We start from the raw sequence: 69086 nt of genomic DNA, 5'->3' as shown, positions 1-69086 counted from the left end.
CAGGACTGCGACTGCCACTGGGCCACTACTGGGCTGATGTGCCCGGCACTGGTCTCCTTGCCTTTCCCCAAGAGGAGCCCAAGCTGAGGGCTTCAACTCTCGAATCACCCACTGTCATTCCCAGATCCACTGGCCCAAATCTGTTTACCCGTTTGTACCAGTAGTTCTGTAGTTTTTCTTTCAATCAGCTCATTTTTAAAAACATAGGGAAATTTAGTTAAAATGGAAAAGTTAAATCACTGACTTAAAATAGAAAGCCATCATTTTCCATAAAGAGGAAGTGACCCTAAAATTGAATGCAAGGAGGTGCCTGGGTGGCTCAGTCCATTGACTGACTCTTGATTTTGGCTCAGCTCATGATCTTGGGGTCCTGAGATGGATCCTCATATTGGGCTCTACGTGGAGCATGGAGCCTACTGGAGATGCTCTCCCTCCCTCTCTGTCCCTCCCCCTGCTCTCTCTCTCTGAAACAAACAAACAAACAAACAAATAAATAAACAAACAAAAATAATTGAATGCAATAACAGCAAAACAAGATTCTTTTTTCTTTTTTTAAAGATTTTATTTATTTATTTGACAGTGATCACAAGTAGTCAGGGAGGCAGGCAGGGAGAGAGAGAAGGAAGCAGCTCTCTCCGGAGTAGATCCCAGGACCCTGGGATCATGACTGGAGCTGAAGGCAGAGGCTTTAACCCACTGAGCCACCCAGGCGCCCCCAAAACAAGATTCTTAGATTCTAGTTAAATCCTATCACTTGCCGAAGGCTCTGACCCTGCTCTCTCTCCCTTAACAAGCGAGGTGTTAAAGATATAGAAGCTGGGGCACCTAGGTTGAGTGCCCCTTGTTTTCAGCTCAGGTGGAGATCTCAGGGTCCTGATCTCGGGGTTGTGAGATTCAGCCCCGCATTAGGCTCCCGGATCACCATGGAGTCTGCTTGGGACTCTCTCTCTCCCTTTCTCTCTGCCCCTCCTCCCACCCTCAAATAAATAAATACATCTTTTTTTTTTAAGATTTTATTTATTTATTTGACAGAGAGAGAGATCACAAGTAGACAGAGAGGCAGGCAGAGAGAGAGAGAGGGAAGCAGGCTCCCTGCTGAGCAGAGAGACCGATGCGGGACTCAATCCCAGGACCCTGAGATCATGACCTGAGCTGAAGGCAGCAGCTTAACCCACTGAGCCACCCAGGCGTCCCATAATAAATAAATACATCTTAAAAAAAAAAAAAAAAGACATAGGAGCTGTTAAATGAGACTTTTTCTCAGTAACTGGAAGACCAGGAAGAAAATCAGAAGGAAATACCTGTATCATAATCTGATGCAACGTTAATAGTCTTGAGACCCTAATACTACCTGGCCTCCTACCACTGGTGTACATTGTATATTTTGGAAAACACTGACTTACTCCAACTCTTTGTTCCTATTTTACAGGGAAGAACAGTAGGGCTCCCAAAGGGGAGATGACCTGCCCACCATCTCACAGGACCCATGGCTTTAGCCAGACCAGGAATCCAACCACAGTTCCTTCCAAGGCGTTGTTCAACTTCTGTTGGGGAAGAGGATCCCTCGCCCTTGGCAGGGGTGGGGGTGGGTGAAGAACTTATACAGATGAAGGACATGAGTGGTGGAATCTCAGGCGTGTAGCAGGTACCAGCCAGGCCAGGTGCAAAGGAAGGAGGCAAGCAGCTGCTTCCAACCCCCATGCCTCTCCTCCCTCAGAGCACAGCCTGAGTCTCTTCCTGTGGTGCTGAGGGCCGGCAGAACCCCAGCCCATAGAAACGCAGCCTGTTGGGCTCAGAAACCAGGGTACTGCCATGTCTAAGCCTGGAGAGAAGGAAATTCATAAAAGCCAAATTCTCTCTCCAGGAAAGTGCACATTTTTGTATTCAATTGGGGAGGGGAGTTGGTCACCATTTCTTTTCTTACTTTTTAACAAATATTTATGTAGCATTTATATTCCAGGCACTTCACAATATGAAGTCATTGGATCCTCACGACAAACCAATGAACTAGGTATTATTATTATCTCCATTTTACAGAGGAGGAAACTAAGGTGCAGAGAGCTTGAGGAATTTACCGGAAATTTCATCACTGGGAAGTGGTAAGATTTGAACCCAGGAACTGTGATTTGACTCGACGATGCCTTAATGCATTTAATCCTTAGGACTACAATGCAAGGAAGGGTATAATTAATCCCATTTTATAGATGCATAAAACTGAAGCTCAAGGCTATTCCACATCTATGCTATAAACCCAACATGTCCTTCACTTTTTTGCTACCCTCCCTGGGTTGCGTGCCGGGAATTCTTGGCCTAGGGCTGTGCTATTCAATTTGGTAACCATTTACTACATGAAGTTATGGAGCATTTAAAATATGGTAGTGTGACTAAGAAACTGAATTTTTCATGTGACTGAACTTTTAATTTTAAATCAGGTGAAATGTTTTGTCCGTTAAACAAATTTAATTGTTTCGGTGGAACAACATTTCACTTCAAGCACTGACAGTTTAGCTCCCGTGCTGAATTCTTTCTGAACTAAGTATAAAATACCAGATTTTGAAAACATTAGTCAGAAAAAAATTAGAATATCTCATTAATAATTTTTTTATTATTCGTTGAAATGATAGTATGCTAGATATATTGGATTAAGTAGAATACATTATTAAAATTAATTTCACCCAGGGTGCCTGGGTAGCTCAGTTGGTTGAGTGTCCCATGATTGATTTCAGATCCGGTCATGATCTCAGGGTTGTGAGATCGAGCTCCCTGTCAGGCTCCACGCTTAGCGGGGAGTCAGCCCGAGATTCTCTCTCTCCTTCTCCCTCTGCCCCTCCCCACCTTGTTTGCATGCATGCTGTGTCTCTCTCTCAAATAAATAAATACATCTTTAAAAAATTAATTTCTTTTTGTTCTTCTTTAATGCATGACTAGAAAATTTGAAACTACATGTGCGACTTGTATTTTATGTTCTGTTGGTCTAGAGAACTGGGATTTGACACCCTCAACTGTGACAAAGCCCACTCCCAACCCCAGACAGCTATACCCTAGGTACAGTTCCAGAAGCCACATCCACCAGTCCAGGTGAAGGCAGCTGCGTTGCAAAAGTTGTAAAATGTCCCTGGACGGTGTGACCACCAGAGTTAGCTGCCCCAGCAAATCTCAAATCTGCTTCATACTACAAGCTGGGTGCTCCTGGGTAAGCCCTTTACTTTCACTCATCTGTAGAATAGAGGTCATAGTGCCTTTCTCATGGCTCCTTCAGTGCCTCAGGACCTTTGCACTTACTTTTCCTGTGTCCCTCAGATCTTTGCACGTCTCACCTGTCTCTTCCTTGAGATCTTAGTGTAAACATCACCTTCTGGATAAGCCCTCATGAAAATAGACACTCTTCGGTCATATCTGATACAGGACAAATCTATCCTATTCAAATCGATCCTATCTCTTTATTCAAGAAAATACATGACATTAGTTTTTTTTTTTAAGATTTTATTTATTTACTTGACAGAGATCACAAGTAGGCAGAGAGACAGACAGAGAGAGGGGGAAGCAGGCTCCCCGCTGAGCAGAGAGCCCGACATGGGGCTGGATCCCAGGATCCTGGGATCATGACCTGAGCCAAAGGCAGAGGCTTTAACCTTTAACTGAGTCCCCCAGGCACCCCATGACATCAGTTTTAAATGATCTTGGTTATTGATTTTATATTTTTTATAATGGTCTGTCTTCCCACTGATTTATGAGACCTGAGAGGGCAGGGATGGGTCAATCTTGTCACTGCCGAGTCCCCAGCATTCAGAACATGGTCTGACACAGCATGAACCAAGTTAGGAATGTCTGAGCAAACCCAGCACAGTGCTGATTTCATAGAGAAGTTCAGAAAACAACCAACCCCCCCTTTCTTTGTCCCTTATCGCTGTGGGATTTTCCACTTGAGTCTAGATGTCCTGGTGTAGAAAATGAGTTCATTAGTCCCTCCCTGGCAGGGGAGTCTCCAGGGCTAAATGAGATCCCAGAATACCTTGGTGAGCCCTGAAGGTCCTGAACACAGGTGAGCTGGTCCCTGGGGCTCCAGAACCTGAGAAACAAAGGTAACCACCTATGGTTCATCCAACCTCTGCCTGAAGGAGTTATTTTTGGACCCTGGTGCCTTCAGACAGGAAGACCTAAAAGGGATTTCCCAGGAAAGTGCCAGACCCCTAGGGCTGCATAGGGATGCTTCACCAAATAGCAAGTGGCCCCAGGGCCTCCTAGGCTTGGGGTAAAATCCCCGTTTTGGGTGCCTTCCCCTCTCCGAGCCTCCTATCTATTTACTGAGCACTTAGGATGTCCACATAGTTCTAAGCCTTTTGTCCCAGCAAACCTCTTACAAAGTGAGACTCCTATAAGCCCATTTTACAGAGCAGGGCCAAAGCTCCAGGAGGCTTTGAAGTAGCTTTCCTGACGTTGCCCAGTGCGTCTGTGCAAAGGTGGGAGGCTGCACTGCCTCTATCCAATGAACGCTTTGAAGTCTGCCCGACCTCAGGCCTCCCCAGGCGACCACACTAGCTCTTTGGCGCTGGAGTCAGCTCCTAAGTCTCCAGTCTTTGCAGAGCTCCTGGGCTGCTTTCCCAGTGCTGGGCCTCAGGCTACCCCTTAGTAGGACTGGTGAACGGAGCTTCCTGATAGCCCAGGGTCCTCCTAAAGTTCATAAGGCAACGGTTTGTAAACAGTAAAGCACCCGGAAACTGTCACTGTTTGCTCTTTTTCTCCTCTGCATCCTCGGAGAGAAGGATGTTCTTCCATTTCACGTACGGGGAAACTGAGGCTCAGAAAAGTAAACTGCTCTTCCCAAGGTGATCGGGAGAGCCAGTAGGGGGTGTCTGCGCGGGGCAGGTGGGGGAGGAGGTGGAGCCCAGACACCGCAGGAGGACCCGCGAGGCGAGAGGGGCGGGGCGGGGCGCGCTGGGGCGGTGACCCCAGGGGCGGAGCCCGGGGGATGGTGCAATCCCCGGCCCGAGCGCATCAGGCGGTGGCCGATTAGCACAGGTTTGCATCACCCCGGCCGGGGCCGGAGCCTGCGCTGGCGCCTGGAGACACTCGCCGCGGAAGCGCCGGCGGCTCCACACGTGTCCGGCTGCCGGGGGCCGAGGTCCCGAGCTCGGAGCTCGGTCGCTTCGCAGCGGGCTCCCGGCCACGTGGGAGTGCCCCGGCGACTCCGGATCCTGCCGCACGCCCCGGGCAAGGTATCCAGCGGGGCCCGAGAGGGGCTGGGGCCGGGAGCCGGCGGGTGGGAGGGTGAGTCCTGGCGAAGGTGGCGGAGGTATCCGAGGGGTGGAGGGAGGCGGGGACAGAGGTGTGGGAGTGTCGCCCCAAGCTGTGAGTGTGGGGCGGGGGACGCGTGTGTGCGAGGGGCCTGTCTGCGGTGGGGGGGACTCTGTAGGGTCTGTGTCGCTGTAGGCTGAGCCTGCGGGCGTGGGGGGGGGGTGTGTGTGTCGGCAGGCGGTGCGAGCTGTGGGGAGCGCTGCGTACTTGGTGGCAGGTGTCGGCCGAGCGGGGGATACGGCTGGGGCCGAGCTGGGGTGCCCCGGGGGCGGGTTCGGGGCGAGTGGAAGCGAGGATGCCCCGCGCGAGGTGCGGGCCCCGGGAGCGCACGGAGCGCCGGGCGCAGGTGTGCACCTGGCGCTGTGGCTGCAGGTCGCAGGTTGTACTGTGCGCGCGTGTGTTTTGTCCCTGCGGACCCTGGGGTGTGCGGGGCGGGGGCCCACGCCCGCCCCTTCTCGCAGCCCTGGGGCCGAGCCTCCTTCCCTTGCTTCTTCCCCTCCCGCCGCTCGGTTTCCGCTGAATCCTCAGCCTCCAGGCACCCTCCGCCCGGCGCTTCCGCTCCCACCGGAGGAGCCTGGCTGGGGGAGGCGGGGCAAAGCCGCGGAGGGCGATGGGGCACGTGTCAGACCGTGCCAGTGACCTTACTGTTATCAGTCATGCAGTGAGGTGCGTGATCGTTGGGACAGCAATGTGTGTGGGTGCCTGGCACACTTGCCCACGGAGGATGAAGTGTGTGTCACTTGATGAAGGCCGTGCCCCTCTCTGCCCTTGAGGTTGGTGTCTCAGCTAGCTGGCTGGGACAAACTAGGGTTTTGAGGGGTGTGTGCGCACCTGTCTGCTCTGGTTTCTGTGAGTGTGTGTTTAGTATGACCTGCCTGTTCCCCCAGAGGTGTTGGGAAAGGGCGAGAAGTAGATATGAGGGGCTATCTCCAACCTATGGCGGAGATTCTCCTCCCAGCAGTGTGGCCTACGCAGTCCCTTGCTCAGTTAGTCCACCTGCGGCTGGAGCTTATCCCGGGCCTTACCAGCCTCTGAGGCATGGATACAAAAGTAGCCTGGAGTGCTGCCATGGCCGGGGGAGAGCCACCCCAGGGACAGTCCCCAGAAGAGCACTGCAGCACCTTCGGCCGTGAATAGTAGTAGCAATGGACCGCCGGTGGTGACCATTTTCGGACCCCATCCCCCGCAACAGGGTCACTCTGAATTATTTGTGTTTTCATTTCATCGTTGTAAAAATTCTATGGGCTTGGAATGCTGCTCCCACTTGACAGATGAGGGCCTGAGACTGGGGGAGACTGCAGGACTTGCCCAGGGCTTCCCAGCCAGGAAAGGTGTGAGCCAGGACTAGAACCCAGGCATATCTGTCTACATCCACCTTCTCTTGCATCCTTGCCGCACTGGGATTATGGCCTTTCATTCAGTGTGGGGGTCTCCCTCCTGAGGCAGCCCATGTTGAACCAGCCCCCTGCTGCTGGCTATTTGGGGGTGTTTACGGCCTTTTGCTATTAGATACAAGGCTCTCCTGAACAGCCCTTCATGTGTTTAAGATTTTGGCGAGCATTTTAATGGGAGGAAAAATTCCCAGAAGTGCGACACCCAGTTAAGGGTAAGTACATTTGTCAGTTCAGTGCAGACTGCCAAGTCCCCCTCTGTAAGAGCAAGGGAAGAAGGGGGGGCCACTGAACAGCCTCCCTTAGTGCTTTTTCCCCTTCTTTGTAGATGCGAGCCACCCCCCTGGCAGCTCCTGCGGGCGCCCCCTCCAGGAGAAAGCGGTTGGAGTTGGACAATGACCTAGACAAAGAGAGTCCCACCCGCAAACAAGCTCGAAGGGGACCCCAGCCCCCGCTGCCTCCCTGCCTGCTGCCTCTGAGCCCACCCACTGCTCCAGCCCGGGCCCTCGCTGTGACCACTGCCTCCCGGCTTGGGCCCTATGTCCTGCTGGAGCCCGAGGAAGGCGGCCGGGCCTACCGTGCCCTGCACTGCCCCACTGGCACTGAGTACACCTGCAAGGTAGGTCTTCTGGGGCACTCCCTGCCCCACCCCCCTCCTCTTTGCTCTAGAGGATTGTCAGGGAGGAGGCGTCCTTTGGGTTACTTTGTTCCTGTGTTTATTGGGGAAGCAGCCAGTGAGCCCCCAGCCCTGTGTCAGGCCTGGCCTGGGCTGAGACCAGAGGGCTAAACCTGACATGCCCAGCCCTGGGGAATGCACAGTATAGGCCCATAGTATGATACATACCAGAGGGGAGGAGTTTAGGCGCTGTGGGAGCACAGAGTGGGAGCCTCCAGTGTGTTCAAGGGGGATATCAGAAAAGGCTGAGCAGAAGTTAGCCAGGAAGAAGTGGGAGAATGGAGATGCAGGCAGGGGAGGCAGTGGTGCAGGGGCCTAGAGGAGCAGGAACAAGCGAGCCACCAGGGAGTTCAAAGGACTTCACCATGGCCAGAGTGGAGAGGGGCAGGAGATGAGGGCTGCCGGCCACCAGTTGTGAAAGCATAAGAAAGGAGCTCACACTGGGCTGGGGTGGGGGTGAGGGGGTGGGGGGGGCACTGAAGATATTTGCACATGGGAAGGGTAAGGTCGGGTAGACATCAGAACTCCTTCCCAGGAGGGAAGGACCTGGAGGTCATTGGGCCTAGCCTGTGACCATTTCACAGATGGGAAGACTGGGGTCAAGAAGGAAGGGCCGAGCACGAAAACTCATTGTATTGGGCCTGGCTCCTAGGGTGAAGGCCAGGGTTCTTGGCAGAAATCAGGAAATGGGCAGGGTCAGGCCCATGGGACATTGGCAGGTTGTAGCCTAAAAAGACAGAGGTGAAGAACTACAATAATAGGTAGTCACTGTGCACTGGGTACTACGTTGATGGCTTAGTGTGTGTAATCTCTTCCAGTCTTCACACAGTCTGTGAGGTAGTTACTATTGTTGGCCCATTTTTCAGATAGGGGATACTGAGGCTCATAAAACTGTGGTCACAAAGCCAGGGGGTGTCAAAGGTGAGACTGAGCCCAGGGCTGTGGCCCCATGCTAGGACACGGGTTTCAGACACAGCAGGGTGGCTTTGCTCCTGGTGGGCAGGGCAAGGAAGATACAGGAGACCCAGCTACACAGGAGACTGGAAGAAGAGGGCCCGAGTTCCTTTAGTAATGCACAGAGAAGCAGGTGGACCAAAGCCTCCTCCTGGGAGCAGTGGCAACTGGCTCCTGCTGGGTGGGAGGGGTGCAGTGGGCAGGGGGGTAGAGGCAGACCTATGGACCAGCCATCGGCTTTACCTGGGCTCTGGGCTGCCCCCTGCAGGTCCCCAGTGCTCTGCCCCAGGTGCTCTAAGGAATCCCTGAACTCTGGCTCCTTTTCCTGCAACATTACAGGTTTTCTTCTGTTCCTGCTGGGGAGGGGAATCCATGACCAAAGCAGGCTCAAGCCGGAAGCACCGTGCTTTCTCATAGACCCAGTTACTCAGAAACATTTAGGGGGGTCTCCTGGCACATGCTTATCCCCATGCTAGCGGGAGCCTTGGGGCTGCCCCGCCATTTCCACATAGCCTTCTCTGCTCAGTGCGTAGAAGGATCGCCGTCCTGTCTGTAGATAATCACCTATTCATTCATTCATTCATTCATTCAACAAACGTTCACTGAGCACCCTACACACCGTGCACCGGGCTGTGGTTCCAAGATAGAGTTCTGCTGTCATCAGGCTGATGCTCTAGTGGAGGACATGGACAGGAAACAAGGGAATAAGTAAAATACAGCACAAGGGAAGGCTGATCCTGGGCCAGGTGATCGTAAGTGCTTTGGAGGAAAAGCCAGGAGCTGAGAGAGAGGGGGACGAGGACTGTGGGGGAGCAGGTGATTTTAGTCCAGGAAGGACTCTCCAAGGAGATGACATGTGAGCAGTGACTTGTGTGAGCTGGGGGAGCCGGCCCTGTGGGTAGCGAGGCAAGAGCATCCAGGAAGCAGGACAGGCAATGCAGATGTACAGAGGCAGGAACGTGCTTGCCCTGACTTAAAAAAAAAAAAGTAGTCTCTGTTTTTTGGATTCTTTCTTCCATGCCTGCCACCCAACTGTGTGTTGTTTTAAGACATGCTTACATGTTTTTTCATGAATTAAATATGTATGTGCTTTATTGGTTTATTTTCTGTGTGGCAGAACATAACAGGGGAAGGGTTAAAGGCAGACTGAGTGAGTCTTCCAGCGCTGCCTCTGTTCGGCTGTACTGGCTCCAACAAGTGCCCTTGCTTCTCTGAACAGCAGTCTGAACCAGCAGGAAAACAGAACACAGCTTTTGGGGCTGCCGCAGGGCTCCCATCTGATGTCCATACAGCCCCTAGCACATTTTCTGACAACCTCGCCACTTGCACTGCTGCCCCTCATCCCTCCCTGCTCCAGCTGAACTGATCTGGGGCGGGTTTTTTCTCGAGCAATTCAAGCTTTCTTGCCTTTGCACCGCCCCTGTCCCCCACCTGGAAAGCTTACCCCATGGGCATCTCTGAATCATTCAGGTCACTTCCCCAGTATCGCGTTTAGACCTTTTTCAACTAGGTGCCCCCTTCCTTTTTTTTTTTTTTTTTTTAAGATTTTATTTATTTGACAGAGAGAGAGAGGGAGAGTGGGAACACAAGCAGGGGGCGTAGGAGAGGGAGAATCAGACTTCCTGCTGAGCAGGGAACCCTACATGCAGCTTCATTCCAGGACGCTGGGATTATGACCTGGGCCAAAGGCGGGTGTCCAGCGACCAAGGCGGGGGGCGGGTTGGGGGTTGCTTGCTGCTGGAGCATCCAGTCCAGGGCCTAGCACACAGTACTGCCTAAACGCTTGGCTCTGACTGTTTCTCAGGCCAGCTGGCACCCCCCACCCCGACCCCCGTTGGCACCTGTGCTCATGCCAAGCCCCCCCCCCCCCCACAGGTGTACCCGGTCCGCGAGGCCACCGCGGTTCTGGAACCCTACTGGCGGCTGCCCCCGCGAGGACACGTGGCCCGGCCCACCGACGTCCTGGCAGGCCCCCGCCACTTGTACACCTTCTTCCGGCGGTCCCACGGGGACATGCACAGCCTGGTGCGTCGCCGCCGCCGCCTCCCGGAGCCCGAAGCCGCCGCGCTCTTCCGCCAGATGGCCGCCGCCCTGGCACACTGTCACCAGCACGGGCTGGTCCTGCGCGATCTCAAGCTGCGGCGCTTTGTCTTCACCGACCACGAGAGGTGAGTGTGGTTCCGGAGACCCTCCTCACGGACATACCTAAGAGATGGGCCATGATGGGGAAAGTGAGGCCCACGAAGTCAAAGAAACTTACACAAAGAAATGGAGAAGCCTCGACTGGCTCCTCTGTCTGGTTCCCGGGAAAAGCTTGGCTTTTGAAATGAAAAGCCCCCTGGGCTGCGGCACTGTGTCTGTGACAGTCATAACAGACAACGGTGATGAAGAGCTTGGCTGCGCTGTCTGACTCCGTGGGGCGCTTACAAAGATGAGGTGGGCACTGTTCTTGTTCCCATAAGCAGGGGGAGGAAACAGGCCCAGAGAAGTCAAGTTACCCCCAAGATTCCACAGTGAAATGGATAGTACAGCTGAGACTGAATCCAGATGTGACCCTGAGCTTGAGAGGCAGGAGGCCTGGCTGCCCATAGCTGCTGACTCTGGGTGACTCGGGGTCTCTGGACCTCAGTTTTCCCACTGGTGGGGGAAAGGACTGGACTGTGAAGCCAGGGCCACAGACAACAAGCCACAAGGGGCCCTGAGGTTCCTCACATGGGAACTTTCCTGTGAAATGGAATCCGTGATCTTGGAGGGAGGGAGGGAGCAGAGGGGGGCCTGGCATGCTTTCCCCTCCTCCAGCCTTCTGGGGGGTGAGCAGGGTGTGCCAGGGAGCACGGCAAGCCGGTAAGGTCCACATGAATAGCTATCAGGGGCATGGATTACGTGGCAAGATTTGTGTGTGTGTGTGTGTGTGTGTGTGTGTGTGTGTGTGTGTGTGTGTTGGGGGAAGGAGGGCGACCTCATTGCACATTTTGTTTTATTTATTTTTTTAAATAATCTGTACACCCAACATGGGGAATCAAACTCCTGACCCCAAGATCAAGAGTCGCATGCTGTTCCAACTGAGCCAGCCAGGTGGCCACCTCCCACTGCACATCTTTTTTTTTTTTTTTTTTTTATATTTTTGTTCTTTTTTTTAAGATTTTTTATTTATTTATTTGACAGATAGAGATCACAAGTAGGCAGAAGTAGGCAGAGAGGCAGGCAGAGAGAGAGGAGGAGGCAGGCTCCCTGCTGAGCAGAGAGCCTGATGCGGGACTCGATCCCAGGAGCCTGGGATCATGACCTGGGCGAAGGCAGAGGCTTAACCCACTGAGCCACCCAGGCGCCCTCCCACTGCACATCTTAAACTTTTTGAAATACTTTTAGAAAAATTAGCACCTGGGTAGCTCAGTGGGTTAAGCTCTGCCTTCAGCTCAGGTCATGATCTTGGAGTCCTGGGATCAAGCCCCACATTGGGATCTCTGCTCAGCAGGGAGCCTGCTTCCTGCTCTCTCTCTGCCTGCCTCTCTGCCTACATGTGATCTCTCTCTCTTTCTCTCTGTCAAATAAATAAATAAATAATCTTATGGGGCGCCTGGGTGGCTCAGTGGGTTAAGCCTCTGCCTTCAGCTCAGGTCATGATCTCAGGATCCTGGGATCGAGCCCCACATCAGCTCTCTCCTCAGTGGGAAGCCTGCTTCCCCCTCACTCTCTGCCTGCCTCTCTGCCTACTTGTGGTTTCTCTCCGTCAAATAAATAAATAAAATCTTAAAAAAAAAATCTCTCTCCTTCTCTCGCTTTCTCTCTCTCTCTCTCCTTCCCTCTCTCTTTCTTTCACAAAACAAAACACCAAAAAACTAAAAAATTAATCTTGGTCCAGTACTATTCACTAAACCATGGATTGATTCTGATTTCACTAGCTTCCCACTAATACCAGTTTTCTCGCCAGGATCCAATCTAGGACCCTGGCCAATATTCAGTTGTCCTGTCTCCTTAGTCTCCTCCAGTCTGAAACCCTCCCTTAGTCTTTCCTTGTTCTCCTTGACTTTGATACTTTGGGAGAGTACCAGTTAGTTATTTTAGACATTGCCCCTCAACTTGGATGTGATGGATGTTTTTCTCATGGTGAGACTGATGTTGTGCATTTTGGGCAACCGTATCATCAGGAAGGCTGTCTGGGTGACTCAGTCAGTTGGGTGTCTGACTCTTGGTTTTGGCTCGGGTCCTGATCTTGGGGTCTTGAGATGGAGCCCTGCGTGGAGCCCCAGGTAGGACTCTGCACGCAGTGCTGAGTCTGCTTGAGATTCTCCCTCCCTCTCTCCCAACTCACACACGCATGTGCACCCTCTGTCTCTCAAATAAATAAATAAAATTAAAAAAAAAAAAAGAGTATCACAGGAATGATAGGCTCTTCTCAGCACACCGTGCGTGTCAGGAGACACGTGATGTTAACCCCAGTTATTTGGTTAAGATGGTGTCTGCCAAGTTTCTCCACTGTATGGTTCCTAATTTACCCTTTCTAGTTAATAAATACCTTGGGTTGGGGGGGAGGGCAGCACCTGGGTGGCTCAGTCGGTTAAGCCTCCAACTCTTGATTTCTGCTCAGGTCATGATCTCAGGGTGATGAGATTGAACCCCGTGTCAGGCTCCGCATTCAGCAAGGTGTCTGCTTCTCTCCCCCTCCCGTGCCCCTCTCCCTGTTAGTGCTCTTTCTAAAACAAAAATAAAATAAAGTCTTTAAACGCACATACATATATATGTACTTCGAGGCTATGCGTGTAAATACGGTTTCTCCTCAAACTTGCCTGAGCATTTTCGTTGGGCCTTTGCCTTGCCCCTAGCAGTTCCTATTGTGATGCTGACCTCAGAGTCATTTTCTAGTTCCTTCTCTCCTTCTACATTTTATATGAAAATGAACATGCCTTTAGTAAGAAGTAGAATATAAGTTTTATGACTTTTAAGCTAATACACAGCTTCAAATAATTTTTAAAAAGATTTTATATATTTTATATATATAAATGTTATATATATATAATATATATAAATATATATATATATTTATAAATATATATATTTATATAAATATATAATAAATATTTATATATATATATATTATATATATATAAATATATAATAAATATTTATATATATATTTATATATATATATATATTTATATATATATGTTATATATATGACAGAGAGAGATTACAAGTAGGCAGAGAGGCAGGCAGAGAGAGAGGAAAGGAAGCAGGCTCCCTGCTGAGCAGAGAGCCCTATGCGGAGCTCAATCCCAGGACCCAGGGATCATGACCCGAGCCGAAGGCAGAGGCTTTAACCCACCGAGCCACCCAGGTGCCCCTTCAAATAATTTTTTACCTAGGCTGAGTAGCATCACCCGCAGACCTCCCAAGGTGAGAAAGTGCTTCCTTGTCTTTTTAAAGCCGTTTGAGAAGCACACGTTGTAGAATGTTTGTGGAAGAGGGCTGATGGAGACAGACCCGGCTTCGAATCTTGGTTTCTTCTTACTACCTGCTCTTTGGCCTTGAGCAATGGCTTTACCTGCCTGAGCCTTGATTTTTTTCAAATGCCAGCAGGCAGCCAGGAAGTGGTGTCATAGGATAATCTTAATAGCAGTGGTAATAAAAAAAAAAATGGCATTGGTAACAGAATGGTTATACTTGAGTAACATAGAATGTTCTCTGGGAATTGTTTAAGGTGGAAGTTGCAAATGGCGGGCTACACACACTTTTTTTTCTTTGCACCACATACATGTTCATTTGTTTTTAATTGAAATTGGTTGCCAACATTTCAAAAATTGGGTTTTTTCATTAACATGATTTCTGGCTTCTCTTGGGGAAAAACGGGAACACGGGGCCCCCTTGGGAGTATTGAGTGGTTCATAGCAGCGGCTCTGGGTGGGTGAGAGCCAGGGTTCACATTTCCAGCCCCGTGCCCTGTGGCTCTAAATGGCGTCTTCCTCACAGGTTGTGTGAGGATGAAATGAGATGGACCAGGTAATGAGCTTAGTTAGCTCTGGATCAGGTTCCCCATGAACATTCCAGAACATTGACGGTAATGTTAGTGGTGCCCTTTTTAGACAGGGTTTGTGCTGAGGTGTTTGGCTTGGTCCCCACTTCTGATTTCTGTCACTTTATTACCTGCCTGGACCCTAAGTTTGCCTCTGGTTTAAGAGAGGCTTGGTGCCCTCGGACCCCTCAGCCACTTCCCCAAGGGACTGTTGGGAAGTGTGCTCTTCTCAGAATCCTAGTTCACACTCAATTGCTCTGTGGCCTTGAGAAATGACTCAATATCTCTGAGCCTGGGCCTCCTCGTGTGTAAAATGCCATCAACCAACCAGTCTCACAGGACGGGCTCAAGTCTGCCAAATGCCGGCAGGCTCTCAGGAAGTGGGTGCCATTAAGGGTGAGAGTGTGTGGGGGTGGCCTGGGGTTCCCCACGGGAGCTGACCCCACTGTCTCTCTCCCCCTGCCACAGGACAAAGCTGGTGCTGGAGAACCTGGAGGACGCCTGTGTGCTGACCGGGCCCGACGACTCCCTATGGGACAAGCACGCATGCCCGGCCTACGTGGGACCGGAGATCCTCAGCTCCAGGGCCTGCTACTCGGGCAAGGCTGCCGACGTGTGGAGCCTGGGCGTGGCGCTCTTCACCATGCTGGCTGGCCACTACCCCTTCCAGGACTCAGAGCCTGTCCTGCTCTTTGGCAAGATCCGCCGTGGTGCCTTTGCCCTGCCGCAGGGCCTCTCGGCTGCTGCCCGCTGCCTGGTCCGCTGCCTCCTTCGACGGGAGCCGGCGGAGCGGCTCACCGCCACGGGCATCCTGCTGCACCCCTGGCTGCGGGAGAACGCGATCCCCTCAGCTCCATCCAGATCCCGCCTCTGGGAGGCTGACCAGGTGGTCCCCGAAGGGCCGGGGTTGGAGGAGGCTGAGGAAGAGGAGGGAGGAGGAGAAGTGGGTCTGTATGGCTAGGTAGCCTTGGACTCTCAGCCGCAAACATTGGACCGAGTTTGGGGTGTCTCCAAGCTCTCTCCTGCCTTTTTTGCACTGAGCCAAACCTTAGTGCCTTCTGGAAGAGAGAAGGGAAGAGGCGTGTGTGGACTGTGCTGTACGCACACCTGTGTGTTTCCTCGCACCTGCGCACACAGGCCCGTGCATTTAACACATCCTTCTTGGGAGTTCACTGTGTGCCACGCCCTGTTCTGGGTGCTGGGGACACAGCAGTGAACGAAAGGCAAACTCTTGCTCCCAGAGCTCCCCACACTTCTCCACGCCCGCAGGTCAGTGTCCACACGGGGCCCTCTCCTTACAGGTGTCAGCACCCACTTGAGCTGGTGCCTAGGCCCTTCTGACCTGGGACAGTCCCTCTCACAAATTGCTGTGCCAAAGGCTTCAGGCCTCTCCCTCACAACTCAGGACTCCAGAGCCCAGGCCGGGGTGGGATCTGTGCTCCCAGCAGCTCTGCCTTCTCCATCCAGGCCTGAGCCCAGGATTCAGGCTGGAGGCTCACTAGCTCAAACTGGGAGGCTGGTCCTCATCTAACTCAAGGAGTGCTTTGGAATGAGGGTCCACGGCTGTCCACCTCTGGCCGAGCACCAGAGTTTGGGGTTAGAGGAGGCAGGGTCTTCCTCCTGGCAAGTCTCAAGCCAGGGTTTTGGAACAACACTATGGGTTTTGAATGCCATAAGAATATATTTTTACCTTTTGCCTAATAAAGGAGTTATGAGTTATTTTAATGTCTCCTGGGACATTTGTTTGAGCCTCTCCTCCCCATCTCTTACCAGTGTTCCTTGCCCTGTGGCGAGGCCGGAGGCTTGTGGTTTGTGAGAACAGATTTCCTGCAGCCCAGTGGGTTTTGCGCACGCCCTCTGTTCCTTCTGGAGGCACTGGCGTCTCTGTTAGGGTATTTTTTGGCTGCAAGTAACTGAAACCCTGGGCAGAGGGGAAAGAAGGAAATTTCACACAAAGCAAAAAGTCAAGAGGGGCTGGCTGATTCAGCTCTCAGAGCTGTCAGCAAGGACTGGCCCCCCCGGGCTCATTCTCTCTCTGCTGTTGTCCCTGGTGACTATGGACACAATGGCCACAGCTGTCCTGTGACCAGAGAAAGCAGGAGGGGGGGTGTGTGACATTGTAGCCCCGGAGGACTCAGTCCTCTGGAGTCAGGCTGCCTGGAATTAAGTCCACTCACTCGCTGACCCTCAAGTGTCTTAACTGCTCTGTTGTATACCTTGGCTTACCCTTCTGTAGAATGAGGGCAACAGTGCCCACCAACTCACGAGAGCTGAGTGAGTTATTTCCTGAAAAGCACTTAAACCCTCAATAAAGGTTAACTGTTACTATCACCCCCAGAACTCTTTCTTGGGATGGGGAAAACTTTTCCCAGAAGCCCTCCTAGCAGACATTTGCACAGATGTCCTTGGCCAGGGCTGAGTCACGTGTCCTTTCTTGACCAATCACCAGCAGGGAAATGAGGGTACCAGAATTAACCAGGAGTGGGTACAGCCTCCCTGAGGCTCCTGCTCCGTGTGGGAGGGGGAGCATCACCTCAGCAAAACCAAATTCTGGGAGGAGGTAATGGGAGAAAGCACGAGGAGAACCGAGGTGTGCCGGTTAAGGTGATGGCTGGCTGCAGACAGGTGAGGGAGACCGTCCAAGATCATCCAGCTACCAGCCTGCAAATGGACAGATCAGTCAGGCTGGCCGAGACCAGAGAACTTGCCACAGGTTTGTGAACTAAATAAAGAGATCTTTGTTTTAAGCCACTGAGTTTTAGGGTATTTTGTTACACAACAAAAGCTAACTGATAGACGGACAAGTCAGCTTCCTCTCTCTGCAGCCAGGATTGCCGTGGACAGGGCCCCAAGCTTGCTTCTTTCCCCTCCCGGCTTCCAAAGAACAGTTGGAACCATGCACATGAACAGTCCCAGTTCCCTCACTGAGTGTCCTCTCTGGTACCAGTGGAGTGAGGGGAAGGGACACAAACTCATATAAAATGGGGGTGCCCAGTGGTACAAGTTAGTACTGTACTAACTTATTATCTACATTACATGGTGGGACTTGAATTCTCACGCAATCCTTATAGGTGAATTCGCTTGTCATCTCACAGCTAGGAAAAATGTGGTTTAGATTAGAGAGCAGAAGACTCAGCCAAGACCACACACCAGAGAAAAAGACTCACCCAGTTTTGCCTTGAAGCAGGAACTTTTTAAAAAACATTTTATTTATTTATTTGAGAGCGAGAGTGAGAGAGCACGAGCAGAAGGATAGGGAGAGAAGGAGAAACAGACTCCCCACTGAGCAGGGAGCCCAATGCAGGGCCTTATCCCAGGACTCTGAGATCGTGACCTGAGCCTAAGGCAGACAATTAACTGACTGAGTCACCCAGGGACCCCCGAAGCAGGAACATATGCCAATGTGGCTCAGAGGCAGCCGCATGAAAACTGGCACAGAAAAATGCAAAATCCACTCTCACCAAGTAATGCATGTGGCCACACCCGGATGCAGTCGGTGAGGACTTTCATGTTCCGTTTATATACATATAATGATCATTGTTAATGTTTTACAATATCAACTGGGATACATGTATATTACTGCAAGTGAGGGACTATAGGAAAATTTTTTTTAAAAATTTTATTTATTTATTTGACACAGAGAGAGATCACAAGTAGGCAGAGAGGCAGGCAGAGTGGGAGGAGGGTGGGGCGAGGGGGAAAAGCAGGCTCCCTGCTGAGCAGAGAGCCTGATGGAGAGCTGGATCCCAGGACCCTGAGATCATGACCTGAGCCAGGCAGAGGCTTAACCCAGTTAAGCCACTGAGCCACCCAGACGCCGGGGACCATTAGAAATTTAATTGGGGGGGTGCCTGGGTGGCTCAGTGGATTAAGCCGCTGCCTTCGGCTCAGGTCATGATCTCAGGGTCCTGGGATCGAGCCCCGCATCGGGCTCTCTGCTCCGCAGGGAGCCTGCTTCCTCCTCTCTCTCTGCCTCTCTGCCTGCCTTTCTGCCTACTTGTGATCTCTCTCTGTCAAATAAATAAATAAAATCTTAAAAAAAAAAGAAGAAATTTAATTGGGGTTTTTCTCTATAACTGGGAGCTAAACACAAAAGATAATATTGTGGCCTGCCCTATTATTATTCGCTTTCGCAATTCAACCACTACTATGAACGGAGGCTATAGGCCAGGCATGGAGCCAGATTGGACGCAAACGCGGTCCCTCCGCTCAAGGACTCAGCCTAATAGAGAAGCCAGATGTTAAACAGGTAAGCACCCATTAAGAAGCTAATAACCAGGGGCTCAGTTGGTTAAGTGGCTACACTCCCCTCAGGTCAGGATCTTGGTCGGGCTCCCTGCTCAGCAGGGGGTCTGCTTCTCCCTCTCTCTCTGTCCCCCTCTCCCATGCTCGGTCTCTCCATGAAATAAATAAAATCTTGAAAAAAGAGAGAGAGAGAGAAACTAATTACCTCTGTGGTAAGTTCTTTGTTGCTAAGGTGGGAATCATCAAATATTCCAGGTGCTCCCCTACCAGCCCCCCAAGTCACGTGATCAGTTCCGACCAATGAATAGTGTGTGTGTGTAACCCTTCTAGGCTGAGGCCATTGAGTTGCTGGTGAACTTACCCCTCTCTCGCAGGCATCTTGAGGACACAGTTCCCCTCGCTACAAGATAGAGGAGGAGGACCGCCAGATTCACACTGGATTATACTGAGCAAGACACGAAGCTTCCTGGGTGATGTCTTTGTGAGTCAGGGTGTGTCTGTTGGGCCGTTAGGTTTAATGACCGTGATTAAGGAAAATTTGCCCCAGAGGAGGGGAAGAAATTTCTGTCGGTCAGGAGCTAGGCTGCAGCAGTCTTTGCTGCATTACCAACAGAAAAACTCAGTGGTCCCTGCTTCTGTGGGTCAGCAGTGTAGGCTGGGCTCCAGCTGGGCTGGCTCACTCACAGTGGGGCGGCCAGCCCCCACTAGAAGGGCGCCCGGGCTCACTCCCAGCAGTGTGTCCTGCTCTGTCATTCTGTCAGTCAGCAGGCTCCAAGGAGGCAGGGCTAGGTGGCTGCCCTCTGTTCCACCAGGTCTCTCTCCAGCAGGCTTAGCCGCAGCCCGCTCACCTGGTGGTCTTGGGTTTCAGAAAGCAGCAAGAGAGGACAGATGCGAATGCGGAGCTATGCTGGTGTCACACCCGCAAAAGTCCCATTGGCCAAAGCCTGTCACACAGCCAGATTTGGGAGGTGGGAAAAAAGATTCTCCCTCTGGATGAGAGGAGCTGAAAATGATTTATGGTTTTTTAAAAAAAGTTTTTATTTATTTGATAGAGATTACAAGTAGACAGAGAGGCAGGCAGAGAGAGAGGGAAGCAGGCTCCCCGCCCAGCAGAGAGCCTGCTGTGGGGCTCGATCCTAGGACCCTGGGATCATGACCTGAGCTGAAGGCAGAGGCTTTAACTCACTGAGCCACCCAGGTGCCCCAATTTATGGCTTTTTATTATACTTATTTATTTTAATGGGCAGCACGAGATCTACTTGATCAAAGATGTTGACCACTGTGTATCCAAAACTGACCCTGCGGGCTATGGTCCCTGAACAAATTGCTGGGTGTCTCTGGGTCCTCCCCTGTTCCCCTGCTCTCTGCTTGGCTAAGCCCCATCTGGCCTTTGAGGCTGGACCTGGAGACTCTGTGAGAGTGGGCCAGCCCTCCCCTGCACCTGTGTAGCCCGAAGAACAGAGCCTAGATGTGGCAGGGCGGTCCCCTGGGTGTTTGTTTACAAAGCTGATTTCTGACCTGTGAGTCAGACTTCGTGCAATCAGGCAAGCTCCCTGGGAGATGCTTCCGAGCATCTGATTTGGAGAACCTCTGTATTCTGGAAAAATCCTGACTCCTTGGGGAACTCAGAGCTCACTTCAGCTCTTTGCCGAGCTTGCTTGACCCCAGCCCAGGTATAAAATAGATATAAGTTCCACCTGACCAGGATGCCAGGATGGGCTCAGAGGTCTGAGAGGTCTCTATCAGGGGTCAGATCTGAGCCACCAAGCCTGTTGTACCGACTTTACCTCTCCCCTCACCTGGCTCTGTGGTTCTTCTTACCGCTTAGCCCCACCTGGCAGAACACTCTATCTCTGTTGTTTGCGGGAGATAGAGAAGGCCAGGGACTATGTTTTGTTCATAACAGTCTCCCCCTGGAACAGTGCCTGGCACCCAGAGCTGCTCAATTAAGTGTTTGTAGAAAGACTAAATGAAAGCGGTTGCTATGCAGACCCTACATGGCTAGAACAAAGCAGGACACTTGTTAGGGAAGGTTAATGTTTACTGAGCATACATCACGTGCCAGGCATGGTTCTAAGCACTTTGTCTGCACTGTCTCATTTGACATGTGTTAGCCAGCCTCTACCGTGGCCCCCATGATCCCTGACACATGGGATTCCCGCCCTTGTGTAGTTCCCTCCTACCCTGAGCTGGGTTAATGGGGGTAACAAATGCAATGCTGTGAAAATGAAGAAATATGACTTTTTTTTTTTTTTTTGGTGGCAGTCCTTAAGTAGTGTATTATGTCTGCAAGACACAACAATGTCAACTCTTATCTTAGAGAAGAATCTTTCAGACCAAGGAACCATCACCCTGATGACTGGCCCATTTGTCATTTTCTTTTCCTTCTTTTTTAAAGATTATATGTATTTATTTGTTTGACAGAGAGAGAGACAATGAGAGCAGGAACACAGGCAGGGGGAGTGAAGTGGGGGGAGAAGCAGGCTTCCAGCCGAACAGGGAGCCCAATGTGGGACTCGATCCCAGGACCCCGGGATCATGACCAGAGCCGAAGGCAGATGTTTAACGACTGAGTCACCCAGGCGCCCCGCTTTTGTCATTTTCATAAGCAGCTGAATTCTTCCCCTTGGATTTCTCAAACTCATGGGTCCCCCATGTGTAGCTAAAATAAAACACTACAAATGGTGGCCCAGTGCCAAGGGTGGGTGTCCGAGTATGGTGCCTCACACTAGAGCTGCCCTCACCGAAGTGTGTGGGAAGGTGCGATGCTCGAAGGACCACAAAACTATGTGTGATCCCATGTTGCATCCATGTTCGATGATCGCGGCGACACCTCACTCCCACACAGGGATCCCCTCGCCCTTCCCAGTCCTGGGGAATCACTGTCTGACTGAAGGAGTAAGGCTCGGCCATAAAATATATCATGGCTCCTGCTTCACTCTCCTGGATCATCTGCTCTTGGGAAGCCGCTGCCATGTTTCAAGGACACTCAGACCTATGCAGAGGCATGTGCGGCAAGAAACTGAGAAGTCCTGCAAACCCGCACCGGCCAGGTGTAGAAGCAGCTTTCCTGGAAGCAGCTTCTCCACCCCAGTCAAGCCTTCAGATGACTGAAGCCTCTAGAGACATCTTTGCGACGACCTCTGAGAGACCTTGAGCCAAAACCAACTAGGAAGGTGCTCCTGAATTCCTAACCCCCAGAGACTATGTGAGGTCTACATGTTTACTGTTGTTCTAAGCCACTAAGTTTTGGGGTAACTCATTAGATATCACTGAGCATAACTGACCAGATCCTCAAGACAGCCCTATGCGGGAGGGGCCATCGTGATTACCATTGTACAGGGGGGAGGCCAAGGGCCAGAGAGGGGGGATCTTGTCCAGTGCGCACAGATCGTGAGCAGTGGGACTGAGGCCAGGTTTGAAGGACTAAAGAGCCTACCCTCTGGGATGAAGGATGTCTGAAGTGAATGCCAGCTCTGCCCTTGAAGGGCCCGGGCGAGGACCAGAACAGCCAAAAGAATATACCTGCCCCGACTACAGATTTGTGTAGGTAACTTCAGGGCTGAAGGGACCATGACCATCACAAACCGGCAGGGTCACCAGGGGAAAACAAGGCACTGGAAGTGAAAACCAGCAGAAACAGACACTCAGAGTTCAGTTCAGCAATATTATCAGATATCAATTATAAAAGAAAAAAAATGTGCACCACCCTGAAATTAATAACAAGCTTGAAACTATGGCCAAAATGTAGGAGCTTATATCAAGTGAAACAGATTTGAAAACCTAATGGAGGAGCACCTGGGTGGCTCAGTTGGTTAAATGTCTGCCTTTGTGGGATCCCTCAAGGTATTGTTTATGGGAACAGCACAATTGCTGCCAATAATCATCAAGCTATTCAATGTATAAAAACAAGAAAACAGGGACACCTGGGTGGCTCAGTCGCTTAAGCATCTGCCTTCAGCTCAGGTTATGATTCTGGAGTTCCAGGATGGAGTCCAGCATTGGGCTCCCAGCTCAGCGCAACTTCTCCCTCTGACCCTCCCCCCTTCCTCTCAAATAAATAAATAAAATCTAAAAAAAGAAAAAACACAAAGGAAAGAGTGAATTACCCCAAATCCCATCCCCAAAAGCAACACTTGAACCACTTCCAGACATCGTCCCACATAAATATATTTTCTCTTTAAAAAAATTATGCCACACATACTCTAAAGTTGCCACTTGAAAGAATTGCTCTTCCCTGTGAGTAGATGGATGGAGGTGCATTATTTAATGCGTATACCAGTTTTTTTTAATGTACCTGAATTTAATCAACTCTTGCACATTTGTTGGCGGTGTAACAATTAAAATGCTGCGGTGAGGCAGTCATCATCAAAAAAAAAAAAAAATGTCTGCCTTTGGCTCAAGTCTTAATCCCAGGGTCCTCAGGTCAAGCCCCTCGCGGGCCTTCCTGCTCAGCTGGGAGCCTTCTCCCTCTCCCTCTCCCTCTGCCCCTCGCCCCTGCTCATTCTCTCTCTCTCAAAGAAATAAATAAATCAGTAAATAACACCTTTAAACAAAAAAAAAAAAGAAAGAAAAAGAAAACTTAACAGAACTTCTAAAATAAAAAAATACAATAACCAAAATAAAAAGTTCAAAAGCTTGGTGGGGGCGCCTGAGTGGCTCAGTAGGTTAAGCATCTGCCTTCAGTTCCCGTAACAATCTCAGAGTGGTGGGAGTGAGGCCCACATCTGGCTCTCCGCTCAGCGGGGTGTCTGCTTCTCCCTTTCCTTCTGTGATCTCTCTTGCTCTCACTCTCTTTCAAATACATAAATGACATTTTTAAAAATAAAAAACATTCAAAATCTGGGTTAAACCACAGAGCTCTACAGGCGATTCAAATGTACAGCCCAGGTCGAGAACCTCGGTGTTAAGAGATGCGTTTCAGGGGAAAGATAAGTGACCCTAGGGACGCCTGGGTGGCTCAGTGGTTTAAGCCGCTGCCTTCGGCTCAGGTCATGATCTCGGGGTCCTGGGATCGAGCCCCGCATCGGGCTCTCTGCTTGGCAGGGAGCCTGCTTCCCTCTCACTCTCTCTGCCTGCCTCTCTGCCTACTTGTGATCTCTGTCAAATAAATAAATAAAATCTTTAAAAAAAAAAAAAAGATAAGTGACCCTAGATGAAAGTCAGAGATTCCTTCATTTGTTTAAGATATAATCCTTGAGCACCTTCTATGTTAGGAACTGTCCTAGACACCAGGAACACAATAGTGAGCAAAATAGACAAGAGTCTTGGCCTCTGAAAGAGGGAAACAGACCAAACCAAACCAAACCAAACAAAAAGCAAACAAAACAAAACAAAAACTCCAGCCAAGATATGTAAGTAAAATGTCATTAGATAGTAATATATGCTTTAGAAAAAAGAAAAAATGAAGCCAGGAAGGAGGGTATGAAATGATGGATGTATATGGCTGTGTGAAGTTTCAGACAGAGTGGATGAGGAAGACTCTTGGGTAAAGACCAAACTAAAGGGAGAGAGCAAGCATAAAGATATTTGGGTTGGGGTGCCTGGGTGGCTCAGTGGGTTAAAGCCTCTGCCTTCCGCTCAGGTCATGATCCCAGGGTCCTGGGATCGATCCCAGGGTCCTGGGATCGAGCCCCGCATCATCGGGCTTTCTGCTCATCCTCCTCTCTCTCTCTGCCTGCCTCTCTGCCTGCCTGTGATCTCTGTCTGTCAAATAAAATCTTTAAAAAAAAATATTTGGGTTATGCATAAGCAAAGGCCCTGAAGTAGAGTGTGTTTGCCTTGTTGCAGGACCTAAGAGGCCAATGGGCTTGAGTGGAGTGAGCCAAGTAGTCCAGGGAGACCTCATTAAAATGGCGGGGAGGCCAGGAAGGGGAGCTCTGACAGGTAGTCCTGGAGGTCCCTTACAGGAGGAATTGTCAATTACACATCCCAACAAAGAGTCCTCAACAGAAAAGAATAAACTACAGGCCCCAAGAGGGAAAGATGTGCATTGCATCTCCCACAAGAAATCCACTAGCTCTGTAACTCCGCCAATGAGAAACTGCCATCACCCTGAGCTCTTGCTTTTCTCCAGCAGACTTGGTTCAAAACACCCCTCCCAATTTCCCCCTTCTCAGTAAAGTAATAATTCCTTTGCTTTGTTAGACTTGCCTGTTGTTTTTCATAGCTCGAATGTCCCAAATCGCAACTCTTGGCTCTTCCTGAATAAATCCATTTTGCTGGGAAAATAACGGGCTGTTTTATTTTTTACGTTTATCAGTAGACAGAGAAGGGGCGGCAATCTGCAGTCCGTGAGGAGGATCTCGGCTTTTACTTCGCCCTGAAGAGTGTTGGGAACTACTGGGAGTGTTTTGAGGAGTGACCTGGTTTGATTTACATTCTAGGGACCCTCTGGCAGCAGGTGGAAAATGGACTGCTGCGGCCAAATGGAGAAGCAAGGAGCCAAGTGAGGCTAGGGCTTCCGTTGGTCTGGGGCATACAGAGCTGAGGATGGGGGCGACTCTCAGGTGTGCGGGTGCGTCCACTGAGACTGAGCCCCACACCAATACCGCCCAAATCCCCGCCTCCGGCAGGCACGGCCCCGCCCCCGTCCGGGCCCTGCTCCTCCGTCCGGGCCCCGCCCCTCCGTCCGGGCCCAGTCCCCGCCCTCGCCCCTTCCAGTGGCGCTGAGGGCGCGGCTGGGCGGGTGAGTGAGGGTCGGGGAGTCACGGGTAAGCCCAACAGCGGTCACTCCGGCCAAGGTCACCGAGGACCCGGACCGCCGTGATTCGGAGTAGGGCGGGGACCGCCGGGGACTGCGTAGGTGGCAGCCGCCGCTTGGTGGACCGGGTGGTGTTGGGGGGGGGGTGTCCGGATGTCCCGACAGTCCGCTGCCCCACTTCCGGGGCCTCCACTTTCACTTTCCCTTCCGCCGTGCTGCTTTTCTCCCCTCCCCTCCGTGTGGGGCCGCCCCGCAGGGGAGGCACTGTTGCTGCAATCTCGGGCGCCGGGCGGCGCTCCCAGCAGCAGGAAGTGGGGGCTCTCCCCGGGGACTAAACAGCGCCCCGCGTTGCGGCGCCACTCTCATACCCGCGGGCTTGTCCCGTTTCCTCTGTCGCCCATTGTGGGCTTGGCTTGGTGCCGCCTGCCCTTTCACCTCCCACGCGGGGTCCTGCAGGTTCCCATACCCAGTCCCCGGTGCTTGTGATGTTACCCGATTGCTGCTGGAGACATCAAGGCACAAAGAGGGCTCGGGCCGCGTTGGAGGTCACCGGCCGGGGCTGAGTTGCTCGTGGTTGTCCGTCCTCTGCCAGGTGACCCAGGGATAGCATTTCTCCGGAGCTGCTGCCCCCGCCCGGGGGGATGGGCGCAACCACGCCAGATGGACGAGAAGACCAAGAAAGGTGGGCACCCCCTGGAGGAAACTTCCGTTAGGAGATGGGCCCCGGCAGGACCCGGCCTCCCTGCCCAAAAGGGTCCGGAAGAAGGAGCTTTAACCGTGTCCTTCCTCTACTCACCGGTCCCTGAGTTTCCTTCCTTGAGGCCTGGTTGTTGCCAGAGGCTTGTCATTCAATTATGGGATGCCCCTGAGGCCACCATGAGCCAACCCGGCTGCAGTGGGGTAGGGAACTCCCAGAGGGCACAGAAGACCTCACAGGCTGGTGGGGGAGACAGATCGCAGCTGACCTGAATACCAGGAGCTCTTGCCTCCCCTCTTGCCCACTCCAACCAGCATTGTAGAACCACTTAATCACCACTCCCCCATCCCTCCTCCCCAGAGGGAGAGGAGCCAGAGCCCTTGGTTAGCCCACAAGGCCCTTTGGGCTTTATTATCCTCATAGTCTTATCCCACTCACCCCTTGCTTGTTCTGATGGAGCTCCACTGGCTTCTTTCTATTCTCATATAACCATTTCTTGCTCAAGGCCTTTGCCCTTACCTTTCTCTTCACCTGGTATACTCTTCTCTAACTAGGTCTGGACATATGTAGCTTCTCCTTCTGGTCTCAGCTTCAGCATCACCTCCTCCTAGAGGCCTTCCCTGATCTTACCCTGTTTATTTACTTGTCAGCCTGGATCACAATCTGAATTTTTTCCTGTTGTCTGTTTCCTTACTGGGCTGGGAGGTCCATGAGGAGAGGGACCCTGTTTATCTTATTCAGTGCTGAATCCCAGTTTCTGGGACAGTGGTTGGCACACAGTAGGAGCTCAGTAAATGCTTGTCAGATAAATGAATGGAAGTATGGGGACCTGGGAGTATGAAGGAAAAACAGAACCAAATGACTATGGAGGTGGAATGGGAGTTTCAGAGATGGCCACTCAGAGATAGGGACTTTTAAGCTGGGTACTGTTGGATATGTAGGAGTTCACCATGAAGACAGAGGAAGCAGTATGTACAAAGGATAACCACCCCCCTCACCTCCAGCTCCTGAAAGATAAACTCTGTGCTAACCTGCTTCCACTGTGCTGGGTTTCAGCGGAGGAGATGGCCCTGAGACTCAGCCGAGCCGTGGCAGGCGGGGATGAAAAGGTGGCTGTGCAGTGTGCCATCTGGCTGGCAGAGCAGCGGGTGCCCCTGAGTGTGCGACTAAAGCCCGAGATCTCCCCAACACAGGACATCAGGTGAGGAGTGCACGGGTGGCCAAAGATGTAGGGTTTCCTAAACCCTGGTGGACCACAGTGTATTCAGTTATGCTCAGTGGCAGGTTCTGGTTCTGGTGTCAGGAGACCTAGGTTCAGACCCAAGCTCTATCACTAATCAACTGTGAGATCTATGGCAAGTCACCTCCCCTCTCAGAATTTCAGGATTTTTAAAATTTTTAAAATGAGGCAATAATAGTAAGCTATCTCATAGGGTTGTTAGAAGGTGTATTAGAATGTTAGTCCTCATGTAACAGAAAGAAACCTAGTAACAGTGGCATGAACAAGTTTGAGGGCAGGCAGTCTAGATGTGGAGGCTGTGCTTCTCAGGGTCTTCAGAGACTCAAGCTTCTGTCCTGTTATTCTGCCATTCATCCATTGTGAGGTTTGCTTCATGGTCTAAAGTGGCTGTTCCAGCTCCAGCCATCACATCAGCATTCTTGTCAGCAGGAAGGAGAAAGGTGTAGTGTCTCTCCCGATCAGATGGGGGAGGCCCCCAAATGTGGGGCCGCCCACGACCAATTGGGTGGAAGCCCCAGGGGGTGAAAGAATTCACCCTAGGCCAAACAAAGGACATAGAAGTTTATTGCATACACTGCAAGGGAGCAGTGGCAGGAGAGCAAAGCAGAGACTGCGAAGAGGCAGGCTGGGGGGCTGTAGTTAAATGGCAGAGTGAGGAAGTAGGGGACCGGAAAGGATGGAATTTTCCCTTCATTGGTAAGTGTGCCCGGTGTAAGGTAACCCATTGTCAGCTAGTGCTATGCGTCTGTCGAGGCGGGTCTGTTTTGAGGTGGGTTAATGAACCTGTTTGCATTCAGCTGTGGGCCCTTTTGCCTTGATCAAGTTTCCATTGCTCCAGCTTGTTGCCCCAAAGTGGCCTCTACAGAAGGGCAACTTGAGAGCACACAGCTCAGAAAGTTGCCCACTTCTTCCACTAAATTCCTGTGGACCAGAATTTATTCTCGCAGCCACGCTCAGCATGAAGGGACGCTGTGAAATGTGACCGGGTATCCAATAGAATTCAGGGGTTCTGTTAGCAAGAGAAGCGAGGGAGGATGAATACTGTTAGTCTTTCCCCAGGAGACTTAAACTTGACATTGTAATGCTTAGCACTGTGCTTTGCACATGTCAATCACTCAGTAAACAGTGGGGTTTGTCTTTTTTTTCCTGCTGCTGTATAGTAAGACAGTAGTTTCATAGTTTGTGATTTTCAGTGTTCCTGGTGGATCCCATTTGATTTTTTTATGGTTTCATTGAGGTAGGGTTGACATATCGTACAATTCAGCAATTTAAAGTGTATAGTTAAGGCTTTTAGTATATTCAGAGTTGTACAGCCATCACCCTCAATCAGTTACAGAACTTTTTAAAGATTTTATTTATTTATTTGAGGGAGGGAGAGCAGAAGCAGGGGGAGTGGCAGAGGGAGAGGGAGAAACAGGCTCCCCACTGAGCAGAGAGCCCGATGGGGGGCTCGATCCCAGGACCATGGAACATGACCTGAGCCGAAGGCAGATGCCTAACTGAGCCACCCAGGTGCCCCAATTATTGAACGTTTTTATCACCCCCCTGCAGAACCCCAGTCCATGCTTATTAGTAGTCACTCCTCATCTCCCTGCCTTTCCCCAACTCCAGCCTTAGGCAGCCACTGATCTACTTGTTGTCTCCAGGGTTATGCCGAGTCTGGATATTTCATATAAATGGAATCGTACAATATGTGGCCTTTTGTGACTGGCTTCTTTCACTTAGCATAATGTTTTCTCAGTTCACCTGTGTTGAGGCATGTATCAGAACTTTACTCCTTTTATTTTTATTTATTTATTATTTTTTTAAGTAGGCTTCCCTAAGTGTGGAGCTCAGTTGGGGGCTTGAACTCACGACCCTGAGATCAAGGGTCGGATGCCTAACTGACTGAGCCACCCTGGTGCCCTAGAACTTTATTCCTTTTTGTTGTTGAATAATAATTCATGGTACGAATATACCATATTTTCTCTATTTGTTAATCATTTGATGGACATTTTTTTTTCCTACTTTTTGGCTAATACGAATAATGTTGCTGTTGTGAACATTTGTGTCTAGCTTTTATATGGACATATTTTTTTCCAGTTTACTGAGATATCATTGACATGTAACATTGTATTAGTTTAAGGTGATGTGATATTGTGATTTATAATAAGGAGTATATATTTGGTCTTTGTCCTTTCCTGGCACAAAACTCCTTGGAACTTTGTAAGTAATGAGAGTGGTAAAAGTGCCTTTTGTTATGTGAATGAGGTGACTTTTGGAATGTCCCCAGATTACTTAAGAAATAGGGCTGGGTGGCTCCGTGGTTTAGCCTCCGCCTTTGGCTCTGGTCATGACTGGGGGGAGGGAGGGCTTGGGGTTCCTGGGATCAAGCCCTGTGTCGGGCTGCCTGCTTAGCAGGGAGCCTGCTTCTCCCTCTCCCACTCCCCCTGCTTGTATTCTCTCTCTTGCTGTATCTCTGTCAAATAAATAAAGTCTTAAAAAAAAAAAAAAAGGAATAGGGGGTTGGTCCAGAGAATCCAACCCTGTGATTAAAGGGTTGAAACTTTCAGTCCTAGCCCCCTGACCTGGGAGGGGACAGGGGCTGGAGGTTGAATCAGTTCCCAATGACAATGGTTTAATCAATCATGCCTGTATAATGAAATCTTCTTAAAAACTGAAAAGTATAGCATTCAGAGAGCTCCAGGACTGGGGAACACATGGAGATTTGGGGAGAGTGGTTCAATCCAAGAGGGCACAGAAGCTCCTCACCCCTTCCGATATACCTTGCCCTATGTGTCTCTTCCATCTGGCTGTTACTGAATTATATCCTTTTATTAAAAAACCAGTGATCTAGTAAGTAAAATGTTTGAGCTCTGTGAACTGCTCTAGCAAATTAATTGAACCTGAGGATTGGGCTGTTGGAACCCCCAACTCTATAGCTGGTGAGGCAACACAGGTGACAACCGAGCTTGTGATTGGCATGGAGGGGGGAGGGGCAGTATCATGGGTCTGAGCCCTCAACCTGTGGACACAGCTGCTGTCTCTGGGTGGATAGGATGGGAATTGAGTTGCAATGTAGGGTGCCGTGTTGGTGCCCGAGAATTGCTAGGGGCTGTGTAAGGAGCTCCCCTCTTCTCGTCCAGCGTTGGATAAGAATCATTTTAGATATTGGCCATAATAATTTGGTACATGTGTGTATTGGGCAGTGATGACCACAGTAAGTTAACATCACATACTGACATACTTACAGATTGTCATTATTTTTTTTTAAAGATTTCATTTATTTATTTAACAGACAGAGATCACAAGTAGACAGAGAGGCAGGTAGAAAGAGAGGGGGGAAGCAGGCTCCCTGCCAAGCCGAGAGCCTGACTTGGGGCTCGATTCCAGGGCCCCGGGTCACGACCTAAGCCAAAGGCAGAGGCCCAACCCACTGAGCCACCCAGGCACCCCCAGATTATCATTATTTTTAAGTAAACTGTACACCCAACATGAGACTCCAGCTCACCCCCCCCCCCCCCCAATCAAGAGTCACATGCTCCAGGGGCATCTGGGTGGCTCAGTCAGTTAAGCATCTGCCTTCGGCTCAGGTCATGATCCCAGGGTCCTGGGATGGAGGCCAACATCAGTCTCCTTGTGTAGCGGGGAGCCTGCTTCTCCCTCCCCTCTGCCTGCTGCTTCTCCTACTTGTGTTCTGTCAAATAAATAAATAAATCTTAAAAAAAAAAAAAAGTCACATGCTCTACTGGCTGAGCCAACCAGGCACCCCTATTTTTTCTTGTGATAGGAGCTTTTAGGACTTACTCTCCAGCAATATTCAGATACAAACACAGTATTGTTAGCTGCAGTCACCATGCCATACATTACCTCCCCACGGCTTGTTTATGGATTCGGTATCATTATCATACCTGTTAAGGAATTATTAGTAGTAATTCCTTAAAATCCCATTTATATTAAAATTTCCCTGATTATCTCATTAACAATTTTTATAGTAGGTTCCCATCAGGACCCAAAGGAGATCTACATGTAGCATTTCTTAATATCATCTCTTTTATTCCCCCTCTCTTTTTAGGCTATTAATTTAAGAAACCTGGTCTTGGACTTCCAGAATTTTCCCACAATCTGGGTTTCTTAATTGCTGTCTCGGGGTCTCCAGTTTTTCTTGTGAACTTGTAGTTGGAGCGAAGGTTAGGTTCATCAGGAGTCACTTTTTACATTTCCAGGCGCTTGTCCTCATTTCCCGATGGCTCCTTGCTGTTCTTGTTCCGTTCTATGATTTTTCTGTTGCCTTTGGGATCAGTTCTGGTTTTTTTTTTTGTTTTGTTTTGTTTTAACCTTAGCCCTTCCTTCCATGCTTTTGACCTTCCAGAAATGTTGAAGGGTCCTTGAGAAGGCTGGTGTTTCTCTGGAATGGCCCCGGGTTGGAATCCTGCCTCTCACAGTCACTCAGTGCTTACTGGGTAGAGTCTGTGTGATCTGGCAGTGCCTCGGGTTTTTTATGCTAACATAGCAGTGACAACAGTATCTGCCTTGTGGGTTCGTGGAGAGCATTAAAGGAGCAAAAACATATGAAGTGCTTTGAAGTTTTGGCATATAGTAAATGACTGTTGGTGGCTTGGCTAAGGAGCAAAGGACAGAACCAGAGAGGAGGCTGCGGAGTAGGGGAGGGGAGCGGGGCCGATTGCAGACGCCCTCTGTGGGGGCTGTGGTGAGTGTGGATTTGATTCTCAGAGCGGTGCAGATTCATTGCGGGGGCTTAAGCAGTGAGTTCTGATCAAGAAGGAAGCCCAGAGCTGCAGGAATCCAGAAAATGTCGCTACCCCAGTCTGGGGGGCCCTGGGCATGTGCACGTGCGTCTGTACACGTGTGCGCGTGCGCAGTTGTGCAGACATATACGTGCCAATAGCTGGTGGCCGGAGCTGGAACTGTGACCTTCTCCGCAGGCTGTGGGTGAGCGTGGAGGATGCTCAGATGCACACAGTCACCATCTGGCTCACAGTGCGTCCTGACATGACCGTGGCTTCCCTCAAGGACATGGTGAGTTGGCAGGGGGCGGGGCCACACTGAAGGGACACATCAAGGCACATGCTTCCCATTTTGCTTCCACCTCCCTTTACTCTGGTCTTCCCTTTCCACCCTCTCGCTCTCCATATCCCCTGCCAGGTATTCCTGGACTATGGCTTTCCGCCCGTCCTGCAGCAGTGGGTGATTGGGCAGCGCCTGGCCCGGGACCAGGAGACCCTGCACTCCCATGGGGTGCGGCGGAATGGGGACACTGCCTACCTCTATCTGCTGTCAGCCTGCAACACCTCACTCAACCCTCAGGAGCTGCAGCGGGAGAGGCAATTGCGGATGCTGGAAGGTGAGGCTCGGCCTCTGAGTGGCTGGGGACTCACCTAGATCCAGGGCAAGAGGGAACAGAGCCCATGGCTTTTGGTCAGGAGCTCTCACGGGGAGGACCTTATCCATAGTGGGGAAGAGAGAACAAAGGGCACCCTGGAGGGAGCTATTTCAGAGCCATTCCGAGAGCAGCAGGAGAGGAACTGAGTTCAGTCCTGGCATTCACCAGCTGTATGACATAGGGCCAGTCCCTTCTTGTCTGTTCCTCAGTTTCTAAATCTGTTTTGTTTTTTTCCTGTCTCATATCCCCTCATGAATGGATGCAGATCAGTACTTAGCAGGAGCATCTCAGAAATGATTGTGCCTCTAGGTGCATGACCTTTGGAGCACAGGAAGCCGGTTTTTTATTTATTTATTTATTTATTTATTTATTTATTTATTTTAATTTTTTATTTTTAAAATTTTTTTTTAAAGATTTATTTATTTGACAGATAGAGATTACAAGTAGGCAGAGAGGCAGGCAGAGAGAGAGAGAGGAGGAAGCAGGCTCCCAGCCAAGCAGAGAGCCCGATGCGGGGCTCGATCCCAGGCGGGGATCATGACCTGAGCTGAAGGCAGAGGCTTTAACCCGCTGAGCCACCCAGGCGCCCCAGGAAGCCGGTTTTTAAGCGGGGGGCTCGCAGGGGCACTCACAGGTGGAGGAGGGACCCCGACCCTGTGGTAGCCGGACATTCAGCCAGGTATAGGCTCACATGTGGAATCCGGGGAGGGCGCCTGGCTGGCTCAGAGTGTGCACGAAGTGGGCTGCCTCGAACTGCCACCCCCAAACCCTCCTCCCTAGATCTGGGCTTCAAAGACCTCACGCTGCAGCCCCGGGGCCCCCTGGAGCCTGCCCCCGCGAAGCCGGGAGTCCCCCAGGAGCCGGGGCGGGGCCAGCCCGATGCCACGCCAGAACCCCCGCCGGTAAGCCGTCCTGGCCTCCGCCTCCGTGTGCCAGTGACCTAGCGCCCTGCCCCTGACTCCACCTCCCGGGCTCCACCCCCCATTCGACGCCTGGCGTCGGGACCCCGGGCCGCCCCGGGAGGTGCTCAACGCCCCCATCCCCCGACTCTGCTCCCAGGTGGGCTGGCAGTGCCCGGGCTGCACCTTCATTAACAAGCCCACGAGGCCCGGCTGCGAGATGTGCTGCCGGGCTCGGCCTGAGGCGTATCAGGTCCCCGCCTCGTACCAGCCGGACGAGGAGGAAAGAGCGCGCCTGGCGGGGGAGGAGGAGGCGCTGCGCCAGTACCAGCAGGTAGGCGCGGGAAGTCCCGGGACATATGCCCGCAGACTGGGCAGGGAGGCGTAGAACGGGAAGGGAGGCCCCTCCGCAATACCGCTCCTCCCCGGTTGCTGCCTTGCCCTCTCCTGACCCCACCGCTGGTGGAGACTCTGCACTTGACTGCAACTCACCCTCTCCTGGAAGTCTTGGGTGCTGAGACCTTGCTCCCTGCCTGTGATCACATGCCCCGCCCCCAGCTTTGACTTACACACCCACTGTGCTGACAACTCCCCCGGCTGTGACTGCAGTACCCTAGGGCCGACCATGCTTTTGTCCACCTCCTCCGTATCCGCCCGTGATCTAGCTCTTGCTCCACTTAGATGTCACCTCACCCTGGACCCTACTGTTCCTGACCCCCTCCGTCCCTGTTGTGTCACCTCTGACTTCCTATGAGCCTGGTCCCAGCCTTTCACCTCTCTCTGGGAGATTGAGCCCGTCCTCTGTCCTGCCCCTTCCACAGCTCTGCCCCCGATCCTGACACAAGCCCTGATTAAGCAGATACCACATCCTGAGTGTTCCCCATTCTGATCGGATCCCTGCCCCCTAACCCCCACCTGCATTCCCCTTGGACCCCGTGCTATCCTTTTCCCACCCCAGCCATGACCTCATTCGTGGTCTTAACCTACAGCCGTGGCCCAGATCCATCCTCTCTTCCCGTTTGCTCCCTAGCTTTACCACCACCTCCATACCCCTGACCCACTCTGGGACCTTGGCTGGCTCTGACCCCACCCCAGCTCAGCCCTGCCCTCCTTCTTGGCAGGGATGTGAGCCCTGTTACCTCAGATGACCCCCTCAAACCTTAACCCTCTTCCTTTCCCTACTGCCATCACTCACTCACGTCATCGCAGCTCCAGCCTGCCCCAGCTTGGCCCACCTCCTGTCCCTTGGCTTCCTCCCCTCCAGGCCCCGCTCCGGCCCCACCCTTCCCAGTATCTAGTCTCCTGTCGGCGACCAGGCGCGCCCCCCCCCCCACCCCGACCCAGAGATCCTGCTCTACCCCAGCTTTGCCCCGCCTCTGGGGTATGACCTGGTCCCAGGTACTGTCCCCTTCCTGGTCTGCCCCTCCCCTGAGACCCTGACCCGCCCCGTGGCCCCACCCCATGTGCCCAGCGGAAGCAGCAGCAGCAGGAGGGGAACTACCTGCAGCACGTCCAGCTGGATCAGAGGAGCCTGGTGCTGAACACCGAGCCCACCGAGTGCCCCGTGTGCTACTTGGTGCTGGCACCCGGCGATGCCGTGGTGCTGCGTGAGTGTCTGCATGCCTTCTGCAGGTGCGGCCCCCACCCCCACCACCCGCAGCACAGCGTTTCTCACAGCCGCCACTTCCCAGACGTTTGCATAGGAGGAGTGCGAGGTTCAGAGAGGTCTACGGCTTGCTCAAGGCCACACAGCTCAGGCGTTCTGGTTCCAGCCTCTGCGCCCTTTGCTACTGCCTGGGCAGGCGCCTCAGAGGGCAGTGGGGCCCTGTCTCCCGCAGCCCAAGCCTAGCCCACTCTCTACCTGGCTGGGGGCAGGCTGCCAGCCCCGGGCTGTGGAGATCGCACCCTTCTTCACCCCAGCGGGCCTTTGTTGAGTGGCCCCCTTGGTGCCAGGGACTGTGCCAGGCCTGGGGATCCACAAGTGAACAAAAAACTGTTCATTCCGGTGGAGAGCCTGATGGTAATCAAAAAATGACTGGTATAATTGTAAATTGTGTTGGATGCTAAGTCCTGGTGAATTATGAGAAGAAAACAAATAAAAGAAACCCAGGGGCTCTGCTTCGGGAAAGGGGTCAGGGAAGCCCGACGGCAGGTAGCCCTTGAACAGAGACCAGAAGGTCTGGTGCAGAGGTGTGCCTGGCTCATCTGTGTGGCCAGAGCAGAGGGATGGACAGAGGGGTGTTAGGACACACCCCCGGGGTTCTTGTGAGCTGTAGTGAGGGGTGCAGGTTGTTCTGGGCAGGTCGGGATGGGAGGCTGCTGGGGACAATGCGGCCACTGTTGAGAGTGGACTGTAGGGGTGACGAGGACTCAGGGATTCCAGTGAAGCTGTACCCGCAGTCCCCCAGGCAAGGGGTGATGGGGGCCTGGGCCAGAGTAGTGGGGGTGGCCATGGGGTAGACGGAGTTGGGGGCCTTGCTGGTGGGTTTGTGGGAGGGATAGGAAGGGAGAGAAGTACTGAAGCAAAGCCTACCTGGGGTCAGGCCTCGCCACGTGAGGGGTATAGTCTGGGTCCATGGGGTTCAGAGGATGCTAACCTCCACCCATCACCCATCTCCCCCTTCAGGGAGTGTCTGCAGGGCACCATCCGCAACAGCCAGGAGGCGGAGGTCTCCTGCCCCTTCATTGACAACACATACTCGTGCTCGGGCAAGCTGCTGGAGCGGGAGATCCGGGCGGTAAGGCCTGGGGGCTGGTGGGGGGCACGCCTGGAGCTGGCAGGTCTCAGGCTGCACCCAGAGCCTTCTGGGTGGGATGCTGGGGGCCAAGCAGTGAAGAAGATGGGACTTGGGGGAAGTAGCTGCTTAAGAAACCGCTGTTGTGAAGGAAAGACAGCACAGGTGTTAAGAGTGGGAAAACCTGGGGCCATTGGTCGCGGTGACCTCAAGTCAAATACTCAACCTGTGCCTTGCCCTACTCATCTCAGGGTCAAAGTAAGTTTCTTCAAAGGTTGTCTAAGGTTGTGTGTAAAGACTCTAGAGTAGCGCTTAGCGCATGGTGAACGAGCCCTTGTATCAGCTTGCATCTGCTGCATAACAAGTTATTCCAGACACTGTGTCTTCAACCACTATTTAATTTATGCATTTGCGAGTTTGTCATTGGGGTTAGATGGGTTTAGCCAGATGATTCTTGTAGCTTTTGCTGGCCCTGGCCAGTCTCGGGTGGGTTTAGCTGGTGGGTCCACTGTCCTGAACTGGTTCATGATGGCCTTACTGGCAGTGGGAGGGGAAGGGCAGCTGGGTGTCTCTCCACTTCGCTCTCTCTCCACCCGGCAAGCTGGCCTGGCCTGCCCACTGGCTGGTGGTCCCCCGGTTCCGAGAGCAGCCAGCAGGGGCTCCAGTGCAAGAGTGCTTGCCCTCTTCTCTCCCAGTGAGCATGCTTAAGCCCAGAGTCCCTGCGAGAGGGGACCACCCAAGAGTGTGGAGTCAGGGAGACACAGTAAATCGGGCCATTGCTCCAGCAGTCCATTCCAGTGCTGTAGGCATCTGGGTGCGCAGTCGCCTTTACTGTTACCAGTGGCATTACTGAGTTCTCACCCTCTGGGAGTCTCCATATCCCCACTTGGAAAATTGACTGTGGGGCTTGATTCATGGTTTTTAAACTGCTGGGGAAGGGGCCTTCTCAGAATTGGGCGTCTTGGGATTACCAGGCCAGAACATGAGGCAGGGTCAGAGGTGGCTGAGGTTCACATGGGAGATGCCTCCAGGCACATCCCAAAGATCTCTGTTCCTTCTGCCTCTCCCTTAGGATCCTGCGAGCCTCCTTGGCTGCACCTAGTATTTCCTGGAGTCCAGGGGGTCTGCCTCAGCTGAAAAAGGGGAGGCAGAAAGGGTAGAGCTTGGGGAACTTACCCCTACAGCAAGAACAGCCCCTTTTATCTGTCGTCTGTGGGACATCGGGGAAGGGCGGCTCCAGGGGACTGCTGAGGCCTTCTCACTGCGGCCCAGAAAGCTCCCAGACAGGGAGTCAGTCATTCCATATGTTCTGGCACCCATGTGGTTACCCAGAGGTTTGTCCTTGAGGTCCATCCCTGCCAAGGGCATTGTGATGGGACCAGAGTTCCTGCCGAGGGGTGCAGGGCCCATGCTTCCCCAGAGCCCCTGGGGATTAACCCAAGACAGAGAAGGTCAAGTGTGGCAGAGGGAGAAAGGGGCGTGGATCAGCAGAGCAATGCAGTGGGGGTTATCTTTACAAAACACATGTCTAAACCACCTAGAACTGGAACAGAAATCAAAGAGAAAAGTCACCTGCCACCCTGCCATCCCAGGGAGTCCCCAACTGCATTTTCTGGTTTCCCATGTCCCAGATACGACTTTATTCTTTTTTAAATTAAGTTTACTAAGGGAAACTTGGCATGCAATAAAATGCACCACATTGCATGCAGTTGGGTGAGTTTTGACAAGTGTTTAACTCTTGTAAGCACCACCCAATTGAGATGTAGAAAGTAGGCATGGTTTTTCCTTTGTTGTTACCAGCAGAGATAAAACAGCTTTTGCTCTTTTGCGGTAGAGTTTTTCTAAGGATTATCGTAAATCTTATGGCATCTGTCCTGCTTACACTTCTTCTCATAATAATTCTCATTTCTCAGTTTGGAACCTATGCTTCAGGGGACGTTTTGCGTGGTGTCTTCTTCTATGTTTTTTTTTTTTGTTGTTGTTGTTGTTGTTTGTTTTTGTTTTTTAAGATTTTTTATTTGTTTATTTGACAGATCACAGGTAGGCAGAGAGAGAGAGGAGGAGGCAGGCTCCCCGTTGAGCAGAGAGCCCGATGTGGGGCTTGATCCCAGGACCCCGGGATCATGACCTGAGCCGAAGGCAGAGGCTTTAACCCACTGAGCCACCCAGGCGCCCCTGTCTTCTTCTATGTTATATGTTAGGATGAACTCATGGAAGTGGAGTGAGTCCCAAAGGGTCAGAGTTTTGTTGAAACACGACTGCCACGTTGCTTTCTCAGTGTGATGTACCAGGATACGAGTTTAACAACATCTTCCCCAGCATTGCCAGTTACTTTCTTGATTATTTTTCCTTTTTTTTTCAAATTGTAGAATATACATAACAAAATTTACCTTTTTTCTTTCATTTGTACTCTCTGTAAGCGCACAGCTCTGTGCCATTACGTACCCTGACAGCGTTGCGCAGCCATTGCCACTATCCATCTCTAGAACTTTCAGTCCACTTTCTGCATGGTTTTTTTTTTTAATTAATTAATTTATTTATTTATTTGACAGAGAGAGATCACAAGTAGACAGAGAGGCAGGCAGAGAGAGAGAGAGAGGGAAGCAGGCTCGCTGCTGAGCAGAGAGCCCGATCTGCATGGAGTTTTTAAACACTGAGGGTGGTGCAAAGTAAAGAGCCGGGGCCAGGTTGGACTTCATGGGTTGGGGGCTTTCTGGAGGATATTTGGGGGGGCAAGAGGGCCCTCACGGGCTGTTCTGAACCCCAAGCAAACCGGGTTGTGGGTTGTGGCCTTTTGGCAGCTGCTGCCCCCTGAGGATTACCAGCGGTTTTTGGACCTGGGTGTCTCCATCGCGGAAAACCGCAGTGCCTTCAGCTACCACTGCAAGACCCCGGACTGCAAGGGATGGTGCTTCTTTGAGGATGACGTCAACGAGTTTACCTGCCCGGTGTGCTTCCACGTCAACTGCCTGCTCTGTAAGGTGAGGACAGGGACCCGTGCTGTCTATCCCCGCAGTCCTGCCAGGAGCTCACTGCAGCTCAGTGCTTGTACTCCTGGGAAGGGAGCTGGGACACTACTAGCCTGTCAGGACAGATGCCCACAAGTCCGTGACGGGGCCTGACCTGGGCCCCAGACTGAGCCTAGGATTTGGTCCAAGCCTTGGCCCTCGGTGGAACCTCAGCCTAGACTGACCCCTGACCTTGGCCTCTAACCAGACCCTGATCCCAGTCACAGACTGACCCCAGCCCTGGCCCCTGACGGAGTCTTGCCAGACCCTGACCTCAGGCTGCTCCTTCCCCTCATCGTCTCAGCTCTTGACCACTGAAAAGACTGGTCTCCAGCAAGGAGACAGGTCTGAGCCTGCTCACGGCCTAATAAGCAAGCTCGGTCTCGGAGCATCGGGCCTGCGATCGGGCAGAGTCTAGCCAGGGCTGCAACTGTGGGGAGAGGGGGCGTAGGGATTTCTCTGGCCTCAGGACTTAGCATACGTGGGTATTATCATCATCCTAGGGGATGACCCTGGCCTCCCTTCCCTGACTCCCGTGTCGCCTTCCATAGAATGGGTAGCTGGTGTGTAAAGCGAGGCCCTGTCCCTGACGTCATCTAGAGGCAGTTAGTGCCCCTCAAGTCCCTCAGCTTCATAACCCCTTGAGGAACTTTGTCACCTCGAGCCCCTCACTCTGCCGCAGGCCATCCACGAGCAGATGAACTGCAAGGAGTACCAGGATGACCTGGCCCTGCGGGCTCAGAACGATGTGGCCGCCCGGCAGACGACAGAGATGCTCAGGGTGAGGCAGGGTTGGGGCTGAGGGCCTGGAGACTGGAGTTCCAGGAGGTCTTGGTGGGTGGGGGGCTTCTCAGCGCTGTCAGCCGGTCCTGGTGTCATCGCCATCCGGAAGTGGCACCTGGTTAGGACAAGTGGGCGGGTGGTGAGCAGCAGGACGGGCGTCCTCAGAGACGAGGCCTGAGTGGAGTGGCGGAGCAGAGTGAGCCCCTGACTCCGAGGGAACAGCCGGCTTCCCTGCGTGGGGGGCCAGGGGCTGAACCCCCGCTCCGCCCCAGTCCATGCTGCAGCAGGGCGAGGCCATGCACTGCCCGCAGTGCCGGATCGTGGTGCAGAAGAAGGACGGCTGTGACTGGATGCGGTGCACTGTCTGCCACACGGAAATCTGCTGGGTCACCAAAGGCCCACGCTGGGGCCCCGGGGTGAGTCCTCTGGAGATCAGGGGCTTGGGAGTGCTGTGGGGAGGTGCCCTGGGGAGCGTGACCGAGAACAGGGCACAGCCCCTGGGCCAGTCCGACCACTGCCTGTATTCATGCAGCTGGTGAAGTAAGAATGTTCTTTACATTTTTTAAATGTTTGAAAAGTACCAAGAAAAGAAGACTGTCTTGTGAGCTGTGAACGTGACCGAAATCCAAGTGTCCTGTCCATACGTAGCATGTTCTGGGAGCACTGCTGTATACATCCCCATGTGGCCCATGTGCGGCTGTGTTTGCGCCACAGGCGGGGACCGTATGGACCCAGCAACCTGAAGGACCCGGCCCCCACCCCACCAAGGGCGGCAAGGAGGCTTCGGTCTGGGGGTGTAGGGCAGCAGAGGCAGCGTTGCCTCCGGCACCAGCGCGCCCTGGGCGTGTGGTTAGGCTGTTCATTTGGAACCCAGAGATGCCAGCAGGGATGGGGCTGGGGCCTCTCGCCCCTTCTCCCCCAAGTCAGCTGGAAACGTGCATGGGTGCTCCATGGCAGCCTGTGGGTGAGTGTGGAGGGCAGCTGCCTTTATTAGGAGTGTGGTCGTGGAGATGGGCTCAGCATTGTGTACTGCCGGACACCAGGAGAGACGGAGACAGAGGGAGCTGCCCTCTCTCCAGGGCCCAGGCGCGGGCCCACCCAGGATGGGCAAGGGTCCATCACATCCTTTGGCTGCTCTGGGTCCAGGGGAGTATAGTCGGAGACCACGTACTTAGGGGTGCCGTGGGAGCCCAGAAAGGTCGTACTGCCTCCACCAGGTAGCTGAGGCCGAGAGGGCCATTGGTAGCAGAAGGACCTGCCTGAGCGAAGGCCTGGAGTGGGAACGTGCAGCGCTTGGGGGTGTGATGGAGCAGCCCGGGGGAGGGCACTTTCTTAACTGCCATGACCTTCTCTCCTCCCCATCCTCTAGGGCCCAGGAGACACCAGCGGGGGCTGCCGTTGCCGGGTGAACGGGATTCCTTGCCACCCCAGCTGTCAGAACTGCCACTAGCTGAGGATGGCCAGGTCCCCACGCTGGCCCAGCCCCACATCCCCATGCTGCTGTGCGACAGGGCTAGTGCTCTGGCTCTGATTTCTGGCCTGGGAGATGCCTTTGCGCTTGGCTGAGACCACAGCCCCCCGAGCCGTGTGGATGGCTTGTCTGCAAGAGGTGTTGCAGGGGGCCCTGCCTAAGCTTGTGCTCGGTGTTGTCTGTGGCTCCCTCTGCCCCAGGGCCTCTGCCCTTCCTCTGGGGCTGGCCGGCCAGACCTCTCCACTCTTCTCTGCGTCTCTTCCCTCTGCCTGACGCAGACTTAAACACAGCCTGCCGGATGAAGCCTCTGAGAGCCCCCTGTGAGCCCACACTCTGCCCTTCCCCCGCCCCCATCTGCTGGACGCTGAGCACCCAGAGCCCACCACTTCCTTGTCGGCTCTCTGGGGTTGACCTTCCTGTCTTTGCTCTCAGAGGTTTGGGACCTCACAGCTGCTGCTAAGCCCGTTCGGAGCTGGGGGGAGACCTGGTGCTGTCTGAAGCACGGTCTGTCAGACTTAGCTTCTGGGTCTCCCCCTTTGCTGTCTGTGTGAACTAATTAAAACGGCTTTCCAGAAAAGGATGAGTGTTTTGTCGTGAGAGGGCGTGAAAGCGTCGTGGCTGGGCCCCTGCACGCGGGCAGGACAGCGAGCTCTGTGGGCACCGGGCCAGGGTCGGGGATCCCCTGGCCATGGTGGAGCAGGGTGTGACCTACACGGGGATCCTTGCTCTGGTCAGGGCATCCTTGTGCCCACTGGAGGGGCTGCATACTCTTGAGTCAGCAATCCCCTGGATGGGCGATTTGCAGTGTGTCCCGGGACGAGGAAGTGGGCTCTGCAGATGGGCTACTGGGCGGAGCAGGGCAAGGCAGGGACCAGACGGCAGGCCAGCCTTGCTGCAGACTTGGGGCCCCTCGGTGGATATCCAGGGTTGGACAGCGATCTTTCAGGAACACAGGAAGCTGCTACAGTTGAGGGGTGGGGTGGGGGGGCGGGGCTGGCCATCCTCGTTTAATACCTCAGGCGAGATGGCGCAGTGTCGGGGCAGCAGCATTTATCTGTCATCACTCTGCTGGTCAGAGCTGAAGAAAGCATGGTGATGGGTGTCCATTCTGGAAATTCTGCTGCCTTTTCTCACCAACCCTTTTTCCCCATTGAGATCTGGTATTCGATGGTCAGCACATCTGAGCTTTGATGTGGGTCACCATCACGACAGGCAGAGGGTGTCTCTGCCTCTCAAGGCCTGGCTGGATTCAGGCTCCAGAAGTTGGGTTATGTGGCTTTGGCTGGGGGTAGGCGATAGGGCAGGGCTCATTCCGGTCCCTGGACAGGCACTGCCACCCTGTCCCCGAAAGACAAGACTCAAGAGTTGACCCCAGAGGCATCTGTGTGGCTCAGTCGGTTAAGCAACTGCCTTCAGCTCAGGTCATGATCTCAGGGTTCTGAGATCGAGCCCCGCATCGGGCTCTCTGCTTAGCGGGGAGCCTGCTTCTTCCTCTCCCTCTGCCTGCCACTCCCCTGCCTGTGTTCTCTGTCAAATAAATAAAATCTTAAAAAAAAAAAAAGACTTGACACCAGACGCTGGGAACAGAGATGTCTGAGAACATGAGTGCCTTGTGTTCTGCTGGCCTCCCTGTCCTGGGAGGAAGAAAGGGTCAGACAGACCCCCTGCCTGGGAGGAAACAGAACATGCCAAGGGGAGCCTGGCTGCAGGAGAGTGAGATGGGCCCCAGTGGGGGTGGGAGGTGTTCTGTCCCCAGCGCCTACCCCCTCCTGCCAAGGGCTGGCGCTTGGTGGCCCGGGCATAAGATCTAAGCAGAGACTATTCTCTTGACGCAGTGGGGATGAACTGACGAGCCACAGGCTGTACCAGTCTACCCAGTATTTTAGAAATTTGAATTGGTTGCCAATGATTTTAAATTAAGAGATACTACATTAAAGCCTAGATGCCCAGTGTCTCTTGAAAGAGACACTGTAACCCTGTAACCCTGGGTCCTCGTTTCCATAGGGCAGGACTGGGCCACAGTCGTGACTGGCTCTCCGGTTCACCCCTGTCCTCACCCCCAGTATGCCCCACGCTGTGGCATTTCCCAGGGCCTTGTACCGTTCTTTGTCCAGTAGCATTAAGAGGTACTAACGGTGTCTGTCTTTCCCCACGGCTGTATCAAAAATGAAGACAAGGGGCGCCTGGGTGGCTCAGTGGATTAAGCCGCTGCCTTCAGCTCAGGTCATGATCTCAGGGTCCTGGGATTGAGTCCCGCATCGGGCTCTCTGCTTGGCGGAGAGCTTGCTTCCCTTCCTCTCTCTCTGCCTGCCTCTCTTGTGATTTCTGTCAAATAAATAAATAAAATCTTTAAAAAAAAAAAAAAAATGAAGACAAGACAGGCCCCGGGGGCTGTGCGGCTCCGCTCACTCGGCCACTGTGCCAGAGAGTCCGAGAGTTTGAGTCTGCTGCAGCCAAGCAGAGGGTCAGGAGTACAAATGGAGGGGTGCAGGGCTCCCAGGTTCTGCCTCCAGCACCAGACGTACGTGCCAGCGGGTGAAGGAGCCAGGATGGGTGGGCCTCAAGGGCTCCCTATGGTGGGTCAGGTCGGGGTACCTCCCTCTCCCAAGGGGTCGACCCATTTCCAGGAGGCCCAGATCACTGAAAGCCCTGTGCAAACTCACCAGGGCAGGCTGGAAACCAAACCCCACGGGCTTTGGACTGGAGCCACCCACCTGAGCAAATAGCCAGAGGTCTTTGCGGACGTGGAGGACAGTCTCTGTCCTGGGGCAGGAGACGGCGAGTGGAAGCCTGCTGCTCCGATGAGAGCAGCTGCTGCTGGCGAGGGTGGCCATGGAGGTTGGGCTGCCCAGCCCCTGCCGAAGCTGACAGGTCTTCCTCTCGTGTCTGGGGCTGACACGAAAGCCCCGCACTGCAAAAGCAGGAAGTTGGAGGCAAGCCCACAACCTCACTGGGTCAGAGGCTGCTGGGCCAATTCCAACCACCTGTACCTCTGGAGAAGATCACTAGTGAGTAGAGGGCCTTTGTAAGGACAGGGGGAAAAGGCAGCAGGAGACACAGCAGAAGGGCGAGGGGTAAGAGGATGAGGGAACGCAAGACGGGGAAGAAGAGCAAGCCAGGCTGAGCCTCAGGGCCCGTCACCTCTTGGTTGCATTTGGCAAAAGCCTCCAGCCTGTTCTTCCCTGCAGTCCCCACGTAATCCCTGGATGAGCCCAGTGGGGCCGCCCAGCATGGGGCTGACTAGCGGCATTTATGGATCAGTAAACGTTCACTGAAATGGAAGTAAAGCCCTCGCATGCGCTCCCACACCTCTGCTCATGAAGCCGCCGGTCTGGGAGGGGCCGATCCCCACCTCACAAGGCCAGGAAGTGACACACTAGCCCTCCTGCCACCCCAGCTGTGGTCAGGAGTGTCAGGTCAAGGGGAAGCACAGGGGCTGGCCTGTGGTGGTGGGACATGGCCTAAGAGCTGAGTGATGCCTGTCCAGCTTGGGTGCCCTCCCATCTCCGCTCTGGACCAGGGAAGCATCAATAAATGTCCCAGACAACACGGATTCATGCCTCTGAGATGGCCCCAGGCTCAAGGTGGACGACATTTGGTACTGCTCTGGGCTCCCACTGTCCAACAGCAGGCAATGTTTAGAGGTGTTGGTAGAGTTTGGCTAGAACAGCTCTCAACACCTCCTCTGAGGAGGCAATTACATGTGGAGATAAAGTTGCATTCACATCAGACTCGGATTACGTTCCCAAACCAAATGTCCACCTTTAGAGCCTAAGGCATCTCCAGAAGTATGTGGAAAAGAGGCAAGACCCCCAGACAAATGTCCCATGTTACCTGTGCTGCTTAACTGGGACCAGTGCCCCCGGGCAGCACCTGGAGTGTGTAGGTCATACCTCTTGCAGGTGAAACAGAAACAGGACTGCAGGTGTTCCCCAAGCTCTCCAGGTAAGTCAAGGCCAACTGAAGTCCCTAGACTCCAGCGCAGTCCCAGGCCAGGGGTGGGAGGCGGGGGAGCACAAGGACGGAAATGTCAGGAGATTGATTAGTAACCACATATGGCTGTTTATTTTATACAGGGCTCTGTACAAAATATTTACAGATATTCTTTACAGAATAGTAAACCACCTGAAGGTAAAAGGATAATGCTTTCTTCTCATTGGCAGGGAGAATCCTGATGTCAGCAAAGCCACCAAACAAATTAACCCCCTCCTTAGGCTACAACTTGTCACAAGTGTCACTTGCTTTCTGGGATCCGAAGGCTGTGGCCCCGGGACCCTGATCCGACGCCCCTTCTTCCCTCTTCCCCAACAACCCCTTTACTATTTACAGACAGGCCCCAGTGCTGGGCAGGAGGCGCGACGCTGCTGTCCATCTGTAAAGGTGATAAGGGCACAAACCTTCAGGGGAAGAAGACTGGGACTCCCTGCTGCATCACCACCTCTGGGGCCTGGAACAATTTCCTTTGTCTTCATGATTCCACCACTGTCTAGAAGAATCCATCCACATTACACTTACCCCAAGTGGGACTCCCGCTACAGAAAATGACCCCTCACTTTAACCTTTGGTTTTAAAGTGCTTAGCGTCACTCATGTGACGTGGCGGAGACACCTGCCCTCACAGCTCTGGGCCTGCCGGCTGCCGGCGTACTAAACACCCTCCACTCTGCAGTCTGGAGATGCTAAGGGAGAGGACTTCTGGCACATTCACTTTAAGAAAACACCTGCCAAGAGAACAGTGCCCAAGAGACAGGAAAATGAAAGTACATGGCTGCTTCATACTCCACACCTCAATTCTTTAAAGCAGCGGAAGGCACTTTTTTTTTCAAGCCAGCATTCATCGCAAACAAACTTGGTTTTGCTTACAGGAAAAGCTGGCCAGGACTGAATGATCCATCTTGTCCCCTAAGGCCTGGAGAGTCCTCCAGAAGCTTGGGGTGGGGGCTGACTGGTCTCAGCCTCTCCTGTGCTCTTCAGGATGCAGTGTGTCCCTTCCGGTGGCTGACAAGTCTCCAGTGACATTTCCAACCAGGAAGGAGAGACCAGCAGTTGAGGAGATAAAGTGAATCCCCCCAACGAAGCCAAGGCAGGAGTGAGTGGGAGCCTACTTGGGGGGAGAACAGTGGTCTGAGGAGAAGAGGAAGGAGGGCAGGCCCGGGAGCGCTCTGGAAGTGTGGGGCTGGTGACACACAGAAGCTCTAGCTCGAGTGAGATGTTCAACAGTTGAGGAGAAAGGAAACTTCAGGGTCTTAGAAGCTCATCTTGCTGATGAGGACTATTTTTCCTGTGAAGGAACTATCATTTTTAGAGTGAGGGTACCCTACATGTTGGGCATATGTAATTCTAAAAATAGTAATAAAAGTGTCCTTTAAGAGCAACACCATGTGGCTTGTGGGAGAGAAAAGGGAGGAAAAAGAAAGCAGGCAAAACCAGTTTATATCTGGGCCCTACAACCTCACATTCCTTCCTGTTTGACTGGGAATGCCCAAGTGATTTCTAGGCTGAAAATAGGTCGGATTCACCTAGTAACCTAGTTCACGTCTGTCTGATTTCTGACCAGCTAATGGAGCTGCTCTCGAGAGGGGCTGACCTTATTCCTGGCTACCAGCCTCTGTCCCTCGCCTCCAGTCCAAGGCCTAACTCCCTCGGCAGCAGCTCCTGCCTCCTCAGCCCAGCAGCAGCAGATAGAACAGGAGGCGCTTGGGGGCCCCACTTACTTACTACAGGGCTGCCAAGAGGGTCCCCAGCAACCAGGTCCAGCGGGCTCCCCGGCAGCTGGCAGCTCCCTTAACCCACAGCGCCCCCCTCCCAGAGGCACTGGTGGGGAGTGTGGGGAGCAGGTGGCGGGGAAGGAGAGGAGTCCCACTGCCCGGCCCCCGGGGGCAGCTGCCAGGTGCCAGCAGCCTCTGAACTGAAGGCCAACCAGGGGCAGGTGGGTCGGGGCGGGCGGGGGGTGGGGTGGGGGGGGTGGGGGTTGGGCAGGAAGAGAAAACCCTTGACAGAAACCCTTTTAATAAAGGAAATGCCACCCCCCACAATCCTTCCATGGAAGGGTGAGACCTCAGTTGCCAGAGGAGGACGCGCCCTCCCCGGCCTCTAGGGGAACAGCTGCAGCTGGAACTTCGGGGCCCACTCCAGGGCACTTTTCACCACAGCCAGGGCGGCTGCTCCAAGCGCCACCGTCAGCCCCATCACCGCCAGCTTCACAAAGCGGTTGGTCCTCGGTTTGGTCAGGACGTCTTTTGTTCGGTCCTCAGGTCGCAGGAGTCCCCGAAACCGCTGCCGCAGCACCATGTCAGGCCTCTGCTGGGCGGACGCCAGCTCAAAGTCTTTGAAGGTGGAGGCGGCTGTCCTGCAGGGGCGGAGAGACAGAAGAAGGAAACGCTATGAAGGAAGAGAAGGAAAGAACAAGCAGATTCTTACAGAGGCTGAGGGCAGAGCCCTGCTGCTCAGAAGGCTCTTCTTGACAGAGACCCATGAAGACTGAAGTAGGAATTCCTCGGACCTGAGCTTAGAGCTCTGGAACTATCCCCCAGCCCTGACCCCACAGACACCATCCCCCACCGCTTCTGCTCACTCACAGACACCCTCAGTTCGGCCAGAGCCTCGGCCCCACTCACTTCTCGGCCTGCTGTTGGGCAGCTGCCTCCCGAGCCAGTTCAGACGGCGGAAATTGAACAAACAGGTCTCCAGCTCTACTGATCAGCGTTTCATAGGGCAGGTCCTGAGGGATCTGGGACAACAGGTGGTGGACCGAGGCCATGTCACAGTCACAATCCAGGACTTCCTGCTCTCGATACAACACGATCTGTGGGGAGCAAGGCCTTGCATCAGAGACCGGGCCACGCATGGCCTTCGCCACTTACACGTCCTTCTCCTTAAAGAGGAATTTAAATCAGTAAGACAGCAGACTCTTGCATCCAGCTATGAAGGAATAATGTGTGTATGCTTTTCCCAAGGGGCTTTTCCCAGGGGGCTGGCCCTTCCTGCTACAGGCAGACTTCCGCCCCAGGATGTGGAAGGCTGACCAACGAAATGCAGGAAGTTCTTTAAGGAGGAAGAAAAGGAAAGGCATCACAGGGAGACTCCTGGAGCTCTCACACAGAAAAAAATGGTTCAAAGCAGCAGAAAGAACAGTCTTGATCCCCTTTCAAAAGCCCTGAAGGGTGTCCATGCGCTCCCACCTCCGCCCTGACCTCCACGATTCAGGCCGTCCTAAGAAATGGAACACCACCAAGCCCTGTCAGTGCTCCCCTGTCGTGGCGCACCTCCCCCCTCCCTGGACTGCAGCCGGCAGTCTCTACTAGTTCCGGGAGAGGTCGGGAGGAACACGGACAATTCGTAACACACACAAGCATTTTAAAGGTTCTGAAGAATCATGCAGGAAACAGATCTCTTTAATTTGGGTTTAACCAAGTATTTCCAACTCCTATTTTTACACAGGGCCTTGTCCTTCCCCATGACGCTCATTCACATTGCACAGAGTGGTACCCAGGGGCATCAGTCTGGGAAATGCCGTCTTTCCCACCTTCCCATAATCACCAGGTTTCCCTTGAGGGAAAATGATCGAGCTGGAATGGGTGATGGTGAACCTAGGTGTTGGCTTGTGGCCTGTACCTACCACGGCTGCGAAGTAAATGGGCATCAGCGGGTGGCAGGCCAGGAAGAAGTCATATAACCGCACGACGTGCCTGAAGTCAGACAGCACGTGCCCAAACCAGGTGATGAGCCAGCTGAGGGCAAAGATGGTTCCCACCTCGGCACTAGAAGTAAGGAAATCCAGATGTTAGATTCCCTGATGGTCTGTCCCTTCCCGTTCCCTGGGGCATCTTTGTCCTCAGTGCTCATGAGAAGGAAGAATTTCGGAAATACACTTTTTGGAAAATTCAGCCCCCTAGGAATTCAGTATCTTCTCACCAAACACAAAGTCCTCAAAACACACCCACCATTATGACACTAAAACCACAATGGGGTCCTGATTGCCTTACCTCGCTGGCTGCTTTCCTAATACCTAACCAACATCAATTACAGGAAGAAGCAGCAGCTGTTTTCACAAAATACCATGGTTTTCTTTCTGAGAAACTCATGTATCCTTTTGGCAGACAGGCACATATTCTCAGGCTTAAAGACACAACTGTATTAATTGTTACCATGAGATGATGGAAACGTCTTAAGACAAAGACATTATTTTAAAAAAGGGGGGAGGAGGAGCTGAGGCATTGGCCAAGGACTAATTTCTAATTACACAAAACAGAAAATAGAAATCATATGAGATTTGCAAAGAAGCATTTCTTCTCCTTGGACCCTGGAGAATAAAACAACCGACAGACGGCCTTGTCCTTCTTGATTCGGGATCTTACAGTAGTATGTCCTTCTGTTGCAGCAATAACCTCAAATCCACCTCGGCACACTCACCTCCCTCCACCCCCAGATGTGATGACCTCAAGGGTATGCGCTGTGACATCTCGCATATTCCCCCACCACGAGCACAGTACCCATAAAAGTGCTCCCAGACGGTACAGAACTGAATTATCCAGCTCGCTGGCGAAGCACAGAGGACAACCTGAAAGAACTTAACACTAGTCAACATGCGACAGCGGTGAGATCGAGCTGGACTTGTGAAGAGACCAGGGCTGGGAAAGAGTCAAATGGGTGTGGGTGCGCGCGTGCACAGATGTACCTAAGTGGAGACGCGTACGGGGTGCCTGGGTGGCTCAGTCATTAAGCATCTGCCTTTGGCTCAGGTCATGATCCCAGCGTCCTGGGATGCAGCCCTCCATCGGGCTCCCAGCTCAGTGGAAGGCCTGCTTCTCCCTCTCCCACTCCCCCTGCTTCTGTTCCCTCTCTCGCTGTGTCTGTCAAATAAATAAAATCCTTTAAAAAAAAAAAAAGTGGAGACGTGTACGTACCTCTGCATGAAGTCGTGCAGCTCGGGATTCACCTGGTCAATGATGGGCATCAGATAGTTCAGTATATGCTTGGTGTTGTCCATTGTTGGATCCATGAAGTCCCTGGATGGAGACAATTCAGTGAGCTCGGTTAGATCAAACGCTCAGATCGGAGCCGAGTGGGTAGAACAGGGTTCCCGCCACTGGAAACACGGATGAGCAAATGGGCCGAGGAGCGAGCCCCAGCCTTACATCTGCCTGCGCCGGTACCTGAGGTGGTGGGTGGACAGTTTCTCCACCAGGGAGGCCGTCAGCTTCTCGCCCACCACCAGCAGGAACGTGACCACGATGTCGTGGTAGCCCTGGTAGTAGTGCAGCTGGGGGTTGCGCTCCAGGACCAGGAGGATGATGTCGATCAGCTCTTCCTGGAGCCCCTCTCTCTGCTGCTCCGGCATGCCTGCGGTGGGGAGAAGGGAGATGCGCCTGAACACCCCGAGCAGCCTGCTACCATGGAGGGGAAGAAGACGGTCAGCACATACTAAAACCCCCGCCCAACCAACACTACTCATATATGGGAAAGACCCACGGGGGTGGGGGAGGGGACCACCGGCGCCCCCTCAGCCCGCTGCCAAGGCTGACAGTGGTGGCCACCTGCCCTTGTGTGCCGCCTCACACAGCGCCCTGAAAACAACTCGGGATCGCCGCTGGGGGGTGCCTATTGGCAGGCACCTGCCCAGGTCTATGCATGAGATAATCCAAACTGAGGCAAATTTGGTAAAAATAACCAAGCCATAAAACACAGAGGAACTACTCCAGGATCAAGGAGGCTAACGAGACAGAATGACTGAATGGGAACTGCTTGCATTCGTATAGCCTTTTCCTTTAAAGGACTTTACAGCAGTGAAGGGTGAGACCTGAATAAAACCTATACATTAGTAGCAGTGGTTTTCAGTGTGTTGCTGATTTATTGTAAGAATCTTGTTTTTTGGTTCTTTTGTTTTTTTAAAATATTTTATTTATTTGACAGAGAGAGAGAGATCACAAGTAGGCAGAGAGGCACGCAGAGGGACAGGGGGAAGCAGGCTCTCTGCTGAGCAGAAAGCCCGATGTGGGGCTCAATCGCAGGACCCTGAGATCATGACCTGAGCTGAAAGCAGAGGCTTAACCCACTGAGCCACCCAGGCGCCCTTAAGAGCCTTGTTTTTAAGAATCACACCCTGAAATATTTAGGTGTAAAGGGACACCATATCTGTAACTGATTCTTAAATAGTTCAGGAAAAAAAAATGTGTCTGTGTGTGTGTGTGTGTGTGTACAGGAGACAGACAAAGCAATACTACAGCAATACAGCAAATATAGTTAAATGTTAACATATAGGGAAATCTGCATAAAAGGCATCTTGGGAATTATTTGTCCTATTTTTGCAACTTTCCTATGGGTATGAAATTATATAAAAATAAGAAAATTAAGAGTTGAGAGGGAGGAGTCAAGATGGCGGAGAAGTAGCAGGCTGAAACTACATCAGGTAGCAGGAGATCAGCTCGATAGCTTATCTAAACATTGTAAACACCTACAAATCCAACGAGAGATCGAAGAGAAGAACAGCAACTCTAGAAACAGAAAATCAACCACTTTCTGAAAGGTAGGACTGGCGGAGAAGTGAATCTAGATTTAGTGAATCTAAAACGACAGGAAGATAGACCGCGGGGGGAGGGGCCGGCTCCCAGCAAGCAGCGGAGGAACGGAGCACAAAATCAGGACTTTTAAAAGTCTGTTCCACTGAGGGACATTGCTCCAGAGGCTAAACCAGGGTGAAGCCCACGCGGGGCCAGCGTGGCCCCAGGCCCCGCAGGGTCACAGAAGGATCGGGGGTGTCGGAGTGTCGGAGAGCTCGCAGGTATTAGAACAGAGAAGCCGGCTGCAGAGACAGAGCCGAGGACTGAACTCTCAGCTCGGGGTTACCTTGAACTGGTCGCGGGCTGGGTGAGCTCGGAGCGTGGCTGGAGGCTGGGGATGCGGGAGTGATTGGGTGCTGTCCTCTGGGGGCGCACTGAGGAGTGGGGCCCCAGGCTCTCGGCTCCTCCGGGCCGGAGACTGGGAGGCCGCCATTTTCATTCCCGTCCTCCGGAACTCTACGGAAAGCGTTCAGGGAACAGAAGCTCCCAAAAGCGAACCCGAGCCGATTACTTAGTCCGGCCACCGGTAAGGGCGGTGCAATCCCGCCTCGGGCAAAACACTTGAGAGTCACTACAACAGGCCCCTCCCCCAGAAGATCAACAAAATATCCAGCCAGGACAAAGTTCATCTATCAAGGAAAGTAGGTTCAACTCCTAAGAAAGCAGCGCAATTCCAGAGGAGGAGAAAGCAAAGCACGGAACTCATGGCTTTCTCCCCATGATTCTTTAGTCTTGCGGCTACTTCAATTTTTTTTTTTTTCTTTTTTCAATTCTTTTTCTTTTTTCTTCTTCTGGTAAATTTTTTAAAACTTTTACCCTTTTCTTTTTTAACGTTTTTTGACTAGTTTATCTAAATATATATATTTTTTCTTTTTTATATTTTTTCTTTATTTGTTTTATTTTTTAAATTTTTTTCTTTCTTTTTTTTTTCTGAACCTCTTTTTATCCCCTTTCTCCTCCCCACAATTTGGGGTCTCTTCTCATTTGGTTACAGTGCATTTTTCTGGGGTCTTTGCCACCCTTTTAGTATTTTATTTGCTCCTTCATATCCTCTTATCTGGACAAAATGACAAGGCGGAAAAAATCACCACAAACAAAAGAACAAGAGACAGTACCGAAGGCTAGGGACCTAATCAACACAGACATTGGTAATTTGTCAGATCAAGAGTTCAGAATGACGATTCTGAACATTCTAGCCGGGCTTGAAAAAGGCATGGAAGATATTAGAGAAACCCTCTCTGGAGATATTAAAGCCCTTTCTGGAGAAATTAAAGAACTAAAATCTAACCAAGTTGAAATCAAAAAAGCTATTAATGAGGTGCAATCAAAAATGGAGGCTCTCACTGCTAGGATAAATGAGGCAGAAGAAAGAATTAGTGATATAGAAGACCAAATGACAGAGAATAAAGAAGCCGAACAAAAGAGGGACAAACAGCTACTGGACCATGAGGGGAGAATTCGAGAGATAAGTGACACCATAAGACGAAACAACATTAGAATAATTGGGATTCCAGAAGAAGAAGAAACAGAGAAGGGAGCAGAAGGTCTATTGGAGAGAATGATTGGAGAGAATTTCCCTAATATGGCAAAGGGAACAAGCATCAAAATCCAGGAGATGCAGAGAACCCCCCTCAAAGTCAACAAGAATAGGTCCACACCCCGTCACCTAATAGTAAAATTTACAAGTCTTAGTGACAAAGAGAAAATCCTGAAAGCAGCCCGAGAAAAGAAGTCTGTAACATACAATGGTAAAAATATTAGATTGGCGGCAGACTTATCCACAGAGACCTGGCAGGCCAGGAAGAGCTGGCATGATATATTCAGAGCACTAAACGAGAAAAACATGCAGCCAAGAATACTCTATCCAGCTAGGCTATCACTGAAAATAGAAGGAGAGATAAAAAGCTTCCAGGACAAACAAAAACTGAAAGAATTTGCAAACACCAAACCAGCTCTACAGGAAATATTGAAAGGGGTCTTCTAAGCAAAGAGAGAGCCTAAAAGTAGTAGATCAGAAAGGTACAGAGACAATATACAGTAACAGTCACCTTACAGACTAATAATGGCACTAAATTCATATCTCTCAATAGTTACCCTGAATGTTAATGGGCTAAATGCCCCAATCAAAAGACACAGGGTATCAGAATGGATAAAAAAACAAAACCCATCTATATGTTGCCTACAAGAAACTCATTTTAGACGCGAAGACACCTCCAGATTTAAAGTGAGGGGGTGGAAAACAATTTACCATGCTAATGGGCATCAGAAGAAAGCTGGGGTGGCAATCCTTATATCAGATCAATTAGATTTTAAGCCAAAGACTATAATAAGAGATGAGGAAGGACACTATATCCTACTCAAAGGGTCTGTCCAACAAGAAGATCTAACAATTTTAAATATCGATGCCCCTAACGTGGGAGCAGCCAACTATATCAACCAATTAATAACAAAATCAAAGAAACACATCAATAATAATACAATAATAGTAGGGGACTTGAACACTCCCCTCACTGAAATGGACAGATCATCCAAGCAAAAGATCAACAAGGAAATAAAGGCCTTAAATGACACACTGGACCAGATGGACATCACAGATATATTCCAAACATTTCATCCCAAAGCAACAGAATACACATTCTTCTCTAGTGCACATGGAACCTTCTCCAGAATAGATCACATCCTGGGTCACAAATCATGTCTCAACCAGTATCAAAAGATTGGGATCATTCCCTGCATATTTTCAGACCACAATGCTCTGAAGCTAGAATTCAATCACAAGAGGAAAGCTGGAAAGAACCCAAATACATGGAGACTAAACAGCATCCTTCTAAAGAATGAATGGGTCAACCAGGAAATTAAAGAAGAACTGAAAAAATTCATGGAAACAAATGATAATGAAAACACAACAGTTCAAAATCTATGGGACACAGCAAAGGCAGTCCTGAGAGGAAAATACATAGCAGTACAAGCCTTTCTCAAGAAACAAGAAAGGTCTCAAGTACACAACCTAACCCTACATGTAAAGGAGCTGGAGAAAGAAGAAAGAAACCCTAAACCCAGCAGGAGAAGAGAAATCATAAAGATCAGAGCAGAAATCAATGAAATAGAAACCAAAAAAAAAAATAGAAAAAATCAATGAAACTAGGAACTGGTTCTTTGAAAGAATCAATAAGATTGATAAACCCCTGGCCAGACTCCTCAAAAAGAAAAGAGAAAGGACCCAAATAAATAAAATCATGAATGAAAGAGGAGAGATCACAACTAACACCAAAGAAATACAGACAATTATAAGAACATACTATGAGCAACTCTACGCCAACAAATTTGACAATCTGGAAGAAATGGATGCATTCCTAGAGACATATAAACTACCACAACTGAACCAGGAAGAAATAGAAAACCTGAACAGGCCCATAACCAGTAAGGAGATTGAAACAGTCATCAAAAATCTCCAAACAAACAAAAGCCCAGGGCCAGACGGCTTCCCAGGGGAATTCTACCAAACATTTAAAGAACTCATTCCTATTCTCCTGAAACTGTTCCAAAAAATAGAAATGGAAGGAAAACTTCCAAACTCATTCTATGAGGCCAGCATCACCTTGATCCCAAAACCAGACAAGGATCCCGCCAAAAAAGAGAACTACAGACCAATATCCTTGATGAACACAGACGCAAAAATTCTCGCCAAAATACTAGCCAATAGGATTCAACAGTACATTAAAAGGATTATTCACCACGATCAAGTGGGATTTATTCTAGGGCTGCAGGGTTGGTTCAACATCCGCAAATCAATCAATGTGATACAACACATTAATAAAAGAAAGAACAAGAACCATATGATACTCTCAATAGATGCTGAAAAAGCATTTGACAAAGTACAGCATCCCTTCCTGATCAAAACTCTCCAAAGTGTAGGGATAGAGGGCACATACCTCAATATTATCAAAGCCATCTATGAAAAACCCACCGCAAATATCATTCTCAATGGAGAAAAACTGAAAGCTTTTCCGCTAAGGTCAGGAACACGGCAGGGATGTCCATTATCACCACTGCTATTCAACATAGTACTAGAAGTCCTAGCCTCAGCAATCAGACAACAAAAAGAAATTAAAGGCATCCAAATTGGTAAAGAAGAAGTCAAACTATCACTCTTCGCAGATGATATGATACTATATGTGGAGAACCCAAAAGACTCCACTCCAAAACTGCTAGAACTTGTACAGGAATTCAGTAAAGTGTCAGGATATAAAATCAATGCACAGAAATCAGTTGCATTTCTGTACACCAACAACAAGACAGAAGAAAGAGAAATTAAGGAGTCAATCCCATTTACAATTGCACCCAAAACTATAAGATACCTAGGAATAAACCTAACCAAAGAGGCTAAGAATCTATACACAGAAAATTATAAAGTACTCATGAAAGAAATTGAGGAAGACACAAAGAAATGGAAAAATGTTCCATGCTCCTGGATTGGAAGAATAAATATTGTGAAAATGTCCATGCTACCTAAAGCAATCTACACATTTAATGCAATCTCTATCATAATACCATCCATTTTTTTCAAAGAAATGGAACAAATAATCCTAAAATTTATATGGAACCAGAAAAGACCTCGAATAGCCAAAGGAATATTGAAGAACAAAGCCAAAGTTGGTGGCATCACAATTCCGGACTTCAAGCTCTATTACAAAGCTGTCATCATCAAGACAACATGGTACTGGCACAAAAACAGACACATAGATCAGTGGAACAGAATAGAGAGCCCAGAAATCGACCCTCAACTCTATGGTCAACTAATCTTCGACAAAGCAGGAAAGAATGTCCAATGGAAAAAAGACAGCCTCTTCAATAAATGGTGCTGGGAAAATTGGACAGCCACATGCAGAAAAATGAAATTGGACCACTTCCTTACACCACACACGAAAATAGACTCCAAATGGATGAAGGACCTCAATGTGAGAAAGGAATCCATCAAAATCCTTGAAGAGAATGCAGGCAGCAACCTCTTCGACCTCAGCCACAGCAACATCTTCCTAGGAACAATGGCAAAGGCAAGGGAAGCAAGGGCAAAAATGAACTATTGGGATTTCATCAAGATCAAAAGCTTTTGCACAGCAAAGGAAACAGTTAACAAAACCAAAAGACAACTGACAGAATGGGAGAAGATATTTGCAAACAACATATCAGATAAAGGGCTAGTATCCAAAATCTATAAGGAACTTAGCAAACTCAACACCCAAAGAACAAACAATCCAATCAAGAAATGGGCAGAGGACATGAACAGACATTTCTGCAAAGAAGACATCCAGATGGCCAACAGACACATGAAAAAGTGCTCCACGTCACTCAGCATCAGGGAAATACTAATCAAAACCACAATGAGATATCACCTCACACCAGTCAGAATGGCTAAAATTAACAAGTCAGGAAATGACAGATGCTGGCGAGGATGCGGAGAAAGGGGAACCCTCCTCCACTGTTGGTGGGAATGCAAGCTGGTGCAACCACTCTGGAAAACAGCATGGAGGTTCCTCAAAATTTTGAAAATAGAACTACCCTATGACCCAGCAATTGCACTACTGGGTATTTACCCTAAAGATACAGACGTAGTGATCCGAAGGGGCACGTGTACCTGAATGTTTATAGCAGCAATGTCTACAATAGCCAAACTATGGAAAGAACCTAGATGTCCATCAACAGATGAATGGATAAAGAAGAAGTGGTATACATACACAATGGAATACTATGCAGCCATCAAAAGAAATGAAATCTTGCCATTTGTGACGACGTGGATGGAACTAGAGCGTATCATGCTTAGTGAAATAAGTCAATCGGAGAAAGACAACTATCATATGATCTCCCTGATATGAGGACATGGAGAAGCAACATGGGGGGTTAGGGGGATAGGAGAAGAATAAATGAAACAAGATGGGATTGGGAGGGAGACAAACCATAAATGACTCTTAATCTCACAAAACAAACTGGGGGTTGTTGGGGGGAGGTGGGATTGGGAGAGGGGGAGGGGGCTATGGACATTGGGGAGGGGAGGCGAACCATAAGAGACTATGGACTCTGAAAAACAACCTGAGGGTTTTGAAGGGTCAGGGGTGGGAGGTTGGGGGAACAGGTGGTGGGTAATAGGGAGGGCACATTTTGCATGGAGCACTGGGTGTTGTGCAAAAACAATGAATACTGTTATGCTGAAAAAAATAAATAAAATGGGGAAAAAAAAAGATTAAAAAAAAAAATTAAGAGTTGCATGTTTTCCTCTAACCCAAACTAAGAATCACAGGAATATATCTTGATCCAAGATATATCTGGAAACTCCTTCTCAAAAAAGCTTCCTCTAAAAGACCCAATTAAAAGAAAATGGAGTTAACGACTATGGTGAGGGAAAGTAACCGAAGTGGTGAGAGAACAAGACTAAACTCTGTTTGAATTTTCAGAGTTAGAGAGGTTAGCTGAGCTCAAAAGAACACGGATGTAAGAAGAATATGAAACCACATGGAAAGTGCAGCCCACACAACGAACCCCACAGACCGACGTTCCATAAATGGAAGAGGAAGAAAGGGCTCAGAGGAAAAGCAGGTTACCTAGAGGGAAACGAGGGCACCTGCCTGTGTGGTCTCATCCAAACCGGCAGGACAGCGAAAGAGGACTGGGCCATGGGCAGACGTTTTTATCAAAAGCAAGCGGGCAGGCTACTGGCTACACAGGAATCATGAGCAGGGGCTCAAGCAAGATTTAAGAGGCAAAATCCAGATTTAAGAGTGAGGCAATGGGTTTAGAGGCTCCTGTCCCCTTTGGCAATCCTCCTTTCTTCACTGACCTCAACAAAGGTGAGGCTGCCGAAGGAAGAGAAATGGATCATAAACACGAGGTCTGTTGCCCAGCTTCCTTCGCTGTGAACATGGAGACAACAGTGGGTCATTCTCAAGTTTCCCGGAATGGGAAATGATTTGTTTCAAACAGACCCTTAAAATGTGTAGGGAATGGCCTCCCTTCTGGTCCAGGGACCCAACAGAGGCATAGGTAAGATATCCCTATCTGTACATCTAATCGAATGAAGGTATGATACCTCTTAGTGCCCCCTTATAAACCCATCTGCTCTTTAAGGCCGGACGATGGCCCTAGCAGTCCCTACGGAGTCTCTTCCGTGGCTCTGAAGGGAGGAAAGCCTCTAGGTCTTTCATCCACCACCTCTAGGCCAAGAGAAATCACTCTTAGCCAGGCTTTCACGGTGGGGGTCTGAATGTGATGGAGCCAGTGAGAGAATGACTCAGCAGACTAAGAGTACAAAGGGCCCCTGAGGAGGCAGGGGCCCTGGCGAGGTCACACCGTGGGAAGCAGCAGCATGAGGACATGCACGAAGCTGGGACAGCAACACCCAGGTGGCGGGACTGAGGGCGCTTCTCACCAGGTGGGAAGCGCCGCAAGGAGCGCCTGACGTCCAGCAGCACTTGCTGGTAGTCCTTGCTCACCTGCCGAAGGTCCTTCCCTGTGGGAGGAGAAGGAACACGTTACTGCAGGAAATGTCTGGGAAGCCAGATCAGGGACAGAAACGTTCTCGTGTGGCATCAAGGGCTGGGAGGACATCCTTCAGCTTTTTCCTGAAGAGGGCGGGACACCAGGAATCCCCAGCTTAGTTCCACGCAGGCTGTCTCATTCGAGTCACAGCGACCGTAAGAGGAGGGATGCACACTGTTCGGGGTGAGGCAGAAGGAGCAGCAGAGAAGTCGGGAAGCCACGGGCCTACTGGAGGCTGCTCCTGCGTGTCACTGGGGGACTGCTCTGAATTTCAATGTCCACGTGGGTAAAATGGGGCTATGTCCTTCCTATGTACCTCTCAGGTGACTACGTTGATCAAATGAGATCACGAATGCCGAAAGCACAGATCCCCGGAAAAACCCGAACATCTGTGCAGCCTGGGGAGCACTGATCTGTTCAGGAAGGAGCACTAAGATACACTCACACAAAGAAGAATGTAACCTCTATTGACCCTGAAATTTAAAAACTAAGACACTGCGAATAGGAGCCTGTGCTCGGCTGGGAAGTCCAGCGCAGTGTGAAAGTGAGGCGGCAGTCCCTAGCTATTGAAAATGGAACCGGTGTACATTTCCCTCAACCCCAACCCGGTGTAATCTAACAGGTGCACATTTCCAGCACAACCCAAATCCAAAGCTCCCAGAGGAGCCTGCATAACACTTCCCCGCACACAGACTTCATCTTCTAAAGATCTGGAAGTCTGGAATCTGACAGAAGAACATCATCTCAGGGTTTAGAGTGTGAAATGTGGCGACATCTTTTCCTTCCAACTGAAGGCTGACTGCTCTGACACAGCCGGTTTCCAACAGCCGAACACTTACTGGGCTGCCCGGCAGCGCCCTGAGCTCATCAGCAGAGGCTGTGGGACTCGCGTGTAGCACCTGGCACACAACAGGAGCACAACCAGTACCTGCCACATGAGTGAAAGCTCCAGCACCTAGACTCGGGCCATACATAGCAGGAAAGCAATCAATGTTTGTTGAGTGAATGAATGACAAAGTGGACTCACTGCTCTCCCATACCTTCTTTGTATTTTGTACTATATTCCAAGGAACTGCTTTTTCATGGGCCTTGCAAAACAGTTAAATAACAGCCTTTCTTTTCTTTTACAGATTTATGTATTTATTTTAGAGAGAATGTGCACAAGAGCACATGGGGAGGAAGTATAGAGAAAGAGGGAGAGAGAATCTCAAGCAGACTCCCCACTGAGCACAGAGTCCTACGTGGGGCTCAATCCCATGACTGCGAGATTGAGACCTGAGCTGAAATCAAGAGTCGAACTCCCAGCTGACTGAGCCACCCAGGTCCCCTAGTAACAGCTTTTCATACTGTTACAGAACTTTAGAATTCAAAGCGATCTTAGTATTTCCCCAATAAAAAAGTTTTATTTTGTTTTGCTTAAGGACCAGAGACGTATTCTCTCTCCCCATGAATGAGTGTTTCTCAAAATAAGTTCATGTGTACCAGAATTAGCTGGGGAGCTTGTTAAACAGATTTCCTATAACCCACCTCTAAGTGAATATAGAACCTGGAATAATAAACTCCCCTACCTAGCCAATAAAAGCTATCGATCAACCTAATAAAAGCTCATTCCATTTTTTGAAGAAAATTCTACTTATCAGTTTTAGAGTGGGCCCAAACATGTTCTAAAATGCTTTAGGTTTACTCTCTACCGTTAGCTTAAAATGAGTATAAAAATCAAAGATCCTGGAATTCTTTTTTTTTTTTTTAGATTTTATTTATTCATTTGAGAGAGAGTGAGAGCAAGCAAGAAAGCACAAGCAGGGGGAGTGGCAGGCAGAGGGAGAGGGAGAAGCAGGCTCCCTGCTGAGCAGGGAGTCCAATGTGGGGCTTGAGCCCAGGACCCCAAGACCACGACTTGAGCAGAAGATAGCCCAACCAACTGAGCCACCCAGGTGCCCCCTGGAATCTTTTATCCTTCTGTCCTAGACAAGTTTCCCTCAGAACCACCCCTCACCATTACCTGATATAGGAGGTGGGTCATTGGTGTTGACATTAAGGAGCTTGGGCCACACCTTCTGCCTGATCTCATCAGTCAGGAGCCCTCCTTCACTGATAGCCATTCGTCTAAGGGCAGCCACATCCGTGGGGTCACTGTCCAGAGCCTGGTATATCTCTGCCACTTTCTTTTTCTTTTTGGCGTTCAAGTCTGCAAAACAAAGGGGAAAAGGCATCAAGTGCATATTCAGCATGTGTGCATTTTCTGTGCTGGGCTCAACCTCCTTACTTGGTTTGAGGTACAAGTAGGTATTTTTAAAGTTGACCTACAGATCTGTAATTAGTGCATAATGTGCAAAACACTAAGGAGATAAACCATATAAGTAACGAGAAAGGAATCACAATGACAATAAACACTCAGGGAATTCAGGCATATCTGACACGATTAATGTTTTGGAATAGAATAAAATGCTTGTTCTTCCCTAGTAACAAACTTCACACAACAGACATATGTCTTTATATAAAATTTTTTTCCTGTTGTTTATATATATGCCACCAAAATTCAATACTTTTACAACCCTGTGAGAAAAAATTCTCCAGTAACATGCTAACACAACTGGTAACATCAGAATTACAGAGAGATTTTTTTCTTTCTTTCTCTTTTTTTTTTAAAGGAGGCTCCATGCCCAACGTGGGGCCTGAACTCATGACCTAGAGATTAAGAAGAGTTGCATGCTCTATCAAATGAGCCAGCCAGGGACCCCTACATAGAGATATTTTCAAAAGCAGAATATTGAAGGTTGTATTTGGGTCTCCAGTGTGGCTGGTGCTAAGGGTGGCATGATTGTGCACACAGAGCAATTGCTTCTTGAAGACCATATGAGTTACGGGTGTGCAGAAAGTAATGTTTTAAGCATCTTATGTCCTTATGTGATAGTTTGTGATTTATACACTAACATATTACTGTGTTTAAACTCCTTTTTAGGAAATTGGCTGAACGTCTGTGGTTGATGTATGTCCTATGGTAATTTTTCTATCGAAAATAGTATGTTAATATGCTTTCACAGTTTAATGGGGTATATCTAATTTTAGGAATAGCAAATGCAATAAAAGTTAAACAAGACAATACCAAAGAGACGTTACAATACCGTGTAGTATAACTGCCCCCAAAAAGGGATGTGCGGACACCAAGAGCTCAAAGAGGCTGCTGGAGGTCAGGCTAACTTGAGAATGCCTTACTGAAGAGTGCAGTTTCAAAAGGAAGGGGGCATTTCAAGAGGCAGGTGGTGGGGTAGGGAGCAAAAGCTAGACTTGGATCCAAGAAACACGAGATCCATTCATCTAACAAGAAACAGGCTCATTTGAGAAATACTGATGTAGCTTAAAGAAGGTGCACGATCCAGTTAAGGGGAAGGGAACGTTGGCAGGAAGGTTAGGCTTTAGAAGGGTCACTAAGCAGCCTTCCTCAGTAACAGTCTATTCTGAGACAAATTGTTTCCATCACCAAGACACACATTATTAACACCATGAAAGTTGGTACTAATGGTCCTGGTTACCTATGACAGCGGTGACATACAAACCACACAGAGGCATCACTGGCCAGGAGTCACATGCACCCAGAGGTGCAGACAGGAATACAACACAGGTGACTCTTCACCCAAGTAAACCTGTTCTCCGGGCTAGACTGTTACTTTCCCTGGTAACAGAGTAGGGTGACCCCCTGCTCCAGTTTGAGAGATTCTTGGTTTATGTCTCTAGTTCTGGCATAATTATCCACAGTAAACCCCTCCTGCTAACTGCACTCTTAGAAATGTCCCAGCTTGGATGTTAAATGAAATGGTAACTCTACCTAGAGATCATGAAAAATCAACTCTCAATTCCCTCTGTTAGCATAGCACCTAACTAGTCTAATGTTTGTTTATAAGATGCATCAAGTTCTTAAAGACTGACCGATTGACTGACTGACTGATTGACTGGTTTAGAGTGTGTGCATGGAAGGGGGGGGAATGGGCAGGGGAAGAGGGGGAGAGAGAATGTCAAGCAGAATCCCCACTGAGCAGGAAGCCCAACATGGGGCTTGATCTCATGATCTTAGCCAAAATCCTCTAAAAGTTTTTCCAGGGGCACTTAGGTGGTACAGTCAGTTAAGTGTTCAACTCTTGGTTTCAGCTCAGGTCATGATCTCAGGGTCATGAGATTGAGGCCTGCATCTTGCTCTGGCTCAGTGCGGATGGAGTCTGGTTGAAGAGTCTCTCCCTCTGCCACTCCCCCTCTAAAATAAATAAACAAGTCTTAAAAAAAAAAAATTTCCCTATCAGCAAAATACATATTATCCACACACTTAATAATGAAATCTTATGTGAGAGTACAAAATTCCATACTGATTATTTGGTTTAAGCTTGCACATCAAGAAAGCTTTACAGTCCTTTTTAAATTTTTTTTTTTAATTTTTTGAGTAAATTCTACTCCCTCAAATTCCCAACCCTGAGATCAAGAGTTGCATGCTCCACCAACTGAGCCAGTCAGGCACCCAGAGAAAGCTTTACAGTCTTTCAACAGAAGTTACACTGAAACCAACCAATGTTGGCCGAAATCAAAACAATGGAAGACCCAGCAAGAGGGGAGAGAGAGTCCCCCAAACAGATACCTCCTGTCCCATCCCTTGAACTCTTAATGTTGACACTGGAAATCAACTTAAAACTTTATGTTTGAACTTCATACCTGTACCAGATAAAGACTGCGGGAGAGGAAAGCCTTACCTTATTTGGAGTAAGGTTCCTACTAAAAACAAAATAAAACAAAGTAACCTCTGTTTCTGGAAGTCCTAATTAGTTTCAGCAAACAGTATCTAAATTAGCAGAGATCCATTAACTACCTGAAACATGAAGACAAGCATGTATTAAGAAAAACTGCTTGGGGTGCCTGGGTGGCTCAGTCAGTTAAGCATCCGACTCTTGAGATCAGCTCAGGTCTTGATCTCAGGGTGGTGAGTTTGAGGGCCCTGTTGGGCTCTGTGGAGCCTACTTAAAAACAAAACAAAAAACTGCTTTACCCCAACAATAAAGAAAAATATTCTAGAGAGTAAACCAATCTGATCATAAAGTCTACAAAGGAGGGCTTAGTAACTTTGCCAACAATTCTCCAACATGATTAAAAGCAGAACAAAACTCTCATCTCCAAATTTCTCACAGAGAAGCAAAACCAAGGAAACTGAGTTAAAGTCTCACAACCTAGGCACATATTACAACAGGTCACAAAACCCATACTGCTTCGGGCACTATTATGTCATAAGGACAGATATCATACAAAAACACTAGCAAAGGGTTACAAGGCCAAAGGCTCCAATGAAGTAATATGAGGAGTGAGAAGGAGGAAAGGAAGATAACAGAAAATGAGCCCAGAGAAACAAGATGTGGACATCAGGTGCTTCACCAAAATGTGGGTTGCATATGTGGCTGGTTCTATTATGGGTAGCACCCATCAGAGGGCGGAAAAATGGGAAGTCTACCTTAATCTTAGGAAAAAAAGTGATTATTTTCCTCGTACAGAGTAAACATTACTAATTTTAAGTGTCCTGTTTTAGCTGTATGTAAAACACATTCAAAAACACTGCACAACCATGATTTCATAGAAATTACTGCTTAGTATGAAACTATAAAAATCTGACAGAATTGTTTTCTGCTACACAATTAAGTAACATTAAATTAGGCAGCATAGGATCGAGATAGAAAGTAGATTAGTGGTTGCCAGGACCAGCGGAGACTGGAGAATGGGGAGCGAGTAATGGGGGTTTCTTTTTGGAATTAGAAATGTTCTGGAATCAGACGGTGGCTATGATTGCACAACCCTGTAAACGTGCTAAGAACCAGTGAACTACACGTTTTAAAAGGCTGGATTTTTATAGCAATTAAAAAAGAAATAAGTGGAGGCACCTGGGTGGCTCAGTGGGTTAAGCCTCTGCCTTCCACTCAGGTCATGATCTCAGGGTCCTAGGATCGAGTCCTGCATCGGGCTCTCTGCTCCGCGGGGAGCCTGCTTCCTCCTCTCTCTCTCTCTCTCTCTCTCTGCCTGCCTCTCTGCCTACTTATAAAATAAATAAAATATTAAAAAAAAAAAGAAATAAGTGGTGCACGTACACTGCGTTAATTCAAGCCGGCGAGAGATGAATGAAGTTTGGGAAACGTGCCTTACAACTAGGGAGGAGGCACCAGGAGTGTGCAGACGTGGCCGGACAGCTTCGAGCCGGGGGTGGAGGCTCGGCCTCAGTTCTCCGGGAGACCCAATTCTCCCCAGACGTGACGAAGCCGGACCAGATCCCCCGCCTGTCCTTCGCACTGGGGACACGAGTCGGCCAGCAAGATTCCTCTGGTCTCAACATCCGCTGACTCCCCAACTCCAGAATCGCTTCCCTTTCAGACGTGACCGGGCCCATCACCCTTGTCCTCTCCCGGCGTCCCGACCCCGGCCCGTGGCGCTGGGCACAGCCCGCGCGGTCCCTCGGGGCCCCCCAGCCCGCGGCACCCCCAACCCCGGACGCCGCCTGCGGCCGGGGCCGCTCCTCCGACAGCTGTCTCCAGCCTAACCCCGAAGGGCCGTCCCTGCCCCTCGGGCCATCCCCGAAGGTCGCTCCTCGGCGCCCCCGCAGGCTTCCGTACCTGTCTTCTCCGCGCCGCCGTCCCAGCGGCTGGAGGTGGGGCCGTCGCCCTGCGCACTCCGGAGGGCCATGTCCCGGGGGCCCGGGCTCGGGCCCGAGCCCCGGCTGGTGACAGAGCTGAAGGAAGACGCAGCTATGGCCGCGGGACCCACAGCCGGCTCTGCCGGACAGGGTAGAATCGGTCAGCCCGCGGCGCGCAGGCGCGCAGGCGTCCCCGCGCGGGCCCCGCCCCCGTGCCTGCACGTGACCGGCGGCTGCGCCAGGCGGAAGGCTGTCGCGGGGACACACGCGCAGGCGCTCTAAGAGGCGAGAGGAAGAGCGCGAGGATCGCGCCAGGGAGTTCTATATGAACTGTCCTGGCAGGCACATTTGAATAAGTGTGTTCAGGATCAGATTTTGCCATTTCTTTTGCTTTTTGCTTTTCTTATCTGTAAAATGATACTGATGATGATAAACTTACTGAACTCACGGATTATTCGGAAATAATTATGCTTCTAGAACACTTAGAAGCATATAGTAACTGCCCCACAATTATGAGCTATTATTTTTGTTTACCAAGGATTTTACCTCCATTTCACCTCCCCACACGAGCTCCCGTCGTCATACTTGGTGACTTCAGGGTTCAGTAGAACCCTCGCATACAGCTCCTCAGGTTGTGCACTGCTCAAGGCCAGAAAGTGGGGTTCACATAGATGGTTATGTGAGCTGTACCCTTTCGAGGGGTACAAAACTGACTAATCACCCAAAATGAGCACCTGTTTTATCAGGTGCTCTTATCATCTTACCTATTCTTCTTACTATCTTATTGTCTTATCTATCTTTCCAGGAAAAGATAAATGTAAAAATTTATGTTGGAAAAGCCCAGAAGCTGAGATTCATGATGGAGTGTGGGGGCACGGCACACAGCTCTATTCTTGCCTGCAGTGCTGATGAGACAGTGACCTGCTCTCCTCCCCATCACAGCTCTAGGGCTAAAGTGTGTGGTCTTTGCAAGGCTTGGGCCAACTCTCACCCTCTGTAAAACAAGGGAGCGTGGCTAGCTCTCAGGGAAAAGGGAGAGGGAAAAGCTAACCTCAAATGCTCAGCAACTGGTTCAAGGTGTCCCAGTGGAGATAACCAGTTCTTGTCCTAGGCTGGTACCCCATCTCCAAGCAGCATATTTTCTAATTACAGTTCACCATGAAGTTGTGACAGTTTAACCAAGAATGCCATTTTGCCTCGTAATTCTCCATGCATTCTCTTTTAAAGGAGCACTAGGTGGCAGATTAGAATTAAAAAAAAAAAAAAAAAAAAAAAAAAAAAGCTTTCCCAGGCCAACAGAAACGAGACTATCATTCCTGTGTTGTGATGGGCAATACCTATTGCCCTGTGGCCTGGGCTTGGAAACTGTAGGTGAGCTAGGGTCTGCTAGGCTAGGTTGCCAGGGGACCCAGGACACCAGGAAGTATGAATATCTTGAAAGACCCCAAATCACAAAATAGAGATTATTGAACCCTTTTTTTTGTTCAATAACTTAGTCATGGTCCTTACGCAGAGCAGGCCACTGCCGGGACCCAACATAATGAACCTCTTCAGTACAGCTCAGAGTGATGGGAGAGATGGACTTAATTTACAAGAGGTGACAATTTCTAGAAAAGAGGGAAGAAGCTTAGAAGGTTGGAGAAGCCCAAGGAGGGGCACCAGCCAGAGAGAAGCAGGAAAGGGTGATGAAAAAAACAAAAAAGACCCTGAGTAGTGATTTCTAAGTTTATATAGACGATGGGTAGCACCATTAAGTCAGTTGTAGGGAAGAAACTTCTAGGCTAAGGAAACAGCACAGGCACTGTTGTGAAACTAAGAAAGCAAGCCGTGTCTAAAAGTGAAGTGATTTAGTGTTCTTACAGCACAGAGATTATGAAAGAGAAAGTGGGACTTTGATAGTAGTGAGGGCAGAGAAATATGCATGGGGCATCAGGTAGGACCTCTTAAACCATACTCAAATTTGGACTGCATGTAGTCAGCAGGGTGGAATTAAAGAATGTTCATAATCGGGACACCTGAATGGTTCAGTGGTCATTCTGACCTTGACCGCTCTGCCTTCCGCTCAGGTCATGATTCCAGGGTCTTGGGGTCGAGACTTGTGTCCTCTGCTCAGCGGGGAGCCTGCTCCCCGCCCCCCTGCCTGCCTCTTTGCCTACTTGTGATCTCTGTGTCAAATAAATAAATAAAATCTTTAAAAAAATGTTCATAATCAATGTGGTCTTTGAAGTCACCTAGATTAATCCTCATCCCCAACATAAGAATCTACTCCACTTATCCATACAAGTTTGTGGAGTGCCAGACCTGTGCCAGGTTGTGAGCTGGAATGGAGATGACGAATATTCATTCAGTTGTCAGCTTCTCGTGGGGAAGAGACAAGTAACCAGGCGATTGTAAAGCCAAGTGAAAAGAAGTCAGACGGGGCGCCTGGGTGGCTCATTGGGTTAAGCCTCTGCCTTTGGCTCAGGTCATGATCTCAGGGTCCTGGGATTGAGCCTCACATCGGGCTCTCTGCTCAGCGGGGAGCCTGCTTCCACCACCCCCCCCTCCGGCCCGCCTACTTGTGATCTCTGTCAGTCAAATAAATAAAATCTTAAAAAAAAAAATAAGTCAGATAACCTGGAAGTCTAGTAAAATATGGAAAATTCCAGAAACTGACTCATGACTGAATGTAAGGCAAAAGGGCATCAGGTCAGTGGTAGGCAGAATTCTAAAATGGTTCCCAAGATTCCTACTCCACGGTATACATGGCTGTATAATCCCTTGGAGCGGCAGAACTTGTGAATATGATGGGGATTTCGCTCTTGTGATGTTACAAGGCAAAGGTAAAAGGGATTATGCAGACATAACGAATCTCTC

General features: G+C 50.6%; 3 protein-coding genes across 7 annotated transcripts; 2 read left to right on the top strand and 1 right to left on the bottom strand.

Annotated features, from left to right (window-relative positions):
* Positions 1-5010: 5010 nt before the first annotated feature.
* TRIB3 (tribbles pseudokinase 3) lies at positions 5011-16728 on the top strand. 2 transcript variants are annotated; one of them, XM_045980182.1, is made up of 4 exons: positions 5011-5268; positions 7015-7305; positions 10192-10484; positions 14795-16728. In XM_045980182.1, the coding sequence occupies exons 2-4, from the start codon at positions 7015-7017 to the stop codon at positions 15285-15287; spliced, it is 1077 nt and encodes a 358-aa protein (XP_045836138.1). In that variant the 5' UTR covers positions 5011-5268; the 3' UTR covers positions 15288-16728. The 2 variants fall into 2 exon arrangements, with proteins under 2 accessions (XP_045836138.1, XP_045836137.1); XM_045980181.1 differs by having other exon boundaries at positions 5011-5216; positions 14795-16722.
* Positions 16729-25198: 8470 nt separating this feature from the next.
* Positions 25199-42065, top strand: RBCK1 (RANBP2-type and C3HC4-type zinc finger containing 1). Of its 3 annotated transcripts, none has more exons than XM_045981071.1 (13): positions 25199-25259; positions 25867-25956; positions 27028-27172; positions 32137-32230; positions 32357-32555; positions 33375-33496; positions 33654-33827; positions 34965-35125; positions 36120-36231; positions 39030-39209; positions 39919-40017; positions 40292-40435; positions 41389-42065. In XM_045981071.1, exons 2-13 carry the CDS (start codon positions 25935-25937, stop codon positions 41467-41469), a joined length of 1533 nt encoding a protein of 510 aa, XP_045837027.1. In that variant the 5' UTR covers positions 25199-25259; positions 25867-25934; the 3' UTR covers positions 41470-42065. The 3 variants fall into 3 exon arrangements, with proteins under 3 accessions (XP_045837027.1, XP_045837026.1, XP_045837028.1); XM_045981070.1 differs by having other exon boundaries at positions 25221-25372; XM_045981072.1 differs by lacking the exons at positions 25199-25259; positions 25867-25956; positions 27028-27172; positions 34965-35125.
* Positions 42066-45532: 3467 nt separating this feature from the next.
* On the bottom strand, positions 45533-66408 carry TBC1D20 (TBC1 domain family member 20). Of its 2 annotated transcripts, none has more exons than XM_045980147.1 (8): positions 66211-66408; positions 61581-61766; positions 59469-59549; positions 50645-50831; positions 50396-50497; positions 49108-49249; positions 48107-48294; positions 45533-47838 (listed from the first exon to the last, which is right to left on the bottom strand). In XM_045980147.1, exons 1-8 carry the CDS (start codon positions 66278-66280, stop codon positions 47583-47585), a joined length of 1212 nt encoding a protein of 403 aa, XP_045836103.1. In that variant the 5' UTR covers positions 66281-66408; the 3' UTR covers positions 45533-47582. The 2 variants fall into 2 exon arrangements, with proteins under 2 accessions (XP_045836103.1, XP_045836104.1); XM_045980148.1 differs by lacking the exon at positions 66211-66408 and adding an exon at positions 65692-66147.
* Between the last annotated feature and the right edge of the window lie 2678 nt (positions 66409-69086).

Source organism: Meles meles, chromosome 16 (genome assembly GCF_922984935.1).
Source record: "Meles meles chromosome 16, mMelMel3.1 paternal haplotype, whole genome shotgun sequence".
Classification (NCBI taxonomy): Eukaryota; Metazoa; Chordata; class Mammalia; order Carnivora; family Mustelidae; genus Meles; species Meles meles.
The sequence above is the reverse complement of the archived record's forward strand: the minus strand, read 5'-3'. Positions and strand labels throughout refer to the sequence as shown.

Excerpts from the sequence above, each read along its gene's own strand:
- TRIB3 (XM_045980182.1), top strand. The coding sequence starts at position 7,015 with ATGCGAGCCACCCCCCTGGCAGCTCCTGCGGGCGCCCCCTCCAGGAGA. Across the intron at positions 7,306-10,191 it reads GCACTGAGTACACCTGCAAG|GTGTACCCGGTCCGCGAGGC; the intron begins GTAGGTCTTCTG and ends CCCCCCCCACAG. Across the intron at positions 10,485-14,794 it reads GTCTTCACCGACCACGAGAG|GACAAAGCTGGTGCTGGAGA; the intron begins GTGAGTGTGGTT and ends CCCCTGCCACAG.
- RBCK1 (XM_045981071.1), top strand. The coding sequence starts at position 25,935 with ATGGACGAGAAGACCAAGAAAG. Across the intron at positions 33,497-33,653 it reads CCACGCCAGAACCCCCGCCG|GTGGGCTGGCAGTGCCCGGG; the intron begins GTAAGCCGTCCT and ends CTCTGCTCCCAG. Across the intron at positions 36,232-39,029 it reads TGGAGCGGGAGATCCGGGCG|CTGCTGCCCCCTGAGGATTA; the intron begins GTAAGGCCTGGG and ends GCCTTTTGGCAG.
- TBC1D20 (XM_045980147.1), bottom strand. The coding sequence starts at position 66,280 with ATGGCCCTCCGGAGTGCGCAGGGCGACGGCCCCACCTCCAGCCGCTGG. Across the intron at positions 50,498-50,644 it reads CTGTCCACCCACCACCTCAG|GGACTTCATGGATCCAACAA; the intron begins GTACCGGCGCAG and ends GTCTCCATCCAG. Across the intron at positions 48,295-49,107 it reads CCATTTACTTCGCAGCCGTG|ATCGTGTTGTATCGAGAGCA; the intron begins GTAGGTACAGGC and ends TGCTCCCCACAG.